The following is a 72,089-nucleotide window of genomic DNA, read 5'->3' on the forward strand; positions in this document are numbered from 1 at the left end:
AGACAGCAGAAACCTCACATCTCCACTATAAAGCCTCTACTTCCCCCAGTCCTGGAACTATTGGATAGGGCCCACTTTCCCGTATGCCTCTCCCAATCCATATCAAATAATATTGCATCTGCCGATCACAACCTAAACAACACAACGATTGTCACCTCAACATGCTTCACTTCAGACTGGATTCATCCTTTTACTTGTGTCTTTTAATGGGTGAATTTAAGCCACTGACATTTATTGATATTATGGATTTAAGGTTTTGCTGTGTCATTATTCAACAATTTTTGTTTGCTCTGGTGTATGGCACATTTTTTGGTGGTGTTGCTCATACAGGAGGCCTTTCGGAACCCTTTTTAGGGCAGGCTTGGTGATAGTTGCCTTCTTTCACTGTCACTTGTCTGAGAAAGTTTTTATCTCTCCATCTAGTCTGAAAGACTAACCTTGGTTGAAAACTCCCCCCCCCTTTCTTTTTTTTTGTTGAGAGCAATTTCTTGCCATTCTTTTCTGGCTTTTAGAGTTTGTTGGAGAAGTCTGCTGACAGTCTTAATGGTTTTCCTCTATATGTGACTTTTTGCTTTCCTCTTGTGGCCTTCATGATCTTATTTTTACCCTTATTTCTTTCCATTGCAACTATGATGTATCTTGATGTCTTTGGGTCTGTGTTGATTGTTTGGGACTCTGGGATTCTTGAGTCTTGATGTCCTTTTTGTTGTTTAGGGTGGGGAAGTTGTCTTCTATTATTTCCTATTATTATTAATGCCTTCTTCCCCTTCCTCTCTTTCTTCCTCTGGTAGCCCAATTCTGCATATATTACTTCTCTTGAGGTCATCCCATATGTCTCTTTTGTTGTTTTCAGTGTCTTTCAATCTCTCTCTCTCTTTTTTTTAGGTCTTTTACTTCTTTCTTAGTTTTCTCTAATTTGTCCTCCATCTGGCCAATTCTGTTTAATGCTTCTGTTATTCAGCTCTCCCTTCTCTCAGCTTCCTTCTTCAGTTTAGTTTTTTTTTTTTTAAACTTTGTTCAATTACATTGTAGCTTGCTCTTATAGCTGGCACTTTAGCTTGGCTATTTCAGCTTTCATTTCCCTAATTACCTGGAGATAGCTCATGTTTTCTTTCAGGGACTCATTGGCTATTTCCCTATTTCTGGTAGTATTTTCCTCAAAAGCTCTCCTTACTCCTGATGTTAGTGCCTCAATTAATGTTTGAATACTTTCCTCATTTTTAATTTTTTTCTGGATTACTTGAAATTTCTTCTGGGTACCTCTCCTGATTCATTGTTGTAGTTGATTTAACTGTTTTTGATTTAACCTTTTATTTTTGGTATGTTTTATAGTTTGTGTCCTGGATATTGTTATGTAGTTATTGTGTTGTGCAAGGGAAAGTCACAATAAACCAAAGTCCTCTCACAAATGGTATCACAAATCACAGCCAATGCAACAAAATTGAAGATGAATTAAATCTGAGGTCAGACAAAAAAAAAGAAATAAACGAGTAAGATAAAAAAGAAGAGAAGTAGAAAAAAGAAGCAAAAACAAACAAACAAAATACCCTAGTAGACCTATTCAAATCTCTGCCCCTGAAGAGAACACTATCTGTCACCAGCCAATGAAACAAAAGCAACTGCAAATGCTTAAACAAACTAGGGAGAAGGAAGGGACAAGATATTAAGATGGCACACTACAGCAAATTTTTCTCACATATGAAGTCATAAGCAGACCTTAGTAAATATAACAACGATAGCAACAAAATCATGGATTGGTCAAACTAGAGAGAGAAAAAAATCAGTAATAAAAACGTAAGAGTAGCTCCAATTCAAAGGTTTTCCCAAAAGTAAGTGGTGTACCTGCCTGAGTGTTCATGTTATAATGCAGAAGGACCCAGTTTCAAATCCTTGGTCCTCACCTGCAGGAGGAAAGCTTCACAAGTGGTGAAGCAGGGGTGCATGTGTCTCTCTTTCCCTCTCCATCTTTATCTCCCCCTCTCCTTTCAGTTTCTTTGTCTCTATCCAAAATAAATAAATAAAAATATTAAAAAAGAAATAAGCAATGTAACAAAAGGATATGTAATATAATAAATTGCAGCAGAATATAATTCCATGTGGAGTAATATATTAGAACATATTATAGCATAGTTTGTATATGGAATTTATTCAATCCTGACAATATCCTTTAATAGGGGCATTTAAAATTTAATTTTTAAATATTTTATTTATTTATCGAATAGAGATAGAAACCCATGGGAAAGAGGGAGATGGAGAGGGAGATGGAGAGGAGGAGAGAGAGAAAGACATCTGTAGCACTACTTCATGACTTATGAAGCTTCCCTCCTGCAGGTGGGCACCAGGGACTTGAACCTGGGTCTTTCTGCATAGTAACATGTGTGCTCTACTGGGTGCACCACCACCTGCCATCCCCACCCTCCATTACTTTTTTCATTTTGAAATACAAGGAGCCAGGGCTGAGACAATTTACATGGATCAGTAAGACAGACTCTGAGAGAGTTGCTATGAGCCTGATGGGTGAAGAAGTTGTTAGCTGAGCTCTGTAAAGCTCTTCAGCATTTGTATATGTTTTTGTGACATGCCTCAAATGTCTGGGCTGGCTAAGAACTTTTATCTGGTGCTAAGCCAGATAGGACTGACTCTTATGCACAGCTGAGTGATTTGTTCTTGTTACTCCAAAAAGAAAAAAACCTCCCCCAGAATGCTCCTGGGGGACTTGGTGTGCTTTAGAAAAGAAGTGTTCACACCCATCCCAAAAGATCTGTGTACACATATGTTCTTGGCAGCACAATTTGTAATACCCAAAACCTGGAATGTTGGGTTGCATTGCGGAGGAGAGAGAAGAGACTGGAGAGGAGCGGGAACAAAAATCTTTATTCATGTGGGCACTCCAGAAATGGGCAAGAGCAGAGTAGTTTAGGCCACGTGGAGCTAGCAAAATGACCACCTCCCACTATGCCTAGCAGCCCTTTTCTGGGTCAGGTTGTGGAAGAGAAAAAAGCAGCAAGAGAGAGAAAGTGGAAGCAGGAGGGCTTTTATGGGAGAAATTCTGGAAGTGGCAAGTTGGGACGGGATTGTCTAGAAAAGGGGGTGGAGGAAACAAGGCACTCTGGGAAGGTAGAAAGCTTCTATAGCAATGGTTGCTAGGGTTTCAGCTCTCACGGGAATGGGAGATACCCTGAGGGTAATATGGTGGAATATCTGTAAATAAAACTTGCATGGAAATATAATGGTTTGTGGGCCATGCCAATGTTTGACCACATCTGCACAATTACCCAACACTGGAAGCAACCCAGGTGTCCAACAACAGATGAGTGGCTGAGCAAGTTGTGATATATATATATATATATATATATATATATATATATATATATATATATAAAATGGAATACTACTTAGCTATAAAAAATGGTGACTTGGGGGATTTCTGGAAGATGGTGGACTGAGAAGCTGCTAGTGGCTTGAGCTCTGATCAAATCTTCTGGAAACGGTAGGATTTTCTGCCTTTAGTAGGCCAGTCAATAAGGGGTCCTAGCAGTGACACCAAGGAGGTGACTATAACTTAATTTGGGTTAAGAATTAGAGTAGAGGTGGCGCGGACTAGCGGGCGGACTGCTCCAGACTTCCCAGGCGGTGGCGGGCAAGGCGGGTGCGCCAGGCACTGTCCTCGGCCCGGAAAGGCGGCTCCTCCGCCAGTTGCAGAGCGCTGCTGGGCGGCCAGCAGAGGATCGGGAGGGAGCACTGTAGCTCGGGGGCTTTCTCTTGGGAGTCTCCGGGGACCACCGCGACCCTGAGGGTGGATCCGACAACATCGTTGAGTACATCTCTCATTGGATCAAAAGGACTTGGAGCTAGTTTTCATTTTTGAGAAATCCTTTAAAAAAACTTCAGGGGGGGGGTTTCCCAGAAGATGGCAGACTGAGAAGCTGCTAATGGCTGAGCTATGACCACATCTCCTGGAAACGGTAGGATTTTCTGCCTTTAGCAGGCCAGCCAATAAGGGGTCCTAGCGGTGACACCAAGGAGGTGACTATAACTTAATTTGGGTTAAGAATTAGAGTAGGGAAAAAAGGGGAAAAATTTTTTTTTTCTTCCTTTTAATTTTCAAGCATACCTCCTTCCCGACCCCCCACCCCCATAACCGGTCCCTGGGGACCAGCTCCTAGCAGGGGAGGGGAGCTCCTTTTCTTTACCAAATTCCTGCCCTACCAGGGAGTATCATTAATTCTAAGTCTATACCCTTCTGAAACCTCTGGCCTTTTTTTTTTCTAAGTAGCCAACCCCCCCACCTCACCCCGCATAGCTAATTAAATAATTAAAAATAAATACAAAAAAAACCCCTTTCCTTTCACTGCCCTTTTATGACTGTTCTTTTTCTTATCTTTTTCTTTTCTCTCTCTTTCTTTTTTTTATTTTTCTCATTCTTGTCATCCCTTCTTCCTTAATCCTACAGCTTCCAAAGTCACAGCCCCCAGCCCCCACACCACAGTGTGCTTTTTTGAATTCACTGATACACATTTGGGAATTTCCTTTCACTGCTCTTTAATTACAGCTCTTTTTCTTATCTTTTCCCTTTTCTCTCTCTCGTCTCTCTCTCTCTCTCTTTTTAAATCTTGTCATACACTTCTTCCTTGTTCTTTGCCTTTCTGAATTTGTGAATTATTTTGGGGAAGAAATCTGACTCAGAGTGGACTCTCTATGTGTGTATCTCTGCTCTAGTTCCCTTTCTCCTCTTGTTACCCCTAGAATATACAGTGGATAGTAGATTTGCATAACTGTCTATTCTTGCTATCCTTTCTTTCTTTTCTCTTTCTTCACTGGGATTTGGTTACTATTTTTTCACAGATTGGAGAAATTGTTTGGCTAACTGGTAATGATTAAACTACTTCAATACTTGCTTCAGTTGCTACTGTAATTCCTGAGGTTGGTGAGTGCAATTGTCATAAAGGTATTTAGTACAGTGTTACTTGTACTCAAGACACAACAACTGAGGAACAACAGAGCATAAAAAGGAAACACATAAATCAAAAAAATGGGTAGATCAAAAACAAATAAAACTGCTACTCCAATGAATGAAGACAAGAGCCCAGAAGAAACTACAAATCAGCCAGAAGTAACCATAGATAAGAAAAGTATGCAAGCAATAATAAACTTATAAATCACAGAAATGAAAACAACATTGGAGGAAAGGAATGGCAGTATTAGGGAAACAACAGTTGAGACCCACAAGGAAAATAGTGATTATCTTGAGGCAATTAGAGAACTGAAAGCTGAAATAGCTGTTGTGAAGAAAGAAGCTGAGGCAAGGAAAGCAGACTAACAGAAGCAGAAAACAGAATTAGTCAGACAGAGGATGAGTTAGAGAAAACGAAGAAAGAGTTGAAAGAGCTTAAAAAGAGATTGAGAGACACTGAAAACAACAACAGAGACATATGGGATGATCTCAAAAGAAGTAACATTCGTATACTTGGCCTGCCAGAGGAAGAAAGAGAGGAAGGGGAAGCAAACATTCTAGAGGAAATAATAGAAGAAAACTTCCCAGACCTGAATAACAGAAAGGACATCAAGATTCAAGAGGCCCAGAGAGTACCAAACAGAATCAACCCAGACCTGAAGACACCAAGACACATCATAGTCACAATGAGAAGAAGTAAGGATAAAGAAAGGATCCTAAAGGCTGCAAGAGAGAAACAAAAAGGCACATACAAGGGAAAATCCATAAGATTATCTGCAGACTTCTCCACTCAAACTCTAAAAGCCATAAGGGAGTGGCAAGATATCTATCGAGCCCTGAATGAAAAAGGGTTTCAACCAAGGATAATATATCCTGCTAGACTTTCATTCAAACTAGATGGAGGGATCAAAACCTTCTTAGATGAACAACAGTTAAAGGAGGCAACCATCACCAAGCTGGCCCTGAAAGAGGTTCTGAAAGACCTCTTATAAACAAGAACATCACTATAATACTTGCAATATATCAGAGCAAACAATTTTTTTTTGAACAATGGCACTACAATACATTAAATCCATAATATCAATAAATGTCAATGGCTTAAACTCACCCATCAAAAGGCACAGGGTTGGGGGATGGATCAGAAAACATAACCCAACCATATGCTGCTTGCAAGAATCCCATCTGTCACAACAAGATAAACACAGACTTAAAGTGAAAGGATGGAAAACTATCATACAGGCTAACGGACCACAAAAAAGGGCAGGAACAGCCATTCTCATCTCAGACACGATAGATTTTACATTAAATAAAGTAATAAAAGGTAGGCAAGGACATTACATAATGACTAGAGGATCAATCAGCCAAGAAGACTTAACAATTATTAACATCTATGCACCCAATGAGGGACCATCTAAATACATTAAGCACCTACTGAAAGAATTTCAAAAATACATCAATAATAATACAATAATAGTGGGAGACTTCAATACCCCACTCTCACACTTAGACAAATCAACAAGGCAGAGAACCAATAAAGATACAAGAGAATTGAATGAGGAGATCGACAGACTAGACCTCTTGGACATTTTCAGAGTCCTCCACCCCAAAAAACTGGAATACACCTTCTTTTCAAATCCACATAACACATACTCAAGGATAGACCACATGTTAGGCCACAAAGACAGCATCAAAAAATTCAAGAGCATTGAAATCATCCCAAGTATCTTCTCAGACCACAGTGGAGTAAAACTAACATTTAACAACAAACAGAAAATTATTAAAAGACAGAGAATTTTGAAACTAAAAAACATGCTCCTTAAGAACCACTGGGTCAGAGACTCACTCAAGCAGCAAATTCAAATGTTCCTGGAAACAAATGAAAATGAAGACACAACCTATCAAAATATTTGGGACACAGCTAAAGCAGTACTGAGAGGGAAACTTATAGCCATACAATCACATATTAAACACCAAGAAGAAGCTCAAATGAACAACCTTACTGCACACCTCAAGGACTTAGAGGAAGAGGAACAAAGGAACCCTAAAGCAACCAGAAGGACAGAAATCACTAAAATAGAGCAGAAATAAACAACATCGAAAATAAAAGAACCATACAAAGATCAATGAAGCCAAATGTTGGTTCTTCGAAAGATTAAACAAAATTGACAAACCCCTAGCCAGACTCACCAAACAAAAAAGAGAGAAGACTCAAATTAATAGAATTGTAAACGATGCAGGAGATATCACAACTGACACCACAGAAATCCAGAGAATCCTGCAAAACTTCTATAAAGAACTATATGCCATCAAGCTACAGAATCTGGAAGAAATGGGAGAATTCCTAGAAACATATGCCCTTCCAAAACTGAACCAAGAAGAACTACAAAATCTAAATGCACCAATCACAGACAAAGAAATTGAAACAATTATTAAGAATCTTCCCAACAACAAAAGTCCTGGACCTGATGGCTTCACAAATGAATTCTACAAAACTTTCAGGAAACAGTTAGTACCCGTACTTCTTAAGCTTTTCCATAAGATTGAAGAAACAGGAATACTCCTTTCCACCTTCTATGAAGCCAACATCACCCTGATACCAAAAGCTGATAGGGACAGAACAAAAAAGAAAAACTACAGACCAATATCTCTGATGAACATAGATGCCAAAATATTAAACAAGATCTTGGCCAACCGGATACAGCAACATATCAAAAAGATTGTTCATCATGACCAAGTGGGATTCATCCCAGGAATGCAAGGTTGGTTCAACATCCATAAGTCAATCAATGTCATTCACCACATCAATAAAAGCAAAGCCAAAAACCACATGATTATCTCAATAGATGCAGAGAAAGCCTTTGACAAAATCCAACACCCATTCATGCTCAAAACTCTACAAAAAATGGGAATAGACAGGAAATTCCTGAAGATAGTGGAATCCATATATAGCAAACCTACAGCCAACATCATACTCAATGGACAGAAGTTGAAAGCATTCCCCCTCAGATCGGGGACTAGACAGGGCTGTCCACTGTCATCGTTACTCTTCAACATAGTATTGGAAGTTCTTGCCATAGCAATCAGGCAAGAGAAAGAAATCAAAGGAATACAGATTGGAAGGTAGGAAGTCAAGCTCTCACTATTTGCAGATGATATGATAGTATACATAGAAAGACCTAAAGAATCCAGCAGAAAATTACTGGAAGTTATTAGGCAATATAGCAAGGTATCAGGCTACAAAATCAATGTACAAAAATCAGTGGCATTTGTTTATGCAAACACTAAATCTGAAGAAGAAGACATCCAGAAATCACTCCCATTTACTGTTTCAGCAAAATCAATCAAATACCTAGGAATAAAGTTGACCAAAGAAGTGAAAGACTTGTATGCTGAAAACTATGAGTTGCTACTCAAGGAAATAGAAACTGATACCAAGAAATGGAAAGATATCCCATGCTCATGGATTGGAAGAATAAATATCATCAAAATGAATATTCTCCCCAGAGCCATATACAAATTTAATGCAATACCCATCAAAGTTCCACCAAGCTTCTTTAAGAGAATAGAACAAACACTAGAATCATTTATCTGGAACCTGGAAACACCTAGAATTGCCAAAACCATCTTGAGGAAAAGAAACAGAAATGGAGGCATCACACTCCCAGAACTTAAACTATATTATAAAGCCATCATCATCAAAACAGCATGGTACTGGAACAAAAATAGGCACACAGACCAGTGGAACAGAATTGAAAGCCCAGAAATAAATCCCAACACCTATGGGCATCTAATCTTTGATAAGGGGGCCCAAAGGATTAAATGGAAGAAGGAGGCTCTCTTCAATAAATGGTGCTGGGAAATCTGGGTTGAAACATGCAGAAGAATGAAACTGAACCACTTTATCTCACCAGAAACAAAAATCAACTCCAAATGGATCAAAGACCTAGATGTCAGACCAGAAACAATCAAATACTTAGAGGAAAACATTGGGAAAACACTTTCCCACCTACACCTCAAGGACATCTTTGATGAATCAAACCCAATTGCAAGGAAGACTAAAGCAGAAACAAACCAGTGGTACTACATCAAATTGAAAAGCTTCTGCACATCCAAAGAAACTATTAAACAAACAGAGAGACCCCTCACAGAATGGGAGAAGATCTTCACATGCCATACATCAGACAAGAAACTAATCACCAAAATATATAAAGAGCTCAGCAAACTTAGCACCAAAAAATCAAATGACCCCATCCAAAAATGGGCAGAGGATATGAACAAAACATTCACTCCAGAGGAGATCCAAAAGGCTAACAAACATATGAAAAACTGCTCTAGGTCACTGATTGTCAGAGAAATGCAAATTAAGACAACACTAAGATACCATCTCACTCCTGTAAGAATGGCATACATCAAAAGGGACAGCAGCAACAAATGCTGGACAGGATGTGGGGACAGAGGAACCCTTTTATATTGCTGGTGGGAATGTAAATTGGTACAGCCTCTGTGAAGAGCAGTCTGGAAAACTCTCAGAAGGCTAGACATGGACCTTCCATATGATCCAGTAATTCCTCTCCTGGGGATATACCCCAAGGACTCCATAACACCCAACCAAAAAGAGGTATGTACTCCTATGCTTATAGCAGCACAATTTATAATAGCTAAAACCTGGAAGCAACCCAGGTGCCCAACAACAGATGAGTGGCTGAGAAAGCTGTGGTATATATACACAATGGAATACTATACAGCTATCAAGAACAATGAACCCACCTTCTCTGACCCATCTTGGACAGAGCTAGAAGGAATTATGTTAAGTGAACTAAGTCAGAAAGATAAAGATGAGTATGGGATGATCCCACTCATCAACAGAAGTTGAGTAAGAAGATCTGAAAGGGAAACTAAAAGCAGGACCTGATCAAATTGTAAGTAGGGCACCAAATTTACTTTACAACCCAGTGGTGAGGGGTAGACATGCAGCTTCCTGGGCCAGTGGGGGGTGGGAGTGGGTGGGAGGGATGGGTCATAGCCTTTGGTGGTGGGAATGGTGTTTATGTACACTCCTAGCAAAATGTAGACATATAAATCTGTAGTTGATTAATATGAGAGGGGGAAAATCAGTTGTATGTCTCAAAGTGTTTCAAAACACAAACTGAATCTTTTTAATATATAGGCTGTGTATTTGACATGCGGGTTCTCTCAAAAGCCTAGAACAAGTAGACTAGAAGCATCCAATAGCACAGCTATATACAAGATACTGGATACTGTACAGCAAACCCTAACAGAAGGACTTTTCAAAGTTAACCCAATTACCAAATAATGTGATGATAACATTAACTATAGATTGTCTTTTTGAACCCTAAGACAGCAGGAACCTTACATCTCCACTATAGAGCCCCTACTTCCCCCAGTCCTGGAACCCTTGGATAGGGCCCACTTTCCTGTATGCGTCTCCCAATCCAATACCAAATAATATTGCATCCACCGATCACAACCTAACCAACACACCGATTGCCACCTCAACATGCTTCACCTCAGACTGTGTCCAGAGACTTCACGAGTGCAATGACAACCCTTCAGCTTCATTACTCGGGTGAGACCTTTCCTTTTATAGTACACTCTAATTTCATCTCAGGTGGTTCACTTTCTAACAAAGTCCCATAACCTAGATATACACCAGTGTCTGTGAGAGAGAGCATATGTTCACACGTATCCATAAACTACTGCAAAATATATACCTGAAAGCAGAAGTACACTAGAGTTTGCAGTGAGTACCCCCCTAACACTTCCTCTCCACTATTCCAAGCTTTGGGTCCATGATTGCTCAACAATTTGTTTGGCTTTGTATGTTAATTCTCTTTTCAATCACCAGGTTTCAGATGCCACCAGGATGCTGGCCAGGCTTCCCTGGATTGAAGACCCCACCAATGTGTCGTGGAGCCCAGCTTCCCCAGGGACACACCCTACTAGGGAAAGAGAGAGGCAGACTGGGAGTATGGACCGACCAGTCAACGCCCATGTTCAGCGGGGAAGCAATTACAGAAGCCAGACCTTCTACCTTCTGCAACCCACAATGACCCTGGGTCCATGCTCCCAGAGGGATAGAGAATGGGAAAGCTATCAGGGGAGGGGGTGGGTTATGGAGATTGGGTGGTGGGAATTGTGTGGAGTTGTACCCCTCCTACCTTATGGTTTTGTTAATTAATCCTTTCTTAAAAAAAATGGTAACTTCACCGTTTCCAGCCCATCTTGGATGTAAAATTCATGTTAAGTGAAATAAAACAGAAGGATGAATATGGAATGATCTCATTCTCAGGCAGAAGTTGAAAAACAAGATCAGAAAAGAAAACACAAGTAGAAGCTGAATTGGAATTGGCATATTGCACCAAAGTAAAAGACTCTGGGGTGGGTGGGTGGGGAGAATACAGATCCAAGAAGGATGACAGATGCCCTAGTGGGGGGGTTGTATTGTTATATGGAAAACTGGGAAATGTTATGCATGTACAAACTATTGTATTTACTGTTGAATGTAAAACATTAATTCCCCAACAAAGAAATTAAAAAAAAAAAACAAAAGAATTATTTTTCGAAAGTTCTCTCTTACCAACTGGCACCCAGACTAGCCATTTCTCGAGCTATAAATAAAGGTGGTCCCACTATCTGTGGTTGGAAGGAAATATCAATAATGCAAGTAATTATGGAAATTACATAATGCATCATTAGTTAGTAATTATGACTTTGTCAGGTGCCTGTTAATTTTTATGTAGGAATCACTCAGTGTGTGACATGGAAATGTTAGCTTGTCATCCAGCTTCCCTTTTTGGTGAGGAGGATAATCCTGAAAGTTTAGGTGAATGATGTGTCAGGTGGAGGGAGCAGAGGAGGATGAGTGGGCGGAAGAAGGAGGAGGAGATACAGAGTAAGGGACAGGAGGAGGAGCAGTAGGGGAGTGTATATTGGGACAGGAGCTGTCACACGTAGAGGTGTGCAGTTGGGGGGTATCCAGGAGCTGGACACAGGAGGTGAACCTCATCAGCTGGGTCCCCTGCTCAGATATCAAAGCCAACAAGTTTTTCACAGGGTGTTGACACATTTCTCTAATAAGGCAGTATTATCATTTTACAGCCTCCCTGGAGATTCTTGGCATGTCTCATTTTGCTTGAATAAATTATTAATTTGGTCTAATTAGGTTCATCCAGCAGCTGGAAGGCAGGTTGAGCTAATTTGGGATCCCCATGTGGGTCTGCCTGTGTATGTGGCTCCATGGAGGGGGGGATGGGGGTGAAGAGAGGGTTGCAGGGTGGGGAGGAAAGTCTTAAGCAACTTCCTCCACTTGTGACTTGTGATGGGCATCTGCTCACAGAGGAAAAAGTGCTGAGAAGTTCTTTCTTTCTCTTGATGCCTAGGTCCTTGGTTTTGGCTGCAGGGTTACCTAGGTCTGGAGAGGATTTGGCTCAAAAGTGTGGGTGGGGCTGGGGAGATAGCATAATGGTTCTGCAAAAAGACTTTCATGTCTGAGGCACCAAAGGTCTCAGGTTTCCTCCCCAGCACTACCAAAAGCCAGACTTGAGAGGTTCTCTGGTCTCTCTTTCTCCTTTTCTCATAAAAACAAATCAATATATAGGACTGAAGAGACAGTATAATGGTTATGTAAAAAGTCTGTCATGCCTGAGGCTCTGAGTTCCCAGGTCTAATCCCCAGCACTATTTATTGTAAACCAGAGTTAAGCAGGCACCTGGCCTCTGTATCTCTCTTATTTAAAAAAAATAAAGGCGTGTGGGGGGCAAGGGGGAAGATAGCTTAATGATTATGCAAAAAGACGTTCATGCCTGAGGCTCCAAAGGTCCCTGGTTCAACAACCCCTATCACCACCATAAGCCAAAGCTAAGCAGTGCTCTGGTGTCTCTGTATCTCTCTCATTAAAATAAAATAAAAGTTGGGGAGAGAATGTAACGATTACACAAAAAGACTTTCATGCCTGAGGCACCAAAGGTTCCAAGTCCAATCCCTAACACCACCATAACCTAAAGCTGAGCGTGAGCATATGCGCGCGCACACACACACACACACACACACACACCAACCATCACTACCACCACCACCATATATCTACATATCTATATATATCTATATGTAGATATATATGCATCTATAGATATATAGATATAGATAGATAGTGAGTGGTGATGAGTGCTTCCATAACCTGATATTCAAGTTGTTTCAGAAGCAGGTGTGCATTTCCCACGTTTATTTCCCTGGGGTTTCAGCCCCCCAAGAAGGCTTCAGTTTCACAGCCTTTAAAGTCCACCAGCTGTGGGTTAAGAGGGGCTCCACCCCCAAGACCATCCTTCGAATACCAGCAAGTCCTGTCCATTTGGTGACTGTGGGCACAGTGAAGTAAGAGTGCCCTTGCCTGAACACTGGAGATTACAGAGGTGAGGGTGAGTTTCCTGCCAGTGCCTGGCATACAGTGGACACTCAGTAAGGGGCGCCTGTGAAGGATATGAGCAAAGCAGGGATAAACAGGTGACATCTGCAGACCTGCTTCACCGCCTGTGAAGTGACTCCCCTGTAGGTGGGGAGCCGGGGGCTTGAACCGCCGGTCCTTGCTCTTTGCACCACGTGCGCTTAACCCACTGTGCTACTGCCCGACTTCCAAGAATTCCCATTTTTCTGGTGTTGAGACAACCAGGAGACTTTGAAAGGAACCCTAGAAGATTAGTTTTTCTTTCCTCATTAGAAAAAAGAAACTAATTACTCTGTATAAAATGAAGCTCTGGGTTCAAGTTCTGGCATTACATAGAAACAACATGGCCAACATCTTGGCAGTGGGGCTGTATGTATGGTGAAGTGGTGCTGTGGTGTCTCTCTTCTTTTTGTGTCCTACTTTTCCTGTCTCTAGCCTTTTCCCTTCTCCTCCCTCTCTCTCAAAATGGAAGAATGAAAAAATTTAGTCTAGAGAAGGCGTATGGGCAGCAGGAAGACTCCAGTGCCATACTTAAAAAAGAAAATGACATGGGTCAGGTAGATACAGAGGAGTTATTAGTAATAAAAATTCAATTTCTTTTTTTCTATTTTTTATTATTTTAATTGATTTATTGGACAGCCAGAAATTGAAAGGGAAGGGGGTGACAGGTGACAGAGTGAGAGAAACAGAGAGACACCTGTAGCACTGCTCCACTACTCATAAAGTTTTCCCTCTACAGGTGTGGACCAGGGGCTTGAACCTGGGTCCTTGAGCATTGTAACATGTGCGTTTAACTAGGTACACCACCACCCAGTCCCCCAAATTCAATTTCTAGAGTGACTTAGAGAATATCCAGTCTTACAACTTTTTTAAAAAGCAGTACTGAGAGGGAAACTCATAGACATACAATCATATATTAAAGAACAAGAAAAAGCTCAAATAAACGACCTTACTGCACACATTAAGGACTTAGAGGAAGAGCAACAAAGGAACCCTAAAGCAACCAGAAGGACAGAAATCACTAAAATTAGAGCAGAAATAAACAATATCAAAAATAAGAGAACCATACAAAAGATCAATGAAGCCAAATGTTGGTTCTTTGAAAAATTAAACAAAATTGACAAACCCCTAGCCAGGCTCACTAAACAAAAAGGGGAGAAGACTCAAATTAACAGAATTGTAAACGATAGAGGAGATATCACAACTTACACCACAGAAATCCAGAAAATTATGTGAAACTTCTATGAAGAACTATATGCCACCAAGCTAGAAAATCTAGAAGAAATGGTAAAATTACTGGAAACATATGCACTTTCAAAACTGAACCAAGAAGAACTACAAAACCTAAATACACAATCACACTAAAAGAAATTGAAGCAGTTGTTAAGAATCTCCTCAACAACAAAAGTCCTGGACCAGATGGGTTCACAAAAGAATTCTACAAAACCTTCAGGAAACAGTTAGTACCCATACTTCTAAAGCTTTTCCACATGATCAAAGAAACAGGAACACTCCCTTCCATCTTCTATGAAGCCAACATCACCCTGCTACCAAAAGCAGACAGAGACACAACAAAAAAGGAAAACTACAGACCAATATCTCTGATGAACATAGATGCCAAAATATTAAACAAGATCTTGGCCAACTGGATACAGCAGTATATCTAAAAGATTGTTCATCACAACCAAGTGGGATTTATCCCAGGAATGCAAGGCTGGTTCAACATACGTAAGTCAATCAATGTCATCCACCACATCAATAAAAGCAAAGCCAAAAACCACATGATTATCTCAATAGATACATAGAAAGCCTTTGACAAAATCCAACACCCATTTATGCTCAAAACTCTACAAAAAATGGGAATAGACAAGAAATTCCTAAAGATAGTGGAATCCATATATAGCAAACCTACAGCTAACATCATACTTTATGGAAAGAAGCTAAAAGCATTCCCCCTCAGATTGGGGACTAGTCAGGGCTGTCTACTATCACCATTACTTTTCAACATAGTATTGGAAGTTCTTGCCACAGCAATCAGGCAAGAGAAAGAAATCAAAGGAATACAGATTGGAAGGTAGGAAGTCAAGCTCTCACTATTTGCAGATGATATGATAGTATACGTAGAAAAACCTAAAGAATCCAGCAGAAAACTACTGGAAGTTATTAGGCAGTATCGCAAGGTGTCAGGCTACAAAATCAATGTACAAAAAAAATCAGTGGCATTTGTTTATGCAAACACTAAATCTGAAGAAGAAGACATCCAGAAATCACTCCCATTCACTGTTGCAGCAAAATCAACAAAATACCTAGGAATAAAGCTGACCAAAAAATGAAAGACCTGTATACTGAAAACTATGAGTCACTATTCAAGGAAATAGAAACTGATACCAAGAAATGGAAAGACATCCCATGCTCATGGATTGGAAGAATAAATATCATCAAAATGAATATTCTCCCCAGAGTAATACACAAATTTAATTCGATACCCATCAAAGTTCCACCAAGTTTTTTTTTTAAGAGAATAGAACAAAACTACAATCATTTATCTGGAACCAGAAAACACCTAGAATTGCCAAAACCATCTTGAGGAAAAGAAACAGAAGTAGAGGCATCACACTCCCAGATCTCAAACTATATTATAAGGCCATCATCATCAAAACAGCCTGGTACTGGAACAAAAATAGGCACACAGACCAGTGGAACAGAATTGAAAACCCAGAACTAAACCCCCACACCTATGGGCATCTAATCTTTGATAAGGGGGCCCTAAGTATTGAATGGAATACTCTTCAATAAATCTCTTCAATAAATGGTGCTGGGAAAACATGCAGAAGAGTGAAATTGAACCACATTATCTCACCAGAAACAAAAATCAACTCTAAATGGATCAAGAACCTGGATGTTAGACTGGAAACTATCAAATACTTAGAGGGAAACATTGGTGGAACACTTTCCCACCTAAACCTCAAGGGAATCTTCGATGAAACAAACCCAATTGCAAGGAAGACTAAAGCAGAAATGAACCAATGGGACTACATCAATTGAAAAACTTCTGCACAGCCAAAGAAACTATCACACAAACAAAAGAGACCCCTCACAGAATGGGAGAAGATCTTCACATGCCAAACATCAGACAAAAGACTAATCACCAAAGTATACAAAGAGCTCAGCAAACTTAGCACCAAAAAAGCAAATGACCCCATCCAAAAATGGGCAGGGAATATGAACAAGACATTCACTTCAGAGGAGATCCAAAAGGTTAACAAACATATGAAAAATTACTCCAGGTCACTGATTGTCAGCGAAATGCAAATAAAGACAACATTGAGATACCACTTCACTCCTGTGAGAATGGCAAACATCAAAAAGGACAGCATCAACAAATGTTGGAGAGGCTGTGGGGACAGAGGAACCCTTCTGCACTGCTGGTGGGAATGTAAATTGGCACAGCCTCTGTGGAGAGCAGTCTGGAGAACTCTCACAAGGCTAGACATAGACCTTCCATATGACCTAGTAATTCCTCTCCTTGGGATATACCCCAAGAATTCCATAATGCCCAATCAAAAAGATATGTGTATACCTATGTTTATAGCAGCATAATTCGTAATAGCTAAAACCTGGAAGCAGCCCTGGTGCCCAAAAACAGATGAGTGGCTGAACAAGCTGTGGTACATATACACAACGGAATACTATGCAGCTATTGAGAACAATGAACCCACCTTATCTGACCCATCTTGGATGGAGCTAGAAGGAATTATGTTAAGTGAGCTAAGTCAGAAAGATAAAGATGAGTATGGGATGATCCCACTCATCAACAGAAGTTGAGAAAGAATAACAGAAAGGGAAACTAAAAGCAGGATCTGATTAAATAGAGAGTAGGGCACCAAAATAAAAACCCTGTGGTGAGGGGGAGGGTGGACATTCGGCTTCCTGGGGCAGTGGGGGGGGGTGGCAGGGGTGAGTGGGTGGGATGGGACACAGTCTTTTGGTGGTGAGAATGGTGTTTATGTACACTCCTATTAAAGTTTAGTCATATAAATCACTATTTAATTAATATGAGAGGGGAAAATTGATCGTTTATCTCAAACATCTTAAAACACAGACTGAGTCTTTTTAATACATAGGCTGAGTCTTTGATATGCTGACTCTCTCAAAAGTCTAGACCAGGTAGAACAGAAACAACCGGTGGAACAGCTATATACAAGATACTTGGTATTACACAGCAAACCCTAACTAAGGGACTTTTCAAAGTTAACCCAATTACCAAATAATGTGATGACAACAATAACTATCCACATTTCCACAATAGAGCCTGTATTTTCCCCATCCTGGAACCTTAGGGTGGGGCCCACTTTCCTGCATGCTTCGCTCAATTCATATCAAATAATATTGCATCTGCCGATTGCAACCTAATCAACGCAACGAGTGCCACCCCAGCATGCTTCACTTTATACTGTGTCCAGAGACTTCAGGTGTGTAATGACAACCCTTCAGCTTCATCACTTGGGTGAGACCTTTCCTTTCATAGTATTCTCTAATTCCATTCCAGGTGGTCCACTCCCCAATAAAGTCCCCAAACCTAGATATAGTCCAGGTCCCCTGAGATAGAGCATATGTTCACACGTGTTCATAAACCATGGAAAAATATATACCTGAAAGCAGAAGTACACAAGAGTCTGCAGTGAATACCCCCTAACACTTCATCTGCACTATTCCAGTCTTTAGGTCCATGATTGTTCAACAATTTGTTTGTCTTTGTATGTTAACTGTCTTTTCAGCCACCAAGTTCCGGATGCCAGACTTTCCTGGACTTATGACCCCACCAACATGTCCTGGAGCCCCGCTTCCCCAGATACCCACCCTACTAGGGAAAGAGAGAGGCAGACTCGAGTATGGATCGACCTGTCAAAGGTCAATATTCAGCAGGGAAGCAATTACAGAAGCCAGACCTTCCACCTTCTGCAACCCAACAAGGACCCTGGATCCATGCTCCTAGAGGGATAGAGAATGGGAAAGCTATCAGGGGATGGGATGGGATGTGGAGATTGGGTGGTGGGAATTGTGTGGAGTTGTAAGTCTCCTATCCTACAGTTTTGTTAATGTCTCTTTTCTTACATAAAAAAAGAAAAAATGAAATTTCATTTTATTTATTAATATTTTGGATCAAGACAGAGTGACGTTGAGAGGGAAGGGGGAGATAGTGAGGGAGAGAGGGAGAGAAACACCTGCAGCACTTCTTAACAGCTTGTGAAGCTTCTCCTCCTTCAGGTAGGGATCAGCGATTTGAACCCAAGTCCTTGCACACTGTAACATGTGTGTTCTACTCGGTGGACCACTGCCCAGCCCCCAGCCTTACAGCTTTCTATATTTTCATATCCCCAGAGTTTCTAAATATGATGTGGAAACTCTATAAAAAAGAACATATTTCAGCCCAGTGCATTTTGGGATCTCAGATCTGGTGCCTCTTTCCTAGGTAGCCTCTCAGGATTTTTCTAGCTCTCAATCTTTCATTGCAATATCTTTCTGGCACAATATCAAAACTCCTCTTCACATTTTTTTTTATCTTTAGTGAGAGGTAATGGCCCTGCCTTATCTGTTATTCTGGGCAGTGTACTTACTTTAGGGACAGGAAATACTTGTATCTCTGATATGCAGTGGATGCTCAAAATATGTTGGTTAAGTGGTCTAACATATGGGTACTTATGAGTTCGCAGAGGGCAAAGAAGATTTTATCTGCCATGGTCATTTTTGTTGGTAGTGTACTTAATTGCATGCATCCTTTGAAGAGAGATCATTCAGGTGGGCTGATTTTTTTTTAAATGTAATTGGATCCGGGGATTGATGGAGAGAAAATGATTCTTCAAGGCTCAACTGTAAAAGAAACAGTTAATCTGACATGAACAAAATAGAGGGTAGCTTGACCCTATCTTTTGCATTTCACACCAGGAGCATACCACACACATCATTTGTTTAGGATCAGCATGTCATGGGTTGCATTGGATCGACCTTCTCGTGGTGCATCCCGTGAGTACCCATTCATTGGGGAAACTGACGATCCTTCCTAGCCGACTGAATCCACATGGATCCCAGTCACTTTCAAAGCCAGCAACAAGCAGCTCCTGCTGTTGACTGGCTACGGAAGAAGGGCAAACACTAGAAGAAGAAGAAGCATGTCATCATTGTGGTATACAATGTGTTATTGTTGCAGGAGGTATTAGTACATTTCTTTTAGAGTTTTTTTTTATTAGTGATTAAAAAATTGTAGGATATTAGGGATATAATTCTATAACGTTCCCATCACCAATATTCTGTGACCCTGCAGTGGAAACTGCAGTAGTTCTCTCAAGGTTGCAGATATGAGTTTAGTATATATAACTATCTATACTTGTATCTATATATTTGCCCACTTTTTTTCTATGCTCCTACCTTTACTTCCTTTTTAAGTCATATCTACACCTATAGTACTTCTGAATGTCCTTCCTCTTTTTCCTCTTCTCTCTTACATAAGAGAAAGCATGCCTGACTTCCTCTGATGTTTTTCATATTCATTTCCCTTTCAGTGATGGTATAGAAACAAGATCCTTGGTGACAAACGCTTTGGGTCCTGGTGGGACTGGAATCCAGAGATCTCTGACCTTCTTCCTGGTACTAGTACATTTTCTTGAAAGGTACTTAGAGCCAACTTTCTCTGAGCCTTTGTTCAGGTCTGTGAAGGGAAGCATAACCTACATAGCTTTCTCTCATCTACCAGAGCTTATTAGGGGAAGAGAAGAAGTACTGATTAACAGAGCCAGGGCAATAGCTCAGTGGCAGATCCCTGGTTTGGGAAGCCTGAGATTCCTGGATCAAATATTATTCTCCCCAGTGTGATATGTTTTGAGCCTGGGACCAGGACTGCCAATCAAAGTAGAGTGTAGTTTTTTCAACTTGCATTGTCAACTATGTTTTATAATTTTATTGTAATGATTGCATATTATTCCATCATGGAGATATGCCAATTGTTTGAATCTGTGCTGTTTTTGGATCTATATAGTTTGAAACCAACTTTCCACTTTTCAAAATAGCACTGAATTGAGCAACAACTATTCAATATCAACACTATTATTTTTCTATGTTTTTGTCTGATTTTTTGCTTTAGAATAAACATACGCTTTATCAATAAATGTAGGATTTATTGTGTAACCGAAATGATAGCTGAGTGAGATGAGGAATACAATCAGAGTATGGAAAAGAGTACAATCAGAGAATGAACACAATCACAGTATCAAGACACATCATAAATATGTATATGAAACCCTACACCCATGGTTTTCATAGTCTTCTATTCCAAAATATAAAAGTTTTTCATTCTAGTGCTGTTGAAATTGCACTCATCTCTTGCTATGGGATGTGCCTGGATTGGGATTGAGCCTGGAACCTCTCAGGCTCAAGTCACATGTTAACACTGTGATCTTCTCAGATCAACCAAATTTGATGGGTAGATTTCTCATCATGATTGCCCTCAAAGACTTCTTAGATTATAAACAAGACTACCATACAAACCAAAAAAAATTATCCAAGACTTAATTAAGACATCGGGACTCAAGAGTCTTATAGAAAGATGCCAGGGACCAAAGGGCAAGGGTGTAATTACAGAGCATGCTCTCTGCTCCAAACATGGATCTAACCTAGGACTGAGTACATGATCTACCTGGTTGCATGGTTTTGGTGTGAAAAAGAAGTATGGTGGCATTGTCAGGGAGGTTTGAGAATTTAGACTCAGTAGGAAGCATCTGGAGGGTCAAGCCCAATAGTGAAATTAGGAACCACAGTGGTACCAGTCACAGACATCAGAATGGGGTCATTAGTCTTATGGAAGGAGCTTCTGGGTGATATGGTGATGGTCTAGTTACATGACACTGGCCTTAAAGCTGTTTCACTTCCACCACCAGGTTATGGATCTAAGCTTTAACTGCCTGTTGGGGTTCTCATCCCTCCCTTCCTCCCATCAATGTTGCCAGAGGTGACAGCACTGTACTTCCTGCCCCTTGGGGGCCCTTAGTGGGCATTTATGTTTGTTTTCTCCATGTACTGACTTTGTTTTGTATATCCAACAATTTTTTTCTATTCATTTTTATTAATGATTTAATTATTAACAAGATTATAAGATAACGGGCACAAATCCACACAGTTCCCAACATCAGAGTTCTGTGTCCCTTCCCCTCTGTTGGAAGCTTCCCTATTCTTTATCTCTCTCTGGGAGTATGGACCAAAATTCTTTATGGGGTGCCAAAGGTGTGAGTTCTGGCTTCTGTAATTGCTTCTCTGCTGGACATGGGCTTTGGCAGGTGGATCCAGACTCCTGTTTCTAGCTTTTCCTATAGTGGGGCAAGGCTCTGGAGAGGTGAGGTTCCGGGACACATTGGTGATGTCTGTCCAGGGAGGTCAGGATGGCATCATGGTAGGTAGAATCTGCAACTTGGTGGCTGGACAGTGTGCTGCTCTGCCACATGTGCAACCAAGGTTAGTGCCTGGCCCCCGCTGCATTGGAAGAGGTTCCAGTTTCCCTCAGTCAATGCCTTGGACAGTCAGACAGATTGTTTAGAAGTTGTAAAATGCGTGGGGCCCAGTCTCTGGCTCCAAGACATTCAGGGTCCCAGCCCGCTCTGCTCTGAGATTCGGAGCCGTCCCCAGCCCCCCAGTCTGACTCAGCTTCTGTATGCTGTGGGTCATCCCCGACTCCCAGCAGCCAGCGGCGCTGGGAGCTCAGGGCTGAACAGAGTCACCACAGGACAGACACACTGCCGCGACCCGCGCCCGTCGCCGCCAGTGGTCTCCACAGACTAGCCCCCCCCCCCAAACTCTCCCCTCCCGCAGTCCCGAGCCCTGGACGGCCCACGCCGCCAGGTCTATGTACTAACTTTTAGTATATGTGCTGCCCAAGCGAGCACGCCCATGTATTAACTTTTTATTTTATTTATTTATTTATTTATTTATTTCCTCCTCCAGGGTTATTGCTGGGCTCGGTGCCTGCACCATGAATCCACCGCTCCTGGAGCCATTTTTTCCCCCCTTTTGTTGCCCTTGTTGTAGCTTCGTTGTGATTATTATTATTGCCCTTGTTGACGCAATTCGTTGTTGGATAGGACAGAGAGAAATGGAGAGAGGAGGGGAAGACAGAGAAGGGGAGAGAAAGATAGACACCTGCAGACCTGCTTCACCGCCTGTGAAGCGACTCCCCTGCAGGTGGGGAGCCGGGGGCTCGAACCGGGATCCTTACTCCGGTCCCTGCGCTTTGCGCCACATGCGCTTAACCCACTGCGCCACCGCCCGACCCCCGTATTAACTTTTAATCCAGTGACTAGCTTTCTGCTCTGGTATTTGTGTCCTCCAACTGGAGGTTGATGTGAGCTACTAGAAACATAGGCCAGAGGCTGGCAGTCTCCCCAAGCAGTGAGATGATTTTATTTTACAGTCTTTAAACCTCAAAGACAAGATGCTCTATGTATAAAAATATTAGTACATACGTCTACACTATACAAAAAGTGGTTAGTTTTTCAGAATGCACATGCAAATCGTTGCATGGAGTTGGTGAAATTTCTTGGAAAAAAAGAACACACAGCTGGATTAATCCCTAAAAGGTACCATTAATACTCTTTGGTCATGCTGCAAGGTTGGTTTCCTGAAATTTCTCTGTTTTCTAGATGGTATCTTTTCTCCACCCCCCCTTTCTCTCTCAGTAAGACACTGATTATGTTCATTGAGGATCTACCCTAGTGATCTCATTTTACCTTAACTACTCCTTCAAAGTCACACCAAAATATATAGTTACATTGTGAGATATTGGGGGTGGTTAGAACTCAACAGATGAATTTTGGAGCTGAGGAACAATTTAGTTTGGACAAAGGCCTATGACTACTGTTCATAGGAGTTAGCTGAGGGTGGGCAGGGAGAGTGAGAGCAGACCCCTGAGGAGCCACATCACAGCCTTGTGAGGGACTGAGGAACCTGGGATAGATGAAGGATTCCTGCACCCATCCTGTCTCCAAATGCCTGTAGTCTTTCACTCTAGAGATGACCTGGGTCTCTGTTCTCTGGAGAAAGGCCAAGATCAGGTGCTCTCAAGAAGCAGACCCTGTCCCCACCCTGTTCCAAAATGGAATCGGGGACATCCTCTTCTCAAAGGACACTAATTGATAATTCTGGGCGATAAAATGTTATCACTGTCATCCCACTGAAATGCACTAGCAATACTGGGTTCTATAAATCACCTCAAGCTTAAAGAGGAGAGTGAAATGAGCATTGCATTATAAACCACAAAGTCCATTAATCACATGGCTACAAACCATAAATATGACAAGTACATCCATCAATCCTGCACCGTTCTTTCTGGTCTGCAAATGCACACATTAGCAACTTAATGGGTTTAGAAGGCATTTTCTCCTACGACTTGGAAGTGGTATTTTATTATTAGACTCATGAGTCCAAAAGGAAGGAAAAAGGAATCACCTTTTACCACAGTGCTCAGGGGTGTCACCAAGGGTGCCCAGGCAGTGGCCCAAACTATTGATAGTTTCTGTCTGCATTTTGGAGACAGAAATCTGGAGGCTGTTCTTTGAGCGAAGGAAAGCTATGGGGGGGGGGGGGGGATGCAATTTACCTGCCTACTTCCTGCCTCCTCCCATACCTGTAAAAACTTTGACCTCAAGGTTCAGGCCAGTCCTGGGTTTCTGGGTCAGCATTAGAGGAACAGTGGATCATAAGGAAGCATCCTTCCATTCCCACAATTGGAGCTACTCTAATTTTGGGTCTCAGTGTGGGCTTCTAATGCCTCTCCAAAAATGTTTCCACTTGTTTAAACTTGAGTTTTGTTCTTTTGCTGACTTTCATTCATTCATTCTGTAAACATTAAAAAAAAAACATAATTTAAAAAAAATTTCTTTATTGGGGAATTAGTGGTTTGCAGTTGACAGTAAAATACAATAGTTTTTACATGCATAACACTTTTCAGTTTTCCACATAACAATACAACCCCCACTAGGTCCTCTGCCATCATGTTCCAAGACCTGAGCCCTCCCTACACCTAGTCCTTAGATCAGGGACTAGACAGGGCTATCCACTATCGCCATTACTCTTCAACATAGTGTCAACAAATGATATTGTATCTGCTGATCCCAACCTAATCAACGCAACAAGTACCACCTCAGCATGCTTCACTTCAGATGTGTCCAGAGACGTCAGGCATGGAATGTCAACCCTTCACCCTCATTACTCGGGTGAGACCTTTCCTTTCATAGTATTCTCTAATTCCATTCTAGGAGGTTCACTTCCTAACAAAGTCCCAAAACCTAGATACAGACCAGGTCCCATGAGATAGAGCATATGCTCACATGTATCCATAAATTAGGGCAAAATATACACCTGAAAGCAAAAATACACAGTAATCTGTAGTGAGTCAGTATCAAGTTCATAATGAAATAGTGTCTACTTAGACTTAGATACCCTCCTCACCTACTTCCTATTACAGTTCTCTCACTTACTCCAAAGCTAATCTTATCAAAGCAAGGATTTCAAAAGCTGAATAAGGGCAAGAGACTGGAATACATTAATGATGACTCTTTAGTCACTATCAGGCCACCCCATCAGCTGGGACCCTATTTGGGGAGTCCTGAGATTCCCAAACAGACATGATGGGCCTAGACCTCAAATAAATCCTTCTCTATATTGTTACTGGTCATCTCTATCAGGAACAACAAAATAGACCCCTTTGTGGGCCCCCATAGGACCTTGCCCTCAACTTGGATTAACAATGGTAGAGAATGTTCCATCCTCTGAAGGGACAATGGACAACATACTGTATGCTACAACTGGTGACTTCCGGAGGCGGGACTACGGACCAGCTCCACTTTCCACTAGGAATACCAAAGGAGATCACCTGGGACCACAACAAACCAGGACTAAAACAACTTCAGGAACCCACCAAATCACTGGTGAGTGTAAACATGTGTTGCTCGTGGACAGAGAGGGGCCTAGGGAGAGATTAAGTGGCTGCTAATAGCCCGGCAGTTTACCACCTCCCGTCTCTTTCACAAACAAAAAGAAGGGAGGAGAGGACTCCCCTAAGACTCACTGAATGCAACTATGAGTCTCCATTGCTACTGCCCTCAGAAGCAGGAGCAGCGGAGGGGAGGCCCTGTGCTGACACCAAGGGACATAGAACTAATGAGGAAACTCAGGAGAAGATCTCTACTTTGGTGGCCTAGCAGCGGGGCTGTGAGAGTTTCTTTGCATAACCACTGGATTATCCCTGCCCCCACCGTGCTTTATCTCTTGGTCAGGAGTCAGTTCTTCTTCTTCTAGCGTTTGCCCTTCTTCCGTAGCCAGTCAACAGCGTCAGGTTGAGCCTGATGTAAAGTTTCGAGACCTCCTTTGAATCTGGGGAGGTGGCAGTCGTTGACTATGTGGGTCATAGTCTGTCTGGAGCCGCAGGGGCAGTTCGGGTCGTCTCTGGCTCCCCAGCGATGGAACATAGCGGCACACCGGCCATGGCCTGTTCGATAGCGATTGAGGAGGGTCCAATCATAACGTGCTAGGTCAAAGCCGGATTGATGCTTGCAGGGGTCTGTGATGAGGTGTTTGTTCTTTACCTCAGCTGACTGCCAACTCTGTTTCCAAGAGTTTGGAACAGAGAAGTTCAGTGTAGGCGTAGGGGACCAGATTGGATGAGGAGACGTCAAGCGTTGAACAGGGTGGGCAAAGATATCCACATATATTGGCAGGTCCGGTCGAGCGTAGACATGGGAAATGAACTTAGATGATGCCGCATCCTGATGAATATCTGGCGGGGCGATGTTGCTAAGAACTGGCAGCCATGGAACCGGGGTGGAATGGATGGTTCCAGAAATTATCCTCATGGAGGGATATAATTTGGAATCGACCAAGTGGACATGGGGGCTACAGAACCATACTGGGGCACAGTATTCTGCAGTGGAATAGCATAATGCCAGAGATGATGATCGTAGTGTGGAAGCGCTCGTGCCCCATGAGGAGCTGGCCAGTCTTGCAATGATGTTATTCCTCGCACCCACCTTTGCTGCAGTTTTTATGAGATGTTCGTGAAATGACAGGGTGCGATCGAGAGTAACGCCAAGATAGACTGGCTGGGCTTCATGCCGGATCCTCGTATCGTCAAGCTGCACATTAAGCTCACGTGAGGCCGAGGCATGGTGTAGATGGAAAACAGATGATACCGTTTTTGCAGTGCTAGGGATTAATTGCCATTTTTTACAGTAATCAGATATAGGAGACATGTCTTTCGTCAGTGATTAAGCTAAGAAGCCTACTTATAGTTTAAAAGCCCTCAGACTCCCATAGCCCACAGGGAAGACAAAGAACAAAAGAGGCTTTTAAGGCACTGAGCTCCAACTCAGGGATTAAAATACTATTGAAACAACTGTCAATTTCCACAACTGTGAACCCTTTAATTACCTTATTTAGACACAAGTCAATCCAGGCAAGAGCGATCAGTAATTTGAAAAGTACTGAGAGAGGGACCTCACTACATATTATATAAAATGGTTAAACCAATAAGAAGAAATATTGGAGAAATGAACTAGGACAAGAGTCCAGCTAAAAGTCCTCCAGAGGGTGAAGCACAAAATAATGAGGTCAACATCCAAACACTAGTTAAGGAAATAATCACAGGAGTGAGTAAAGAGGTTGAAAGAATTGTCATCAGAAATGCAGAAACAACAAATGAAACTCTGGAAGAAAACACTAATTATCTCAAGGTTATTAGAGAGCTGAAAGCTGAAATAGCTGAGTTAAGAATACAACTAGTTGAACAAGCTAAAACAGTATCAGAACAGAGTAACAAAATAGATGAACTCCAAAAAGTAGTTGACGGCAGAGAGAATAGAATAAATGAGGCTGAAGACAGAATAAGCAAAATCAAGGATGAATTAGAGACAACTAAAAAGAAGCAAGAGATCTCAAAAAGAGATTAAGAAATACTGAAAACAACAACAGAGACCTATGGGATGACTTCAAAAGAAATAATATACACATTATTGGCTCACCAGAGGAAGAAAGAGAGGGAGGGGAAGAAAACATTCTTCAGTCCATAATAGCTGAGAACTTCCCTAATATAGACATCATAAAAGACATAAAGGTTCAAGAAGCCCAGAGGGTCCCAAACAGAATTAACCCAGACTTAAAGACACCAAGACACATCATATTTAGAATGGAAAGGAATAAGGATAAAGAAAGGATCCTGAAGGATGCAAGAGAAAAACAAAGGGTTTTCCTACAGAGGAAAACAAGTAAGATTAGCAGCAGACTTCTCCATACAAACACTACATGCCAGAAGAGAATGGCAAGATATATATCGAGTGCTCAATGAGAAAGGCTTTCAACCAAGAATACTGTATCCTGCTAGATTGTCATTCAGACTAGATGGGGGCTTCAAAACCTTTTCAGACAAGCAACAGTTGAAAGAATCAACTATCACCAAGCCTGCCCTGAAATAAATTCTGAAAGATCTCCTATAAACAGACCACCATAAATATGCCATATGTCAGAACACTCTAAAAATCTACAAGAATGGCATTAAAGTTTCTTAAGTCCTTGATATCAATCAAAGTCAATGGCCTGAATTCACCTATTAAAAGGCACAGAGTAGGAAGATGTATCAGAAAACACAACCCAATAACAATATGCTGTCTACAGGAAACCCACCTAACTCAGCAGGACAAACAGACTCAAAGTGAAAGGATGGAAAACCCTCACACAAGCCAATGGCCCACAAAAAAGGGCAGGGACAGCTATTCTCATATCTGACATGATATACTTTAAAATCAATAAAATTAAAAAAGTTAGGGGTGGACTACTTAATGCTCAGAGGATCAGTCAATCAAGAGGACTTAACAATGATTAACATCTATGCACTCAATGAGAAGCCATCTAAATACATCAAACATCTACTGAAAGAGCTACAGCAATATATTAACAGCAACACAGTCATAGTAGGGGACTTCAACACCCCACTCTCTCAACTTGACAGATCATCCAGGCAGAAAATCAATAACGACATGAGGGAGCTAAATGAGGAGATAGATAAACTAGAACTACTGGACATTTGCAGAGTCATTCACCCCAAAAAACTTGAATATACATTTTACTCAATTCCACAAGGGTCATTTTCAAGGATAGACCATATATTAGGCCACAAAGACAGCGTCAGCAAATTCAAGAGCATTGAAATCATCCCAAGCATCTTCTCAGACCACAGTGGAAATAAACTAACACTTAAGAATCAACAAAAGATTAGTAATTGTCCCAAAATGTGGAAGCTCAACAGTACACTACTTAACAACTACTGGGTCAAAGAGGAAATAAAGGAAGAAATCAAAATGTTTCGAGAGTTTGATGAAAATGAAGACACAAGCTATCAAAATATTTGGGACATAGCTAAGGCAGTACTGAGAGGGAAGTTCATAGCCATACAAACACACATTAGGAAACAAGAAAAAGCACAAATAAGCAGCCTGATTGCATATCTTAAAGACCTAGAAGAAGAAGAACAAAGGAACCCTAAAGCAACAAGAAGGACAGAAATAACTAAAGTTAGGGCAGAAATCAATAACTTTGAAAATAAGAAAACCATATAAAAAGGTCAACGAAAGTAAATGTTGGTTCTTTGAAAGAGTGAACAGAATCAGCTAACCTTTAGCTACACCTGAGGAAGATGGGTCCATATTGGAGTAGCTTGGAAGGTTCCTACTCATGACCACAGAATGTGAGCTCACATCTACAGGGATGCAGAGGTTACATAGGCTCCTAAGCTGAATATGGGCCCTAGATCACATCAAATTGACGGGGTTTACAGTCAACAATATTTATACCCCTTCCCCATTTTAGGGAGCTACTCTTTTCCCTGAGCTTTCTGGTAATTTTTCCAGCCATGACATCATCTCCCCAGACAATAACTTGGATCCTCTGGCATATCAGATTTCAGGCTCAGGGGCAAAAAGAAAAAGGAAAAAAAAAAAACCTAGTATAGCCACAGGCCCTTGGAATTTAACTAAAATATGCCTACTTGCTATCTACAAAACAGAGTACCTCCCCTAACTCTTCATCTGCACTATTCCAGCCCTTAGGTCCATGATTGGTCAACAATTTGTTTGGCTTTGTATGTTAACTCTCTTGTCAACCACCAGGTTCCAGATGCTAGCATGATGCCTACCAGACTTCCCTGGACAGAAAACCCCACCAATGTGTCCTGGAGCTCTGATTCCTCAGAGCCCTTCCCCACTAGGGAAAGAGAGAGAGACAGGTTGGGAGTATGGCTCGATCTGTCAATGCCCATGTTCAGCGGGGAAGCAACTACAGAAGCCAGACCTTCCACCTTCTGCATCCCACAATGACCTTGGGTTCATACTCCCAAAGGGTTAAAGAATAGGAAAGCTATCAGGGGAGGGGATGGGATACAGAGTTCTGGTGTTGGGGATTGTGTGAAGTTGTATACTTTTTATCCTATGGTTTTGTCAATGTTTTCTTTTTTAAAAAAAAAACGTTTAAGTTTTATTTATTATTGGGTAGAGACAGAAGTTGAGAGGGGGGGAGGTAGAGAGGAGAGAAACAGAGAGACACCTACAGCCCTGCTTCATCACTTGTGAAACTTTTCCCTTGCAAGTGGGGACCAGGGGTTTGAACCTGGGTCCTTATTCACTATAATGTGTGCGCTTAATCAGGTGCACCACCACCTGGAGCCCAATGTTTCCTTTTTATAAATAAAAAATTAGGGGGTCGGGTGGTGGTGCACCTGGTTGAGCACATATGTTATAGTGTGCAAGGAGCCTGGTTTGAGCCCCTGGTTCCCACCTGCAGGGGGAAAGCTTCACAAGTGCTGAAGCAGTGCTGCAGGGGGAAAGCTTCACAAGTGCTGAAGCAGTGTTGCAGGTGTCTCTCTGTCTCCTCTCTCTATCTCCCCCTTCCTCACAATTTTTGGCTATTTCTATCAAATAAATAAACATTAATTAAAAAAAAATAAATAAAAAATAAATAAAAGAAATATCCCCAGGAGAGGAATTGCAGGGTCATAAGGTAGGTCAACTTCTAGCCTTCTGAGAAAAAAAAACAGAAAAATTTTAATAAAAAGATCTACTAATGAAGAGTGAGAACAAGATTGTCACTCTTGGCATTGTGATACTGGGGATGGAACTTGGGACATCAGGTTTGAGAGTCCACTGCATTTCCTTCTGTTTATTAAAATGGTTTATTTATTATTATATTTTCCACATCTTTTACAATTTTATTTTATTTTATTGATAGGACAGAGAGAAAATAAAGAAAAGGAGAGAAAGAGAAAGAGAGAACGACATCTGCAGCACTGCTTCACCACTTGTGAAGTTTTCCCTCTGAAGGTAAGGATCAGGGGCTTGAACCCCTATGCCTGTGCATGGTAACATGTGCACTTAACCAGGTACACCAATGCCTGGCCCCTGATTCATATATTACTAATTTTTGTTATCTTTTTTTTATTTAATAAAGGAGACATTAACAAAACCTTAGAATAAGAGGGGTATAATTCCGCACAATTCCCACCACCCGATCTCCATATCCCATCCTCTCCCCTGATAGCCTTCCCATTCTCCATCTCTCTGGGAGTATGGATCCAAGGTCATTGTGGGATGCAGAGGGTGGAAGGTCTGGCTTCTGTAATTGCTTTCCCGCTGAACATGGGCGTTGACTGGTCAATCCATACTCCCAGTCTGCCTCTCTCTTTCCCTAGTAGGGTGGGTCTCTGAGGAAGCGGAGTTCCAGTACACATTGATGGGGTCGTCTGTCCAGGGAAGCCTGGTCAGCATCTTGCTGACATCCAGAACCTGGTGGCTGAAAAGAGAGTTAACATACAAAGACAAACAAATTGTTGAACAATCATGGACCTAAAGACTGGAATAGTGCAAATGAAGTGTTGGGGGGTATTCCCTGCATGCTCTTGTGTACTTCTGCTTTTAGGTATATACTTTTCCCTAGTTTATGGGCATGTGTGAACCTATGCTCTATCTCAGGGGACCTGGACTATATCTAGGTTTGGGGACTTTATTGGGGAGTGGACCACCTGGAATGGAACTAGAGAATACTATGAAAGGAAAGGTCTCACCCGAGTGATGAAGCTGAAGGGTAGTCATTCCACACCTGAAGTCTCTGGTCACAGTCTGAAGTGAAGCATGTTGTGGTGGCACTCATTGCATTGATTAGGTTGCGATCCGTGGATGCAATATTATTTTATTTGAATTGAGAGAAGCATGCAGGAAAGTGGGCCCCACCCTAAGGTTCCAGGACTGGGGGAAATGTAGGCTCTATAGTGGAAATGTGAGGTTCCTGTTGTCTTAGGGTTCAAGAAGACAATGGATAGTTATTGTTATCGTCACATTATTTGGTGATAGGGTTAACTTTGGAAAGTCCCTTTGTTAGGGTTTGGGGTATAATATCCAGAATCTTGTATATAGCTGTGCTACCGGTTGCTTCTGTTCTCCCTGGTTGAGGCTTTTGAGAGAGTCAACATATAAAGACAGCCTATGTATTAAAAAGTCTCGGTCTGTGTTTTAAGAAGTTCTAGACATATGATCATTTTTCCCCCTCATATTAATTAAATAGTGGTTTATATGTTTACACTTTAATAGGATTGTACATAAACACCATTCCACCACCAAAAGACTGTATCCCATCCCCACCACCCATCCCCACACCCTCTCCCCCCCTGCACCAATGTAAAAATTTTTGTTATCTTTTTATTTATTTATTGTATAGAAACATCCAGAAATTGAAAGGAAGGGGAAGAGAGAGAGAGAGACAGAGAGAGACACAGAGGGAGAGAGACCTGCAGCATTGCTTCACTGCTTGTGAAGCTTTTGCCCTATAGGTGGGGACTAGGGCTTGAAGCTGGGTCCTTGTGCATTGTAACATGAATGCTCAACCAGGTGTTCCAGAGTCTTTTTATTATTAATGTGAGTGGGATAGAGATAGGAGGAGGGAAGGAGAATCAGAGCATCATTCTGGCATAGAGAGTGCCAGGGCCTGAATTCAGGACCTCATATTTGAGAGTCCAGTGCTTCATCTACTGCACAATCTCTTGGGCTGCTCTGTCAATATTGTTATGCACCTGTAAGCATGAGGTTCACTGATCTTTGCCCTGGGGATGCCCAGATGAATGGACACAGCTCTTATCTTTTGGGGCTCATGATTGAGGGTGTAATACCCCCCAAGTGTGGACATGCTGGCTCTCCCCCTGGCCAAGGGATCCTGATTCCTCACTCCACCCTACACACAGGACCTGGTCTAGCCGCCCATATGGACAAGCTCAGTCTGCAGGGCTTTTATTGAATCTCCTCTCCTATAGCCTGACAGGAGACTGTGTCATGGATGACCATTACCAGAGGTCTGGAAGCTGAGCAGATGTACACTTTAATCTTAGCTGGGAGAGCCTTGGCACAGTGCTCAATTTATATCCCTGTGCTGGGTTGGTCTTTGACTTAGCACGATTAGTACCAGGACCTGACTTGTGCTTTGTGCCAAAGCCCTGCCAGTGGCCTTGTCAGATTAATTGCATATATGTTTGTTTGTTTATTTATTTACTTTGCCAGAACACTGCTTAGCTATGGTTTATGGTGGTGCTGGTGATTGAACCTGGGACTTTAAAACCTCAGACATGAAAGGCTGTCTTTTGCAGAACCATTATGCTATCTTCTTAGCTCTGGTTAACTGCTGGTTACTCTCATGCTGTTGTGAGGGGGTGCTTAGGGTTTTGCCACAAGTATTATTGCTGGGGCTTAGTGCTGCATGGTGAATCCACTCCTTCCTTTGGTTTGCTCTTCCTCCCCTCCCTCCCTTCCTTCCTTCCTTCCTTCCTCCCTCTTTTTACCATAGAACTACTTAGCTCTGGCTGCTGGTGGTATGAGGGATTGAACCTGAGATCTGGGAGCCACAGGCATGAGAATGTCTTTGCCTAATCACTATGCTATCTCCCATCCCTCTCCTTTTCTTTTCTTTAAAATTTTTTTATTATTTATTTTCCCTTTTGTTGCCCTTGTTGTTTTATTGTTGTTGTAGTTATTGTTATTGATGTTGTCATTGTTGGGTAGGACAGAGAGAAATAGAGAGAGAAGGGGAAGACAGAGATGGGGAGAGAAAGACAGACACTTGCAGACCTGCCTCACTGCCTGTGAAGTGACTCCTCTGTAGGTGGGGAGCCGGGGGCTCAAACCAAGATCCTTACACCGGTCCTTGCACTTTGCCTTTTCTTTTCTTACCTTTGTCTCCTTCCTTCTTTCTTTCTTTCCTTCCTTCCTTCCTTCCTTCCTTCCTTCCTTCCTTCCTTCCTTCCTTCCTTCCTTCCTTCCCTTCCTCCCTCCCTCCTTCCTTTCTCTCTCTCTTTCTTTTTTCTTTCTGTATTTTTTGATAGAGACAGAGAAAATTTGAAAAAGGAAGGAAGATAGAGAGGGAGCAAGGAACATGGATACCTACAGCATTTCTTCACTACTCATGTGGCTTCTCCCTGTAAGGTGGGACCTAGGGGCTTGAACCCAGACCCTTGCATACAGTAAAGTATGCACCCTACCAAATGCATTGCTGGATGGCCTGTCTAGTTGTTATTTTAATGTATGTGATTATGTTAATGAGAAATTGTATATTCTTCTTATTAATGTTTTTTTTATTTTTATAAACTACCTATTCTTTGTACTAATATGGTTAGGATTAGTGTATTTTTCCCCTAATCTATTTGTACTGTGTCTTTGAATATAACATCTGTTCTGTAATTTTTTCTGGCAAACATTTGCCCTCTGCTGTTTAAAAGTTTCTTTTCAAAATAAGGACAGGGAGCTGGTATTATGTAATGTCAATCCCCCATTTAGTTGTCTTAGGGAATGACATTGACCTACATCTCTCTCCAATGAAGGTAACCCCCAGCCCACATACTGCCTTCTGGATCTTTCATTTTGTCTTCAAAAGGAGTTAAACTTTAAGCTTCTTTCTTGGGTCCTCTGGGAGCAAAACCCTCTTCAGGCTTGAAATTGCTCATTTCCCCCACTTCTTTTCTCTCTTCTATCCCTTACAAAGAATCCCTGGCAATTATAAACCATTTTTGTGGTGCTTTATACTTTTGAGTGCTTAATGATCCTTTGCTAGTTCATCAGGAAGGCAAGATTTGTTTCCTCCTCCTGTCCATTTAGAAATTCTGGGGAGTCAGGTGGTAGCGCAGTGGGTTAAGCACACGTGGCACAAAGTGCAAGGACCGGCATAAGGATCTCGGTTTGAGTCCCCAGCTCCCCACCTGCAGGGGAGTTGCTTCACAAGCAGTGAAGCAGGTCTGTAGGTGTCTATCTTTCTCTCCCCCTCTCTGTCTTCCCCTCCTCTCTCCATTTCTCTCTGTCCTATCCAACAACGACGACATCAACAATAATGACAACAACAACAAAAACAAGGGCAACAAAAAGGAAATAAATAAATATTTAAAAAAGTTTAAAAAAAAAAAGGATTTCTGAGCTTCAGGAATCTAACAGAAGGATAGTATTAGGATGCACAAGGACCTGGGTTCAAGTCCCCACTCTCCATCTGTAGGTGGGGAGCTTCATGAGTGGTGAAACAATTCTGCAGGTGTCTGTCTCCCTCTCTATCTACTCCCTCCCTTTCCAGTATTTCTCTGTTAAATCAAATAATAAGAAAAAAATAGTGGTCCAGGAGGTGGCACAATGGATAAAGCATTGGGCTTTCAAGCATGATGTTATGAGTTCAATCCCTGGCAGCACATGTACCTGAGTGATTTCTGTTTTTTTTTTTTCTCTCTCCTCCTACCTTTCTCATGAGTAAATAAATGATTTCTTAAAAAAAATAAAGAAAACCTTAAAAATAAAGTACAATAGTCTTGCAAGAAATAAAATGTGGCCAGGAACGTGACATAATGACAGAGCACAGACCTGATTTACAAGGATAAGGGCCTGAGTTTGGTCCCCTGCATTGCATATGGAAAAATGATGCTTTGATTCCCCACTCTCTCCATCCATAAGTAAATAAATTTATTAAGCAATACTAAAGGAATTCTTAGGAAATGAAAAGAAAGTCTACCTAGAAGCACCAAGACAATAAAAATTTATAGTATGGGAAAGCAGGAGGTGGTTAATAATGAGGACCATTAGACTGAACTAAAGATCAATTTACCCAATAGATAAGTATAGGAACTTCCATGTAGTGACTGGTAAAATAGCTTATTTGGATAGTGAGCTGATTTGCCACGTTCATGACCCAGTCTTGAGCCCAGCACCTACTGCACTGAAGCGTGCTTCTGTGCTGTCGTCTCTCTGTGTTTTGTGTGTGTGCATGTGAGTGTGTATCTGAAGAAAGTCATCCTGGAGTCATGAAATCTAGAGAATGAACAAAAAAAGGAGAAACTTACATGTAAACCTCAAAACAAAGGTTTTTAAATGAGAATTCAAACAAAAAAAGATGGAAGATGTTAGAGAGCCAGAGAAGAAGATAAGCAGAAAACAAAACAACAAAAGCAGATTGTAGAAACATGAGATAATAAAATGGCAATACATAGTCACATTTCAACAGTTACCTTAAATAGTTATGGTTCTAGTTCACTAGTTAATAGGTATAGAGTATCTGAAAAATTTCACCTATTTTATCTGTCCTATCAAGCAATAAAATAAAGTTAAAAAAACCCCTAAAGGTAAAGTAAAATAGTCTTCCAAGAAATAATAAAAGATGGTCAGGAAGGTAGCACAGTGATAGAGCACAGGACTGATTTGCAAGGATAAGGGCCTGGTCCCCTATAGAAAATATATTTTATATAGTTTATCCCTCTTGAAATTTCCACTTGGGGGGTTGGGCAGTGGCACACCCAGTTGAGCACACACATTACCATGCTTAAGGACTTGGGTTCAAGCTCTCCAGTCTCCACCTGCAGCAGGAGAAGCCACATGAATGGTTAAGCAGTACTGATGGTACCTCTCTCTCTCTCTCTCTGTCTCCTACTCCCTCTCAATTTCTCTCTTGCCTATGAAATTAAAAAAATAAATATATACATAAATAAAATTTCATCTTAACTTTAAAATATGCAGGTTCAAAGTAAAAAAAAGAAGGAAGAGATAGGGCAGACAGAAATTGAGATAATGAAGAAGAAAGAAAGACACTTGCAACACTGCTTCACCACTTGTGAAATGTCCCTTCTACAGGTGGGGAGTAGGAGGCTTGAAACTTGATCCTTGTGCTTGGTAATGTGTGTGCCCAACTGGTTGTACCACCACCTAAATGGGAAGACAATTTTTTGTTGGGTATTAATATTTTACACTTGACAGTAAATATAAGAGTTTGTACATGCATAACATTTCCCAGTTTTCCACATAACAATATAACCCCAACTGGGTCCTCTGCCATCATGTTCCAGAACCTGAACCCTTCCCCCCACCTACCCCAGAGTCTTTTACTTTAGTGCAATATACCAACTCCATTCCAAGTTCTGCTTAGTGTTTTCTCTTCTGATCTTGTTTTTCAACTTCTGCCTGTGAGTGAGATCATCCCATATTAATCCTTTGTTTTTTACTTACTTAACTTAACATGTTTTCTTCAAGCTCCATCCAAGGTGGGCTGAAAACAGTAAAATCACCATTTTTAATACCTGAGTTATATATATATATATATATATATATATATATATATATATATATATATATATACCAGAACTTGCTCAAAGAGCTCACCAAACTCACCAACAAGAAAACAAATGACCCCATCCAAAAATGGGGAGAGGACATGGACAGAATATTCACCACAGAAGAGATCCAAAAGGCCGAGAAACATGAAAATGCTCCAAGTCATAGATTGTTAGAGAAATGCAAATCAAGACAACAATGAGATACCAGTATACTCCTGTGAGAATATCATACATCAGAAAAGATAGCAGCAGCAAATGCTGGAGAGGTGGTAGGGACAAAGGAACCCTCCTTCACTGCTGGTGGGAATGTCAATTGGTCCAATTTCTGTGAAGAGCAGTCCGGAGAACTCTCAGAAGGCTAGAAATGGATCTACCCTATAATCCTGCAATTCCTCTCCTGGGGATATAGCCTTGCTGGCACTCACATGGAGTGGATCCAGCCAGGGGGAAATTCTCAAATCCTCCCTCACAGGCTGGCTCTCAGGGACCGTGTGATACAGAAAAGAGGACTCGGGGAGTACTCTGGTACGAACACTCATTTATTTGGAGATGGGTACAGGCTTATATAGAGAGTTAAACAAAGAACATTTTTCATATATGTCAGAAATTACAGATTTCTTAAAGGTCAGCTTGCCCCTATGGTAGGGGGCTGGTATGACAAGAATTGATGTGATACATAAAGGTCAAAACGATTATTCTCCATGATGCAGGCAGGTTAATTATCCAAAGGCATTTGAGAGAAGCATAGGGGTTAAACCAGTAAGGTGAGGTAGAGAAAAGAAAAACAAAATTTGATGTAAATCATAGATATCAAAAGGCACAAGGAAATAAGATTTGGGGGATTTTCACTGTCTGGTGTTGCGAGGTATATGATAGAGTGTGTTCTACTTTATGATCAAAAGGTGAAGTGGATGTGTGAACTTTGAGTGAACCCTAATGCAGGCAACCATTTGGCCTGCTGCTAGCAGGAAGAACTAAGTGTGAGAGGCCTGTAGGCTTTCTGTGAGCTTGAGAGACTAACAGGGAGAAACAGTCTGGGAGACTTTTTCCCTCTTGGCTCATCTCTATAAGGAGAGAGGCTAACAAGTGGGGTGTCTTTCCAGACCTCCATCCAAGGATGGGAGAACTTCCCTAAGCTCTACCAAGCTTTCACATAGTCCCACATAGCCTAAGGAACCAAATGTACCTATCCAAAAAGATTTGTGTATACCTATGTGTATAGCAGCACAATTTGTAATAGTCAAAACCTGGAAGCAACCCAGGTGTCCAACAACAGATGAATGGCTGACCAAGTTGGGAAGACAATTCTTATAAGCAAATGTGACCTAGATAACTCTGGCATAGTTTTATCAAATGAGATAGCTTTCCACCTAAAGAAAGTAATAAGAAATTAAATTTCTGGGAAAGACATTGACTCGTAATTGAGGACTTAATATGATGGCACATATATATATACATGTACCATCAAAATACATAAAGCAATTATTTATAGGACTATATAATAACATTAGTAGTAGTACAATAACAAGGGATTTTAACACCCAACATATAGCCAAGAATAGCTCAACCCAACAGAAAAAAACAAACAAACAACAAACAACAAAAAACACAATAGTTTATATGATAAACTAGACCAGATGGGCTTAATAGACATTTACAGCAATTCTGCCCTCATATAACAAAGTTTACATTTTTTTCTAGTGCACATGAAACATTCTCAGTGGTAGACCATATGTTGGAATACAAAACAATTGTCAATGAACTTATAAAGATTGAATCATATCAAGTATTTTTTCCCAATCATAACATTATAAAAAGAGACATTAGCAGCTGGGGCTCAGTGAGGAGAGCACATCTTTGGTAAATGGAGAACCCAGATTTGATCCCCAGCAGTTGACCATACTCATAGGTTCTCTGGGCTGTCTCTGTCTCTTGCACTAAATAAATGAATCTGAGAAAACTCCAAACATGTGAAGACTACACAACATCCTTCTCAGTTATATGGATTTATATTTTTGCAAGTACTTTTATTGATTTATTTTAGTGAGAGAGATACACAGAGAAAGATAAAGATATATAAAGAAACCAGAGCACTGCAGTGAAATCACTGCATTAGGTCTCAGTAGCCAATCTTCCTTCCTTCCTTCCTTCCTTCCTTCCTTCCTTCCTTCCTTCCTTCCTTCCTCTCTTCTTTCCTTCTTCCTTTCTTCCTGTGACTTCAGAGCCTCAGGCATGAAAGTCTTTTGCATAACCATGAATCTATCTCCCTCTCCCTGCATGTGATTTTAAAAACACATTTCTCTCTTATCTATCCATCTTTTGTGTGTGTGTGCATGTGTGTGTGTGTGTGCGTGTGCGTGTGTGTAAAAGTTGATGTTTCACCTGCAAGGACATTCCATATTGGTTTTGTTCACAACTGATCATATTGCATAGTAAGGGAATCTCTCCCTTATCCCCAATTCAAGAAATACAAGAAATCTAAGTCAGCTGCTCAGGTGTGGGACCATAGGGTTTTCTTCATACCCAAGAGCAGCTCACCCACTAAGCCTCTTTCTACAAGGCCCCAGGAAGAAATCCTCAGCAGCCTCCTCCTCATTCTCCTTCTGAGCCACCACTCCCCAACCCTGCTTCTCTCTCCCTGATCCAGCTTTCCCTCAGGCTCTGAATCCTTGTGTGTTGTTGCTCCCATCAGCAATTACTTTGGACTTTATTGCCCCTGTTCCTTCCTAAAATCAGGTAGAAAGGCAAGGGGACCTGGGTACAGTTCCCCATCTTGCCATTATATGTACCCAAAAACACTCTCACCCCTCAACCTAGGTCCTTTTCCATCATTATGCACCAGGACCTCAAAGTCCACCCTCTCTCCACAATCCTTCCTGGGTCTTTTTTTCTTTTTCTTTTCTTTCTTTCTTTTTTTTTTTTTTTTTGGTGATATGTACCAAACCAGCCCAAATTATGCTTTGTGTTTTCCCTTTCTATTCTCTAAGTTCTGCCCATGAATGAAATCATTCCATATTCATCCTTCTCTTTCTAGCTTATATCACTTAATGTGGTTCCTTCAAGCTTCATTCCCCCACGCCCCTTCCCTGGGGGGAGAGGTGGGAGAAATATATGAGTATCTTGATATCCAACCCAGTTACATATTGTATCTATACAGTTACCAGTTGTTCCTTTTCTGCCTGGTAGAACCAACAATCTCCCCTACTGGGGAATCTGTAGGTTAGGATTATTAGTGTTGTTGAAGGCTTGTGTGTTTAAGGGTCACTAATCATCATAAAGACACTTAAGGGATGAGTGACAAAGAGTCTTTCCAAGGCCAGGGAAGGCTCCTGAACTAGAAAACACCTGCAGACACCACCAGCCCCAGGCCTTAGGCTGCAAGAACAGACAGCTCTGTTGCCACGCCTCTAGGGCCCTAAGCTGGGGCTTGAGGAGGGCCCAACCCATCTAGGTCCAGCAGGAAGGGGAGGGAAATAAAGGCTATACCTTGTCAGGATCCCTGCCCTCCAGTGCCTTTTGCGGCCTTTCATTGGTTGCACCTTTCCCCAAACAAGAGGCCAGAGAAACCCACACCCAAACAAGTAAATAAAATTTATCCTCATTTACTTCTGCCTCCATCTTCTGTGAGATCGGCTTCTTCTTGTTCTTCCTCTTCCTCCTTTTCTATTCCTCCTCCTCCTTCTTCCTATTAGTGTTATTTTCATCAGAGTACTGCTCAGTTCTGGTTTATGGTTGTGCTGGCAATTGAACCTGGGACCTCAGAGCCTCAGGCAGGAAAGACTTACTGGATAATCATTATGCTGTCTCCTCAGTTCATATGTTGTGACAGAGCATGGCTGATGAATGTAATTAGCATATGGATGACATCAGGCTGACAGACTTACCTAAACCAAGTTATTTAACTGTTAGGTAGCTGGAAGTTTGGTTCCCTTTTCCTGGCTCCTTTTCCTGAACCCTCAATGCCGTAGGACCCATCATCCTGCTTCTCAGTGGAGAGACTGAACACATGGAGCAGAACTTTGATAACTAACATGGACTTATGGGCCTGGCCTAGTCTTACTCCTGCTGATAATTGCCTATCTTGCTGTACCTAAAATATACTTTCTGTACTGCTGTACCACCATGCAATAAACCTTGATCATCTTAAACCCATGCTAAGGAGCAGCCATGTCCCTGTGAAGTCTTTTGTTTTTGAATTACAATACTCATATGCTTATTATTTCCTTTATTTCACATGCAAGGATACCCAGGAAGGTTGGATTACTCACTTTGTGCCCCTCCACCTCCTAGCTAATAGGAGACATAACCTCACTGCACAGGCCACACCCTTGGGACAAGTGGCGCCTGCTTCTTGGAGAGCCAGAGACTTATAAACTCAGCAGATGACAGCCTTACAATAAGACATTTTAGATGCATGTGAATTACTAGTTAGCAGGCACAGCTATGCTCTGGGCAGAGTTTTCCCAGATGTGACTGGACTTAACAGCTGGAATTATCATCCTCTAGCACAGAGAAACTGAGGCCCACAGAGATTATATGTGTTATATGTGTCCTGCTCTTGCAGGACATGGCGTCACTCACTAATCTTGTCACTAATCAGGTAAGGTCATCTGTCCAGGGAAGTCAGGATGGAATCATAGTAGCATCTATAACTTGATGGCTTCTTCTAGCGTTTGCCCTTCTTCCGTAGCCAGTCAACAGCGTCAGGTTGAGCCTGATGTAAAGTTTCGAGACCTCCTTTGAATCTGGAGAGGTGGCATTCGTTGACTATGTGGGTCATAGTCTGTCTGTAGCCGCAGGGGCAGTTCGGGTCATCTCTGGCTCCCCAGCGATGGAACATAGCGGCGCACAGGCCATGGCCTGTTCGATAGCGATTGAGGAGGGCCCAATCATAACGTGCTAGGTCAAAGCCGGGTTGACGCTTGCAGGCTGAAAGGCAGTAAGAACCAAAAAGTAGAAATATAGTAGATGAGAATAAGCATGTTGAGGTGAGAATAATCTAGAAACTCTTCACTGTCACTTTATTCATAGGATTATCAGGTCCAGCATATAAAAGGTAAGGGAAAAAGCAAGATTTTTTTTTTTTTCCCTCCAGAGAACAAATGCTGTATTTTCCCTGTAAGGGAAAACTTACTTGGAATAAAATAGAATGCCTACATCTCATTTTTTCCTTTTTTTTTCCCCCTAGCATGTTATACCTTTGATGAGGAGTTAAAGCTTCTCGTCACAGAGGCTTCTCTGTCACTTGGTGACAGAGGAAGGCTGGTGGAGCTCCACACACCAGATGGAAGGGACAAAGTGTCCTACCTGTCCCTTTATAACTCCTGGGGCCAGGACGCCTTGTCATTGAAAGTCAAAGGCAGAGAAAAATGAGCCAATTTGTTTCTAAATGGCTCTCACTCCAGGGTGTGATGGAGCAGAGACAAAGGACACCCTGTAATTCTTAGGAAGAGAGTCAGGATCTCTGGGAACAGGCACAGGCTCTGTGAATCCCGTGGAGCCCCCCAGATCTGGGGTCTCTGAATACAAAGAGGCAGAGCTCCCTCCTAGGGTCCTCTGATTTTACCTTGTGTAGTGATTGATTGCTTTCCTATAGGGTGCATGCTCTGTGGCCAGAACTAAGTTCTGGGAATCTTTCTGGGAAGTCTCCGGGAGTGCCCAGCACTGTTGGGAGAGAGGAGAGGAGGCCCCTAGTATTCCAGAAGGAGTCCAGGTGGAGACTTTTCTCAGCTTGAGAAGAACACAGCTTCAGATGAATTTCTGTTGTTGTTATTTCATGGGTATAGTATCTCACCTTTCTTTCTTTCTTTCTTTCTTTCTTTCTTTCTTTCTTTTGTTCTTTCTTCCTTTCTTTCTTTTTTCTTCCTTCCTTAATTCTTTTCTTTCTTTCTTTTTTCTTTCTTTCCTTCCTTCTTTCTTTTTTCCTTCCTTTTAAAAATTTTATTAGTGACTTAATATTGATTTACAAAGTTATGAGACAACAGGGATATAATTCTTTTTTTCTGATTTATTTATTTATTTTAATTTATTTAAGAAAGGAGACATTAACAAAACCATTGGATGGGAGGGGAACAACTCTACACAATTCCTACCACCCAATATCCATATCCCATCCCCTCCCCTGATAGCTTTCCCATTCTCCATCCCTCTGGGAGTATGGACCTAGGGGGAAGCAATTACAGAAAGGATATAATTTTTAACCATTCCCACCACCAGTTCTGTACCACCATTTCCTCCATTGGAAATTGTAGTAGTTCTCTCAAGGTCACAGATATGGGTTTACCATCACTTCTTTTTTAATTTTTTAAATTTATATAAAGGAAACATTGACAAAACCATAGGAGTACAACTCCAGCAGTTCCCACCACCAGAACTCCTTATCCCAGCCCCTCCCCTGATAGCTTTCCTATTCTTTAACACTCCGAGAGTATGGGCCCAAGGTCATTGTGGGATGCAGAAGGTGGAAGGTCTGGCTTCTGTAATTGCTTCCCCGCTGAACATGGGTGTTCACAGGTTGATCCATACTCCCAGCCTGTCTCTCTCTTTCCCTAGTAGGGTGGGGCTCTGGGGAAGTGGAGCTTCAGGACACATTGGTGGGGTCATCTGTCCAGGGAAGTCTTGTTGGAATCATGCTAGCATCTGGAACCTGGTGGCTGAAAAGAGAGTTAACATACAAAGCCAAACAAATTGTTAAATAATCATGGCTGGAATAGTGCAGATGAAGAGTTGGGGGGGGGTCCTCCATTTTGTAGATAGCTAGTAGACATATTTTAGTTATATTCCAAAGGGCCTGTGGCTATAACTAGTTTTTTTTTTTTTTTTTCCTGAGCCTAAAATCTGATATGCAGGTGGATCCAAGTTATTGTCTGGGGAGATGATGTCATGGCTGGGAAAGGAACAGAAAGCTGGACCAAGGAAGAGAGTAGCTCCCTAATATGGGAAAAGGGTATAAGTGTTGTTGACTGTAAACCCTGTCAATTTGATGTGATCTGGGCCCATATTCAGCTTAGGAGCCTATGTGACCTCTGCATCCCTGTAGATCTGAACTCACATTCTGTGGTCGTGAGTAGGAACATTCCATGCTGCCCCAGTATCAACCCATCTTCCTCAGGTGTAGCATAGAGTACGTTGTCCATCCTCCCTTCGGAGGATGGAACATTCTCTACCATTGTTGATCCAAGTTGAGGGCAAGGTCCTATGGGGGCCCCACAAAGGGGTCTATTTTGTTGTTCCTGAAATAACTGGTATCAATGGAAAGAGGGATTTATTGGAGGTCTAGGCCCATAATGTCTGTTTGGGAATCTCAGGACTCCCCAAATAGGGCCCCAGATGATGGGGTGGCCTGATAGTGACTAAAGAGTCATTGTTAAAGTGTGCCAGTCTCTTGTCCTTATTCAGCTTTTGCAGTCCTTGCTTTGATAAGGTTAGCTTTGGAGTAAGTGATAGAACTGTAATAGGAAGTACGTGAGGAGGGTATCTAAGTCTAATTAGATACTATTTCATTAGGAACTTTATACTGACTCACTGAAGACTATTGTGCACTTTTGCTTTCAGGTATAAATTTTGCCCTAGTTTATAGATACATGCGAACATATGTTCTATCTCATGGGACCTGATCTATATCTAGGTTTGAGACTTTGTTTGGAAGTGAACCTCCTGGAATGGAATTAGAGAATACTATGGAAAGGAAAGGTCTCACCTGAGAATGAGGGTGAAGGGTTGACATTCCATGCCTGTCATCTCTGGACACAGTCTGAAGTGAAGCATACTGAGTTGGAACTCATTGCGCTTACTATTATTTCTGTAGCTATCTATTCATATTTGTCTATTTTTCTATAGTCTTCTTTCTCTTCCTTTCTAAGTCACACCTATACCTATTACTACTTCTGAATGTCTTTCTTTTTTCCTCTTCTCTCTCCAGATCCTGATAGAATTGGAGCTCAGAGTCCTCTCGTCATCTTCCCCTAACATTTCTCCCCCCTGGTAGTATTAAACAAAATTCTTTTTGAGAAGCAGAAAGTGGGAGTTCTGGCTTCCGTAATTTCTTTTCCATTGGATACAGATGTTAACAGGTTGATGCATACCACCAGCTGATTTTATCTTTTCCTAGTGGGGTAGGGCTCTGGAGAGGTGATACTTCAGGATACATTGTTGAGGTCATCTCCTCAGGGAAGTCAGGATGGAATCATAGTAGCATCTACAACTTGATGACTGAAAGGCAGTAAGATATAAGGCAAGATAAAATGGTTAATAAACAGGAACCAAAAAGTAGGAATATAGCATATGAGAATAGAAATGTTGAGGTAAGAAGAATCTAGGAAGTCTATTTTAGATATGTCCTAGGGGTCCATGACTTTAGTAGTTCTTGCTTTAGGTTGATAGTTAATATTTAGGTAGACTAAAAGTATTGCCTGGAAATATGGTGTGTCAGTGTTGAGAATGGGGCTAGAAGGCTGGATTAGGGCAAAAAGTAGCTCCCAAACTTGAGGAAAGTATAGGAATACAATTAAATATTTATCCCATTAGTCTGACCTGGGGCCCATATATATTCATATTTAGCACAGGAGCCCATGGAACCTCTGAGTCCCTGTTGGTTTGAGCTCACAGTCCATGGTCACAGCTGGGAACATTCTAGGATGCACTCATGTCAAGACCAGTCTTCAAGTGGCCAGGTAGGATGATCCAGCCTTTGTTAGAAGAGTGAGTCAGTCCCTGAAATTGCTGCTTTACAGTGAGGGCAAGGTCCTGGAGAAGCCCACAAATGATCTTATGATCTTGTTCCTGATGGAAGTTACTAGTATGGTGGAGAGAGGGATCTATCAGAGGTCTAGGCCCTTCATATCTATGTGTGAATCCAAGGATTCCCTGACTAGGGCTCCAGATGATGGAGTGGTCTGGTATTAATGGGATGCATTGGATCGACCTTCTTGTGGTGCATCCCGTTAGTACCCATTCATTGGGGAAACTGACGATCCTTCCTACCCGACTGAATCCACATGGATCCCAGTCACTTTCAAAGCTAGCAACAAGTAGCTCCTGACAGCTTTCAACCTGACGCTGTTGACTGGCTACAGAAGAAGGGCAAATGCTAGAAGAAGAAGAATGGGAAAGTACATCATTAAAGTGAGTCAGTCTCTTTCCCTTATCCAACTTTTGTAGTCCTTTCTTTATCTGATGAGTTTGGACTTTCTCCCATTGTTAAGGTGTTGAGTGTCATTTGTTATATCCAAACCAGTATGAGGTTTATGGAGCCACCTTCTTTGGGCCTATCTTTCTCTCTCTTTGTGTTATCTTTTTTAGAAGATTACCTAATCAACTAATTTATTAGATAGGACAGAGATAAATTAAGGAGGGAGGAGGATAAAAAGGGGGGACAAAGAGGAGACAAAGACACACCTACAGCCCTGCTTCATCACTCATGGAGCTTTTCCCCTGCAAGTGGGGACCAGGGGCTTGAACCTGTGTCCTTGTGCACTGTAATGTGACTGCTTAACCAAGTATGCCACTTCCTGGCCCATTTTGGGCTTTTTTTTTTTTTTTTTGCTGAGCTTATTAGGCATAAATCTCATTGGTCAGAGAATTTATAATGTCTTCTTTAGGCCATTCTGTAGGATCCTAGACGTATTAAGTCTAATTCTGCTATTAAGCACTTTTACTTTGAGTCATATAATTGCCCTTTGCTTATGGATATATGTACACTTGTCCCCAGTACCCTAGGCCTTAGTCTGTCAGATGAACATCATTATGTGCTTGGCTCCTGGTTATAGCAATAGAGCATCTCTCTCTCTCTTTCTCTCCTCTTTTCTTTCCTCTCTTTCTCTCCCTCCATCTTGCCTTTTTACCACCAGGGTTACTTCTGAGGATGGGTGCCTGCATGACCCCACTGTTTCTAGAGGTCATTTTGCCCCCTTCTTGTTTCTTTTTGTCAGAGGCTGTGGGGGAGGGGGAGAGAGAGAGGGAGAGAGAGGAAGAGACAGAGACAGGCAGAAGCACCTGCAGCACTGCTCCACTGTTCACTAACCCTCCCCTCTATAAGTGGGGACTGGAGGTTTTAACCTGATAATACATGTGCTCTACCTACGAGAGACAGTTTCTTTCTTATTAATTTATAAAAAGGAAACATTGACAAAACCATAGGATAAGAGGGGTACAACTCCACACAATTCCCACCACCAGAACTCTGATCCCATCCCCTCCCCTGATAGTTTTCCTATTCTTTAACCCTCTGGGAGTATGGACCCAAGGTCATTGTGGGATGCAGAAGGTGGAAGGTCTGGTTTTTGTAACTGATTCCCTGCTGAGCATAGGCATTGACAGGTCGATCCATACTCGCAGCCTGGGGAGACAGTTTCAAACCCATCGATGTGTGTGTGTATAACTCATCACACTCCCTAACAAAATAAAGTTCTTGTAAGCCCCCCCACGCCAACCATATTAGTTTTCACAATGTCTAAGAGACAGTTTGACTTTTAAAAATTTTTATTTATAAAATGGAAATATTGACAAGACACAATTTCCACACAATGCCCACCCCTGGAGCTCTGTATCCAGTCTGCTCCCTTGATAGCTTCCTTATTCTTTATCCCTCTGGGAGTATGGACCCACGATCATTGTGGGGTGTAGAAGGTGGGAGGTCTGGCTTCTGTAACTGCTTCTCCACTGATTATGGGTGTTGACAGGTTGATCCATGCTCCCAGCTGAGACAGTTTGATTTTATTTCTGTTTCTATTTGAAAAAGTTGGCTCAGAACAGTGAGGATCATGCATTATGTCTTAAAAAAAAAAAGAAAGAAAAAAAGAACGCGTGCGCATGCACACACACACACACACACACACACGCACACAACAATATGCATGCCTTAATTACTGTGAAACAAATTGGACACACATCATTGGAAAACAAGTGGTGGCAATAGACAGGATTGTTCCAAACCTTCTATTTGTTAAAAAAAAAAACAACCAAAAACCAAAACAAAAAAGCAGCTGCCATAAAATGAAATCAAACAAGGTGCAATGAAATGAGGACTGCCCCTGTCCTTCATGCAGTAAACCAAGCCCCATGAGAATCCCTTTCCCAAAGGAAGGATGCAGAGGGAGATGGCCCTTTGAGGAGCTGCTCAGGCTTTAATGCCTAAGGGCCCCTGGGCTTCACACTAAGACATGAGCTGCTTCTGTCTAGGGAGTCCTGAGATGCCACAAGGTGAACAGCACTCTCTTTGCACACCTGGGCTATACCTGTACCAGCAAACTACAGAGCCCACACCCTCCAGGGCTGACTTTTGAGGCTTTTTTTTTTGTCTTTCAAGGCTGTTTTGAATTCCCTTACTTACATATTCATCAAATGCTCACTGGTGTGTGCTGTGTGTCAGGTTCTGGGCTCTGGGGACATAGAATGACCAGAATATAGTCACTGCCCTCCAATCCAGATAGCTGGACAGGAGAGGATACTGTTCAAAGAGCTCTGCTAGGGCCCAGCATGTGGCCTATCCAGAAGAGCATATCTAGTACTTAGCATGAAGACCTGAGTTCGAATCCCAGGGCCACCATGTGGAAACGCCTGCTGGTGGGGGAGGAGAAGCTTCATGAGCAGTGACATCTCTTCTTATCTCTCTGTTACCCTGTTTCTGTCTATCTCTCACCCTTTATCTAGAAGAAAGAAAAATGGCAGTTGGGAGTGGTGGAACAGTGGAGGCACTGGGATCCTAGTGACAACTCTGGTGGCAAAACAAACAAACAAAAAATAAACAACAGTGCTGAGAATACAGTGGGTTAGAGGAAGCTAAGTGACAGAGAGGTCAAGAAACTCCCTTTATGTCTCAGGGTAATCCTGCAGAAAAGGGAATATGGAAGCTGAATATTTACTGAGGCCAGAGTAAGAGTCTGGCATGTTTACTTAAAAGCCTGGTGATTTTTTTTTTCTGTGAAATGAGTAAATTTTTGAACTGAACTCTTATTTCTACCGACTACTCTAGGGTAAAACGGTCTCCATATATGCTCTTTGGCTTGAAGTCGCAGTTCCTCTCAAAGTCCTATGGAAGATGTTAAGTGAACACTTACTATAACTCTAATAAAATCCCTAGAGAGTCCTTTGGCCTGAACTGAGTCATGTGTCCATTCCTGAACCAATCACTTGGTTCACTGAATCTACTTGGCCACAATTTGGTCTTAAGAAAATCTTAAAAAGTGGATATAAGGAGAAAGAATGATTTTTTCTTTTAATATTTTATTTTAATGAATGAGACATAAAGGAAAAGATAGAGATAGACCTGAGCACTGCTCAATTCTGGTTTATTGTGGTTCTGAGGATTGAACCTGGGAGCTCAGAGCCTTAGGCATGAGAGTCTTTTTGCAGAACCATCATGGTATTTCCCCAGTCTGAGAAAGAATTGTTAGGCAGCTCCTTTACAAAGCTTCTCTATGGCCAGAAAAAAAAAGAAAGAAAGAAAGAAAAAAAAAAGGGAGCAGGGACTGTGTGCCTGAAACTTTATAACTGCCTTCTTTTTGAAGTAGCTTACAATGCAGAACCTTCATTTCAGAATCCTCTCAGGCTTCCCAGGTTTAATGAGGTTTTTAAAGGACTGATAAGGACTTGGAAGCACCTGGCATTGTAATAACACATATTCATAGAGCACTAAAGCTAGGCAGTGCTTTCCATGTTAATTCACTTATTCTTTCCAAGAACCACATAAAGCAGGTTTCCTCTTCTCTTAAGCCCCCTCCCTTTCTACCTCTCCTTGCTGCAGGTGAAGAAACTGAGTTACAGAGAGTTTAAGTAACCCATCCCAAACCACAAAGCTGATTAATGCCAAAGACCAGCTGTTAGCTCAGCTCAGGCTGTTATCTGTGTGTACAGTATTTTTGAAATCCTGTAAAACCCTATTGCTGGGAAACAGAGATAATTTCAATCAGTATCTCCTTCTGCTCTTCTATTAGTTTTTCTAACTGACCTCCCAACCCCCCATCCAGAGAAGAAGTTTCATTTACTTGTAGCCATGCAACACCTAACCAGTAATGGCACAACCAGAATAAGGAGACTGGACTTGGAACTCTGGGAGTCCAGAGTCCTTCTCCTGCCACCTGCTGGGCTTTCTGAAAATTCTCTCTCTCTTAACTTTCACAACACTGGATTTCCCTTTTCTTCTTCTTCTTCTCCTCCTCCTCCTCCTTCCTCGTCGTTGTCGTCTTCTTCCTTCTCCCCTTCTCCTCCTCCTTCTCTCTCTCTCTCTTTCTCTCTCTCTCACTAGAGCACTGCTCAGTTCTGGCTTCTGGTGGTGCTGGGGATTGAACCTGGGACTTTGAAGTCTCAGGCATGAAAGTCTTTTTGCAGAACTACTATGTTGTCTCCTCCATTCGTTATTACTTGACACTTATATTAATATCATGACCTACAACCATCCACTTATTTCCATATATTCATCAGAAGAGAAAATCAATTCAGCTGAAAAAGAGTTGTATAGAAGAATTAAATAGCCATTATTTAAGACGTGAAAAGCAACAAACAACCCAAACCTTTTACACCCCTCTTGATCATGACTGGACAGCAGATTGTTAGCCACTCATCTCCACACCCCCAGTGTCTGACCCCAGGCCTGTGTCTCTCCCAATGTGTATATTCACATCTATAGTAGAAAGCATATCCTCAGTTGTAGCCTAGTCTTTAAAGTGGGATATGGCCACTGCTAGGGGCCAGCATGTCCTGGGAGTACCTTAGAAATGCACAGACTCCACCTAACTCAACAAGACAAACACAGACTTAAAGTGAAAGGATGGAAAACTATCATACAAGCCAATGGCCCACAAAAAAGGGCAGGAACAGCTATTCTCATATCTGACACGATAGACTTTAAAATAGATAAGATTAAAAAAGATAGGAATGGACACTACATAATGCTCAGAGGATCAGTCAATCAAGAAGACTTAACAATTATTACCATCTATGCACCCAATGAGAAGCCATCTAAATACATCAAAAATCTACTGAAAGAGCTATAGCAATATGTTAACAGCAACACAGTCATAGTAGGGGACTTCAACACCCCACTCTCTCAACTTGACAGATCTTCTAGGCAGAAAATCAATAAAGACATAAGGGAGCTAAATGAAGAGATAAATAAACTAGAACTATTGGACATTTGCAGAGTCATTCATCCCAAGAAACTGGAATACACATTTTACTCAAATCCACATGGGTCATTCTCAAGGATAGACCATATGTTAGGCCACAAAGACAGCATCAGCAAATTTAAGAGCATTGAAATCATCCCAAGCATCTTCTCAGACCACAGTGGAATTAAAGTAACACTTAACAATCAACAAAAGATTAGTAATTGTCCCAAAATGTGGAAGCTCAACAGTACACTTCTTAACAACTTTACCAAGAGTAAATAAAGGAAGAAATCAAAATGTTTCGAGAGTTTGATGAAAATGAAGACACAAGCTATCAAAATATTTGGGACACAGCTAAGGCAGTACTGAGAGGGAAGTTCATAGCTATATAAGCACACATTAGGAAACAAGAAAAAGCACAAATAAACAGCTTGATTGCACATCTTAAAGACCTAGAAGAAGAAGAACAAAGGAATCCTAAAGCAACAAGAAGGACAGAAATCACTAAAGTTAGGGCAGAAATAAATAACATTGAGAATAAGAAAACCATACAAAAGATCAATGAAAGTAAATGTTGATTCTTTGAAAGAGTGAACAAAATAGACAAACCTTTAGCCAGACTCACAAAACAAAAAAGGGAGAAGACCCAAATAAATTGGATAGTAAATGAAAGAGGAGATATCACAACAGACACCGCAGAAATTCAACATATCATGCGAGGCTTCTATGAACAACTATATGCCACCAAGCTAGAGAACCTGGAAGAAATGGATGATTTTCTAGATACCTACCAACTTCCAAAACTAAGTAAAGAGGAAGTAGATAACACGAATAGGCCCATCATAGCTAATGAAATTGAAACAGTTATCAAAAATCTTGCCAAAAATAAAAGTCCTGGACCAGATGGTTTTACAAATGAATTCTACAAAACCTTCAAAGAAGAACTAATACCTCTACTTTTAAAAGTCTTCCAGAAGATTGAAGACACTGGAATACTCCCTGCCAGCTTCTATGAAGCCAAGATCACTCTGATACCAAAAGCAGACAGGGACACAACCAAAAAAGAAAACTATAGACCAATATCTCTGATGAACATAGATGCTAAAATATTGAACAAAACTCTAGCCAACCGGATACAGCAGTATATTAAAAAGATTGTTCATCATGACCAAGTGGGGTTTATCCCAGGCATGCAAGGTTGGTTTAATATGTGTAAATCAATCAATGTGATCCACCACATCAACAAAAGCAAGACCAAAAACCACATGGTCATATCAATAGATACAGAGAAAGCCTTTGACAAAATACAAATCCCTTTATGATCAAAACACTACAAAAAATGAGAATAGATGGAAAATTCCTCAAGATAGTGGAGTCTATATATAGCATACTTACAGCCAACATCACACTCAATGGTGAAAAACTAGAAGCATTTCCACTCAGATCAGGTACTAGATAGGGCTGCCCACTATCACCATTACTCTTCAACATAGTGTTGGAAGTTCTTGCCATAGCAATCAGGCAGGAGCAAGGAATTAAAGGGATACAGACTGGAAGAGAAGAAGTCAAACTCTCCCTATTTGCAGATGACATGATAGTATACACAGAAAAACCTAAGGAATCCAGCAAGAAGCTTTTGGAAATCATCAGGAAATACAGTAAGGTGTCAGGCTACAAAATTAACATTCAAAAGTCAGTGGCATTCCTCTATGCAAACACTAAGGTAGAAGAAATTGAAATCCAGAAACCAATTCCTTTTACTATAGCAACAAAAACAATAAAATATCTAGGAGTAAACCTAACCAAAGAAGTGAAAGACTTGTATACTGAAAATTATGAGTCACTACTCAAGGAAATTGAAAAAGACACAAAGAAGTGGAAAGATATTCCATACTCATGGGTTGGAAGAATTAACATCATCAAAATGAATATACTACCCAGAGCCATCTACAAGTTTAATGATGTTCCGATCAAGATCCCAAGCACATTTTTTTAGGAGAATAGAACAAATGCCACAAATGTTTATCTGGAACCAGAAAAGACCTAGAATTGCCAAAACAATCTTGAGAAAAAAAGAACAGAACCGGAGGCATCACACTCCCAGATCTCAAATTGTATTATAGGGCCATTGCCATCAAAATGCTTGGTACTGGAACATGAATAGACACACTGACCAGTGGAATAGAATTGAGAGCCCAGAAGTGAGCCCGCACACTTATGGACATCTAATCTTTGACAAGGGGGCCCAGACTATTAAATAGGGAAAGCAGAGTCTCTTCAACAAGTGGTGTTGAAAAGAATGGATTGAAACATGCAGAAGAATGAAACTGAACCACTGTATTTCACCAAATACAAAAGTAAATTCCAAGTGGATCAAGGACTTGGATGTTAGACCACAAACTATCAGATACTTAGAAGAAAATATTGGCAGAACTCTTTTCCGCATACATTTTAAAGACATCTTCAGTGAAACTAATCCAATTACAAAGAAGACTAAGGCAAGTATAAACCTATGGGACTACATCAAATTAAAAAGCTTCTGCACAGCAAAAGAAACCACTACCCAAGCCAAGAGACCCCTCACAGAATGGGAGAAGATCTTTACATGCCATACATCAGACAAGAGTTTAATAAACAACATATATAAAGAGCTTGCCAAACTCAACAACAAGACAACAAATAACCCCATACAAAAAAGGGGAGAGGACATGGACAGAATATTCACCACAGAAGAGATCCAAAAGGCAGAGAAACACATGAAAAAATGCTCCAAGTCTCTGATTGTCAGAGAAATGCAAATAAAGACTACAATGAGATACCACTTCACTTCTGTGAAAATGTCATACATCAGAAAAGGTTACAGCAGAAAATGCTGGAGAGGGTGTGGGGCCAAAGGAACCCTCTTACACTGCTGGTGGGAATGTAAATTGGTCCAATCTCTGTGGAGAACAGTCTGGAGAACTCTCAGAAGGCTAGAAATGGACCTACCTTATGATCCTGCAATTCCTCTCCTGGGGATATATCCTAAGGAACCCAACACATCCATCCAAAAAGAGTTGTGTACACATATGTTCTTAGCAGCACAATTTGTAATAGCCAAAACCTGGAAGCAACCCAGGTGTCCAACAACAGATGAGTGGCTGAGCAAGTTGTGGTCTATATACACAATGGAATACTACTCAGCTGTAAAAAATGGTGACTTCACCATTTTCAGCCAATCTTGGATGGACCTTGAAAAAATCATGTTGAGTGAAATAAGTCAGAAACAGAAGGATGAATATGGGATGATCTCACTCTCAGGCAAAAGTTGAAAAACAAGATCAGAAAACACACACACACACACACACACGTAGAACCTGAAATGGGATTGGCGTATCGCACCAAAGTAAAAGTCTCTGGGGTGGGTGGGTGGGGAGAATAGAGGTCCAAGAAGGATGACAGAGGACCTAGTCAGGGTTGTATTGTTGTATGGGAAACTGGAGAATATTATGCATGTACAAACGATTGTATTTACTGTTGAATGTAAAACATTAATTCCCCAATAAAGAAATAAAAAAAAAGAAATGCACAGACTGGGCAGGGCTGTTCTGCACCCAGTAATACAATATAGGGTCAAGCCACTGTCCCTCATCTGCAAGGAAAGAGGGAGAGCTTCACAAGTGGTGAGGCAGTGCTGCATGTGTCTCTTATTCTTTATTTCTATCTCTCCCTCCCCTCAACTTGTCACTGTAGCTATGCAATAAAGAAAGAGAGAAAGAAAGAAAGAAATGCAGTCTCAAGCTCCATTCTGGTCCTGCTGAGTCAGAACCTGCATTTCAGCACATGACCAGGAGCCTCATGACTTTTCTACCTGACTAATTATTTAATTTTAGATAGAGAAAGAGAAATTGAGAAGGGAGGGGAGATAGGAAGGAGAAGAAAAAGAGACACCTGAAACACCGCTTAACTCCTTGAGAAGCTTTCTCCCTGCAGGTGGGGACCGGGGGCTTGAACACAGTAATGTGTGTACTCTACCAGATGTGCCCTCACTTGGCCTTCAACCTGCAAAGCCGAGAGAAGCAGCCACTAGGTGGCGGTGTTGCCCTGGCGGAGACCTAGCCCGGGGGGTCCTTGCCAGACCATGCTCAAAGATTCTCTGACTACTAGCAGCGCTGGGATGTTTTCCTAAACCTCACTTTCGGGAAGGAGAAGGTTTTCAGCCTGGGGGAAGCTTCCGTGCAGGTGCCCAGGACCCGGCAGTCATCCTCCAAGCTTGGATGGTTATTTCTACTCAGAGATGCCTGGTGCCTGAGCCCCATTTAAGGATTTTTGGCTTCAAAGTCTGTCTTTCTCTGGGCAGATGACCTTACCAGTGTGTCCTGGAACCTTACCTTGTCTCTTCAGAGCTCTGTCCCACTAGGGAAAGAAAAAAATATTTTGGGGTTATGGATCGTCCTGCTAATGGCCACGTCCAGCAGATAAATAGTTATAGAAGTAAGAACTTCTACCTTCTGCTCCCCATAAACAACCTTGACCCATACTCCCAGTGGGGGAGAAGTGATAGGATGAAGATAAGAGGACTCTGAATTCTAGCTCCATCAGGAGAGAGAGAGAGAGAGAGAGAGAGAGAGAGAGAAAAGGAGAGGGATATATGGAAGTAGTAATGTCATGAGTGGCTTGGAGGGGAAGAGAGGACTGGGTCTGGAAGAAAAAGGGGGCAATTGTGTATAAATCTGGACAGATAGTTATAGAGATGATGGTTGACCCATGTCTACAACTTTAGGGGAAATGTGGTGACTTGCAGTGGTGGGGGGAGAAGGTGGGAATTCAGAACTCTGGTGGTGGGAACGGTGTGGAATTATACCCCTGTTGACATGTTATTTTGTAAATCTATACTAAATCACTAAAAAAAAAAGTCTGCCTCTGCCATGAATGTCAAGGGCTTGGGATCCCTTGAAAGATGTGAACATTAGACAGTGTGAGTTCTTCTGTCCCCCAAGTTTGCCACTGGGCATTGTGGGGTCTAGGCATTACTATCCCCTATCCTTTTTCTCTCCTCCTTCCCCCCCAATATACATATATATATATTTAATGTACCAGTGAACTAGCTCCCTTGGATAGTTTGCTGCTTTGCCATGTGCACAACTTAGGTTCAAGCCCAGCTCCTAATACATTGAAGGAAGCTTCAGTGCTATAGTGTCATTTCTTTCTCTGGCTCTAAAGATTTAAAAAAATTTTTTTTAATATTTATTTTATTTATTCTCTTTTGTTGCCCTTGTTGTTTTTTATTGTTGTAGTTATTATTATTGTTGTTGTCATTGTTGGATAGGACAGAGAGAAATGGAGAGAGGAGGGGAAGACAGAGAGGAGGAGAGAAAGACAGACACCTGCAGACCTGCTTCACCGCCTGTGAAGTGACTCCCCTGCAGGTGGGGAGCCGGGGTTCGAACCGGGATCCTTATGCCGGTCCTTGTGCTTTGCACCACCTGCGCTTAACCCACTGCGCTACAGCCCGAATCCCAGATTTTTTTTAAATTAGTGATTTCATAGCAGCTTACAAGAGTATATGATTCTAGGGCACAGCTCCACACTGCACTCACCACCAAAGTTCTGTGCCTCTACCCTCCTAATGATAACCACCATGTTTTATACTTCCCTCAAAGTCTAGGACAGTTTGTTTACATAGTCTATTTCTTTTTTTTAGCTCTTTTTAAAATTAATTTTTTATTTATAAAAAGGAAACATTGACAAAACCATAGGATAAGAGGGGTACAACTTTGCACAATTCCCACCACCAGAACTCCATATAGCATCCCCTCCACTGATAGCTTTCCTATTCTTTATCCCTCTGGGAGTATGGACCCAAGGTCATTGTGGGATGCATAAGGTTGAAAGTCTGGCTTCTGTAATTGCTTCCCTGCTGAACATGGTCGTTGACAGGTCGATCCATACTCCCAAACTGTCCCTCTCTTTCCCTAGTGGGAAGGGCTCTGAGGAAGTGGAGCTCCAAGGCACATTGGTGGGGTCGTCTGTCTGGGGAAGTCTGTTCGCATCTGCCAGCATCTGGAATCTGGTGGCTGAAAAGAGAGTTAACATACAAAGCCAAACAAATTGTTGAACAATTATGGACCTAAAGGCTGGAATAGTGCAGATGAACTGTTGGGGAGTCCTCAATTTCAAAGGGCCTGTAGCTATACTAGTGTTTTTTTTTTTTGGTTGTTGTTGCCTGAGCCTGAAATCTCATATGCAGGTGGATCCAAGTTATTGTCTGGGGGAGATGATGTCATGGCTGGGAAAAGGACCAGAAAGCTGGATCAGGGAAGAGAGTAGCTCCCTATGGGAAAGGGCCATAAGTATTGTTGACTGTAAACCCCATAGATTTGATGTGATCTGGGGCCCATATTCAGCTTAGGAGCCTATATGACTTCTGCATCCCTGTAGATCTGAGCTCACATTCTGTGGTCATGAGTAGGAACATTCCAAGCTGCCCCATTATCGACCCATCTTCCTCAGCTGTAGCATAGAGTATGTTGTCCATCCTCCCTTCGGAGGATGGAACATTCTCTACCATTGTTGATCCAAGTTGAGGGCAAGGTCCTATGGGGGCCCACAGAGGGGTCTACTTTGTTGTTCCTGATAGAAATGACTGGTATCAATGGAGAGAGTGATTTATTCGAGTTCTAGGCCCATCAAGTCTATTTGGGAATCTCAGGATTCCCCGATTAGTGCCCCAGCTGGTTACCATAGTCTATTTCTTTTCTTTTTTTCCTTTCTTTCTTTCTTTCTTTCTTTCTTTCTTTCTTTCTTTCTTTCTTCCTTTCTTGTTCATGTGTTTCAGTTCTTTCTCTAGATTCTGCACATGAGTGAAGCCCTATGGTTTCCACAGAGCCATTTTGCGGTCTCCTTTGTTCTACCCTATACCTTTTTAAAATTTTTTATTTTTAAAATACTGCTTATTTTAAAAATATTTTTATTTATTTAGTATTGGATAGAGACAGAGAAGTTGAGAGAGGAGGGGAAGATAGAGAGGGAGAGAAATAGAGAGATACCTGAAGGCCTGCCACTTGTGAAGCTTTCCCCCTGCTGGTGGGGACCAGGGGCTTGAACCTGGGTCCTTGTGCATTGTAATGTGAGCACTTAGCCAGGTGCACTACCACTGGGCCCCTCCCATAACTTTTTTTTATTAAGTCATCTATTCATGGACATTTAGGTTGCTTCCACTATTTGGCCATTGTGAATAGACATAGGGTGTATGTGCTCCTTCAAATTAGTGTCTTTACGTCCTTTGGATAAGTGAAGTATCAGTCTTTCAAAGTGTTGTCTCTAGGATGTGAGGGCGATCTGGCTGCAACATCTCTCACCCCACTGATTGCCAAAGTTGATTCGGCTGATCTGGCTGGCTAGGCAGGTGTCACCTTCTTCCCTCACTGCTCCATGTGTGTCCCTCCTGAAGCTGTGTGTTTGGTCAAAGAGGACAGACTTCCCCAAATAGAGATCAACTGCTGCACTCCCCTGCTAGAACCTCCAAACAAGCTCTCAAAGTGTACTCTCTCTCTCTCTCTGTCTCTCAGGAGAGACATTTGCAACACTATTCCACCTCTTGTGAAGTCTCTCCCTTGCAGTTGGGGGCTGGGAGCTTGAGCTCAGGTCTTCTCACATGGTAATATATGCACTCTATAGGCTGTGCCACCAGTAGGTCCACATTCTTCTTGCTTTTTAGTCAAGTCTCTTGAGGTCAGAATGTACACAGCATTGGAGAAAGCATTATGCCTACCTTTGCCACCTTCGTTTCTGTAAGACCTGCAACCACTGGTGCCAGGCACATAGTAGGCACCTCACACACACTCCTGTGGAATGAAGGGACATGCATCTCATCACAGTGTTGGGGATACTCCAGGCCCAGGAGGGCCTGGACTGCCTTCTCTGGCAGCTGTACGTCTGTGCATGGGGAAGGGGGCATGGAAGGATGAGGCAGGAGACACCTGCTTTGCCAAATGGTTGCCTACTTACAGCCTGCGTTTTCTCTGAAGCCCCGTTAATTCCTCTGAGCTGGGAGAATAATTTAATCTCATTTTATAATGATTCACTGTTATCTCACACTTTGGGTTCTGTTGTAATTATTAAACAGGATGGAAAATAAAACAGGCAAATATCATAATTAACTTTCAGATCACAGCTGATGTCATGGGGAGGATGGGGAACACCTCTGGGGCTAGTTCCTTTTCTCTTCTTTCAGCCACTGCCTCTACCTTTCTTGGCACTGTTCCTTCTCTTCCCTCCTGGTTAGCTCCACTTCCTCTGATCTCTTTGTATAGTCAGCAAATGCTTACTGGTCACTGCTCAGTGAGGGATACCTTCCAGGAAAGTGCAAAGGAGAGACAACTCACCTTCAAAGTCTCCCTTCCTCCTGGCCTTTTGGGTCTGTCCTCTCCCCTCTCACTTTCTACTTCTGAGCAGCAGGACACAGCACCCAAACCCCATATGGAATCTATACCTTAAACTTGATGACTCAGCAGACTGTGCACCCGACACTACACATCACAACCCACTGCCTAGGACAGAGCCTCACACAGACTCTCAGGGAACATCCACTGAAAGAATGAGCAATCTGATTCAATTCACTGTCTCAAGGTATGAGACCATGGTTAGTCACATTCAACACCTGTAGAGTGAATGGCCATCTCCAGAGACAAAGAATGAAAAGAGAGCTTAAATGGAGACCAGAGAAGAAATAAAGATGGACATCTGTAATTTTTTAACATTTTATTTATCTATTTGGATAGGGAAAGAGGAAAATTGAGAGGGGTTGGGAAGATAAAGAGGGAGAGAGAAAGAGTCCTCTGCATGCCCTGCTTCACTGCCTGTGGAGAGTTCCCTCTGCAGGCGGGGGACGGGGGCTTGAACCAGGGTCCTTGCACACTGTAATATGTATACTCTATCAAGTGTGCCACCACCCAGCTCCATGGACATTTGTATTCTGTAGACTTCATTACCCCCTTGAAAAACTATCTTTGGGGGTGGGGTGGGGTGGTGGCATACCTGTCTGAATGCACATGCTGAAGCAGGTCTGCAGGTGTCTCTCTAGCTCCCTCTTCCCTCACAGTTTCTCTATGTCATATAAATCAATCAGTAAACAAGAAAAAAAGAAAAGAAAAGAAAACCTGTATCTTTGAAAACAGGTTCTGAATTATTGGGTGGTTAGTACTTTAATGTAGGAATTTCTGTAGCGAAAGAGTTCAGCCCATGATGGGATTTCAGGGTCTTCTGTGACTGGGATGGAGGTGAAAGCCTGGACCAAGAGACTCCACGGGTGGACACTCAGAACCAAGGAGGTTTGCAGGGGGCTGCCTTGGTGTGGTTGGTGTCCCTTTTGCTGCCTGTGACACCAGCCTGCGCCATTCTGAGCTCATTCCTGATCCTGCCACTAGGGGGAGGCAGAGCTTGCGCTCTGGGGCGTGCCAGGTGTAGAAAAAGCGATGGGTCAGTTTGCTGTGCACTCTCCAGCTCACACGTTACCAAGCACAAGCAATCGGGTTCAAGCCCCGTTCTCTCTCTCTGATATAGACATTTTTCTTTTAAAAATATTTCACTTATTAGAGATAGAGAGGAATCGAGGAGGGAGGAGAAGATAGAGTGGAAGAGAGAGAGACACACACACACACCTGCAGCCCTGTTTCACCATTCCTGAAGCTTCCCCTTTTGCAGGTGTGGAACAGGGGGCTTGAACCCGAGCTCCTTGAACATGATAATGTGCATGCTCAACCAGATGTGCCATCACCCAACTCCCTGTCTCCGTCTCTATTCCTCCTTCCCTCTCTTTGTCCTACTAAACAAACAAACAAACAAACAAACAAACAAGAAAAAGGGGCTTCCCCACCCCATCTCTAACCACCACCCTCTAGGAGGACTGTTTCATCTGGTTGCAGGTGCAGAAGATTACCCATAGAAGCATGAGGATGGCAATTTCTTCAGATGCCTGTTGAGTTTCTGTTTCTGCAGTTTAGGGAGACATACCCTGATAATGTCATACTCAGGCCACAGTGCTTAACAAAGGCCCCCTGGCATCTGCCTGCCTACCTGGTGGCAGATGATGTTAAACCTGAACTCTGCTGCTGAGAGCATGATGGAAGCCAGCCTGGTACAAGCACCCCCCGCCCCAAGCTCTTTGAGAGCCTTCACCAAGGGCATTGAAGGTCTTGTCCCCATGCTGAGTGGTGAGCAGATCCAGCAGCTATGGACCCAGATCCCAGAAAAGGACTCAACACACAACTGGAGGTAAGCTGGACAGAGCTGCTCTAGACAATACCCAATGCAACAGGCCCTGTAGGTAGGACAGTGGGAAGGTGGGGGCCAGGGTGTTTCCCTGATTCCCACTCAGCTCTGCCTCTCCTCTTGGCTGCTTCACCCCTAAGCCAAGCTTCCTCTCAAAAATGAGGGGGGGGGGTCTTTCCTTGTAGACTGGCATTGTTTGATTGGCACCAGATGCCTGATAATCTGGCTGAGAAGGACCTGGAGACCTTGGGGTCTTCACAGGAAGGATGCTCAGATTGATTAGTGATGTCTGCATTGGCCTGGGCTAAGGACAAGTGGCTGTCTCAGTGCCATTAATTTGGCATCACAGGGCTAAATGAATGCTAAGGCTCATGCCAACTCTGCTATCTTACCAGACCCTCTGCATGCTCTCATGTCATGTGCAAAGCATTCACCAAAGTCTCCTGACTGTGGCTTCTTACCAAAGCTTTAAGATCTATAGATAGTTTTCTATCAAATGTTGGTGTCAAGGGGCAGATAGTGGATGTCCCCTAGCTCTCTGCACACCCCAGGGGCTTATTTCTCTCCCCAGCTGCTGGGATTGGCAGCTGCCAATGGAAGTGACTTTGTCCTTGATTGCACAGTCCTTCCTGAAGGCCACCTGCACCTGGTGACTGGTCTACTCAGCAATACCACTTGGGACAACTGGCAGGATGACCCCAACTCTGTAACCATCAGGAGGAGCTGTGGAGTGTCCTGGGCCAGAGCAGGTGTTTGGAGAAGGGAGAGGCTTGGAGTGCTCCAAATTGGAGAACTAGACGTGGTGGTCCATGTGGTGGACCTAATCTGTGGTTTGTCACAGATCCTGGAGGAGAGTGAGAATACTTCAGTAAGTCACACTTAGATGGATCCTAAGTCTGGGCGGGGGGGGGGGGGGTGTTTGAGGGCTGTGCTGGGCATGTCTATGCAACCCCATGTGAACTCTGGCTCCAGCTATCACACAAATACTAAGAGTAGACTTTTGCTGTTGCCTATGGCACAGATGATCATCCTTGAATTACTTCTCTGAGATACCCTCTCCCCATGGTGGTCCTCTCTGTCTATGCTCCTTTTGCCAGTCACAACCCCCTGTATCTTCCTTCCTCATAGTCTTTCTTCCAAAGCCTTTGCTGACTTTCTTGGTGCTCATGGGTTAAAGTCATGCTGTTAGCCTGACCTTCCAGGCCCTTTATGACTGGTCCCAACAGGCCTGTCCAAGACTTCCTTCTGCTCCTTTCTCCATGACAATTCACACTCTAGGTGTCTCATGACTTCTTAACTCCAATTCTCTTTACAATTTATAATCAGCAGTTACTTTTGTGCTGAACCAAGGGGGCTGCATGCTGACAAAACTCCTGATTAGTGGTTTCTGACCTTAGTCTCCCTCTTTTTAGAAAGTCTTTTCCAGCAGCCTCCACCCCCACCCCATCTAAATATTATCTTATAGTTTTATTTATTTATTTTTTAATGTTTTCATTGTCAGCTTGTTTCCACTTTTTTATTTGGCACTAGCCCAGTCTGGTTCAGGACAATAAAACTCAACCCATTTGCTTCGACCCAGCCCATTTCATTTCACCCCAGCTCAGTACTTTTATCCCATCCCATCCCATCCCATCCCATCCCATCCCATCCCATCCCATCCCATCCCATCCCATCCTATCCCAATCAAATATAGTCAGTTAAATTCAATACTCCAGTTATTATTTGTCATACATCAAAGCAAGAGACTCAGGCTTTAAGGGCAGGTAGCATGAATTGTGACCCTGAAATGTATTGATATTGGGTAAGTTTCTCTCTCTCTCTCCCTCTCTCTCTCTCTCTCTCTCTTTCTCTGTCTTTGAGTCATTTCAGCTGTAAAATGGGGATAGCAGCTGTTGTACCATATAGCACAGGACTTTTGTGAGCATTTAGTGAGCCAAGGAGAATGACATTTTAAGCCTGGCATGGCTAAATGCTTAGTGACTGTTAGTCACTGCTCCTATGGTGTTACCAGGTGAAAACAGCTTGGGAAACTAGTTACTTCTGTCCTTGTCATAATCAGCAAAGAACTGAAGATTGACACATAGAAGTTGAAACAAAGCATTTTATTGCAGTGTTAGTAGGCAAAATTACTCTTTCAGAATGAGAGGGCTCATTCTTCAAGCAGGAGATGGGCCCTGAAGTACAGGGCTGAGTGCTTTTTTTTTTTTCTTTTCCTTTTTCTTTATTGGGGGGAGATTAATGGTTAACAGTTGACAGTAAAATAAAGTACTTTGTACATGTGTAACATTTCTCACTTTTCCACATGACAGTCTAGCCCCTGCCCTACCTAGGTCCTCCTCTGTCATCATGTTCTAAGACCTGAACACTCTTCCCAACCCCAGAGTCCTTTATTTTGGTGAAATACATCAAATCCAGTCCAAGTTCTGCTTTGTGTTTTTCCTTCTGTTCTTGTTTCTAAACTTCTATGAGTGATATCATTCTGTATTTATCCTTTTCTTTCTGGTTTATCTCACTTAACATGATTCCTTCAAGCTCCATCTAAGAAGAGGTAAAGAAGGTGAATGCACCGTTTTTAATAGACCACTGAGGACTGAGTTTTTTTTAAGTGAAAGTTTGGGAGGAGTTTGAGATTATATCACTGATTGACAGGATGAGGCTTACATAATAGTACTCTGTGTGTGCTTACCATACAGAAAAACTCATAGCATTGTGTAAAAACCACAATGCTAATTTATTACAATGACATTATAATGAAGTAGGGATAATATTTGGTCACCTGTCTCTCCTCTCTGCACCAGCTCCACCTGCAGTTATTGACAAGTGGACTGTGTTTTCCTTCACTAAGCCAGGTAACATGTGCTTATGGCCTGGTTCTTTCCTGGGTAAGGCAGGTGGGAGACAAACTGGTCCTTCTTGGCAGGACATACCTGATCATGAGCACTGCCATCTCACATTTTGTTCTTGGGTCCTTCCTGGTGGTTTTGGGTGGTTTCACACCCAGCTGGCCTACTTGCCAGTGACAGCAGTTTGCGTTTCTGTAAGATGAACTTAGAAGCCCTCCCCCCACACACACTTCCACTGAAATATCAGTCATTTTTCTTCCTGTTAGTCTACTATAACAATAGTGACTGCCACAGTGCACATCCCAGGCTCTAAGCCCTGGACTACAATGGACACTTGTGGGCAGGAGCCCACTCCCAGGTGAGTGCAGAAACAGGTGGGAAATTCAAAGACCTTACATGGCTCTCATTGTGACTACAGTTCTCACAGAGGAGGTGGCCCTGGCCACACCTGGAAGGATGGGCATGGTTATTGGCAGATGAAGGGGGAATGAGGATGTTGAACTGAGCCACACTGGAATGGGTCCATTGACAACCAGGCAGGGGGAGCTTGAGTTGATATCAGTGGCTGACTGTGTTAGGATGCACTGTTTGTGGAAGGACAAGGGGATGTTCATTTTCTCTCTACTAGCCTCCTTCTCTTAAACCTCTCCCGGTCCCCCCCAAGTCCACACACTCTTATTGTGTTGTTGAGCCAGATGTTGTTGTGCGCGTGCTGTGGAGAAGAGAGAGGTGGTCCGGAGTGAAGAGGAAACACAAATCTTTATTTGTGCTGGCACCTCAGAGTTGGGTGCTAGAGAAGCAGGTTGGGCCACATGGAGGTAGCGAAATGGCCGCCTCACGCAGTAACCTTTCCTGCGTCTGAACACCGGAGTGAAGCGCTGGCAAGAGATCGAGGTGCAGAAAATGAAGGGTTTTTATAGGAGTAGCTTTCATGAGAATGGGAAGGGGGAGGAGTAACCATAGCACTCCAGGATAGGATGATAACTCTCGTGAGAATGGGAGGGGGGGAGGAGTAACCAAAGCACTCCAAATATCGCGGGGATATAGACAATGTCCTGGGGGCATAACATGGTGGAACAGGCACTCTGAGAATGTCCCAACTCTCGCGGGAACTAGCAGTAGCCTGAAGGGACAACATGGCAGATGTGACTGCATCAGCACAATTTCCCAGCATCTCCCCCTTTCCTTTTATCTAATGCCCAGGGAAACAGTGTGTAAAGTCTATGAACTACTCAGGGTCAGTCTATGAAAAACCAGCAACTTGAAGGGAAGGAAGCTGCTGTAAAATTGTCTAAAGTGTCCAAAGGGTATATCAGCAAGTCCGATAGAAATCTCAGTCCAAAGTAGGCAACTAGGGGGAGAAATGGCAGGGGATGAAATGCTGCGTGAGGAAGGTCAGCCTCTGGAATTCCGCTTTTCTGTAGATTGAGCTGGAACCACCAAAACGTGACAGGTCAAAGCAAAAGCAGGAAAGGCAGACAGGCAGTAAAAAGGTTCTGTCCTTGGAGTCTGTGAATCAGGTTCTTCAGATCGTGTCAGGTGACATCTAGGGTTTCGGGGGGGTGTGCCACTGTAGTCGTGCCATCTAGTGGGTGATGTCAGGGTGTGCAGGGGTCCAGATGTTTTTTTCTGGGATTCCTGTGGAAGAAACACAAACAATCTGATTCTCGTGGTTAGCAGGGCATCTGATTTGAATGCCTTATAGAAAAAGAGGTTTGGTGCCTTGACCAACTGAGTATTGGGGGATGTATCTTTCCTATTCATTTATGACTATATTTTATATTATTTGTCATGGTAGTCAGCCGTTATCTGGAAGGTCCTGGGTGATTCATGGGGAAAAAGAACTTATCTTTTAACAAAGACTCTAAGGTGTAGGGAAGCAGGAACTATCTTATCCCCCCCTTTTTTTTTGTATCTTGCTTTTTGTTGCCCTAGTTGTTTTATTGTTGTAATTATATTGTTGTTATTGCTGATATTGTGGTCGTTGGATAGAACAGAGAGAAATGGAGAGAGGAGGGGAAGACAGGGGGAGAGAAAGACACCTGTAGACCTGCTTCACTGCCCTTGAAGTGATTCCCCTGCAGGTGAGGAGCCGGGGGCTCAAACTGGGATCCTCAAGCCAGTTCTTGCACTTAGCGCCACCTGCGCTAAACCTGCTGTGCCACCACCCAATTCCCAGGAACTATCTTTTAACATAAACTCTATGGCCATGCCAATAGCAACCTTGAGGGCACATGTGGCTCCCCACATGTCCCCCTGTCTTATATCATGTTTTGATGTTTGGCGGACTTTGTTTTGTGGCAGGGTGGACTGTGCCTGTCTTAGGTTGGGGATCAGCCTTCTGTCTTACCTGTCATTGGAACACCTGGTCATTTTTGCCCAGTAGTACCAGGTGCCCTCTCTTAGGTTGACTGGATAGCGCTAGTTTCCTCTTACCCATTGTTGGCTAGCCAGCCCACTACATGGTGGACGTTCTGATGGAGGGGGGCAAATACTCCACAGCAACTCAATATTCTGCCATGTCCAGCCTATGATAGTGAGTTTGTATAGGTTGCATCTTTATGGCATCAATCTGTTGCCACAAAAGGCCATGAGCTTGTTAAGAATTATAGGACCGTGGTCTGGGAGGTGTCTCAGTGGATAAGGTGTTAGACTTTCAAGCGTGAGGTCCCAAGTTCGATCCCTGGCAGCACATGTACCAGAAATATATCTGGTTCTTTCTCTTTCCTCCTCTCTTTCTCATTAATAAATAAATTAAAATGTTGAAAAAAAGAATTATAGGACCTATTGTGAGCAGAAGAAGTAAAACAAACTAAGGTCCTACAACTAAGGGTAGACAGGTAAGGAAGGGGGAATGTATCCATTGGTATGAAGAGGTAGGATCATATCTTAAGTCTAAGGGAAGTAGTCAGTGGATGTGATGTCCAGGGGAACAGCCATTTGTCTTTGGGGGTAGTAAAGGATGTCTGTGGCATGGGTGATGTTATAAAGGGAAACATCTTTAAATTGTTGGCTGACAAAGGCAGGCCTATGGTTGCAAGACAAGATACACCAGTTAAGTGTACAAGAATATGTGAATGTTGTTAATTCACATAGGTTGGATATGGAGGAACTTCTTACAGTTTAATACCTTACCATATGAACAGATGATTCCTCATATGAAGGCTTGATAGCTGTAATCACTTGTGAAAAACAATAAAACTTGTAACAAGTTAGAGGTTTACTATAATTGACTTTGGAGTATAAACAGACTCAGGTTACTTAGAGAGTTAACGCATGTTAGTGACAATGGTTTTAACATTTAGAGTACTCTGAGCAGATGGGTCATACAAAAATTTTGGTCATTCAACACACTCACTCACAAAACACAGCTGGCCATTCATAACATAAGACATTCAGGGAAGGGGTAGGAGAGAGGGCTCTGTGAGCCAACTTTTGTAGGTTCTGCCATGTCATATTATGGATCCTGGGATGTATCCTGCATCTAGTCCTCTTGTATTTCTTGTTCTTCAGGGATAACAGTGCCATCATGAGGGTATTGTCGGACATGGCGGGCAGGAATCCAGACAGGTTTAGAGTAATTATGAGGGAAAATGCATGCAAAACCTCTTCCCATGGTCAATAGAGGGTCAGGCCCTTTCCAAATTTTATCAAGTGGGTCTTTCCATTTGACCTTAATAGATGGGAGAGTAGATGGTGTTTGCCAGTGAAGAATAATAGGAGGTAAATCCGAGTTATTGTAAATATTAAAGAGATTTAACATAGTTAAGGCTTTTGCTAGCTGGATATTGGGGGTGTACATTCCTCATTTATCTTTATTTAATTGAGCCTTAAGGGTTTGATGGGCCCTCTCGACAATGCCTTGTCCCTGTGGATTATAGGGAATGCCTGTGGTATGAGTAATGTTCCAGAGGGAACAAAAATCTTTAAATTGTTTGCTGGTAAACGCTGGTCCACGGTCAGTTTTCACTTGAAGAGGTAAGCCCATCACAGCAAAACAGGAGAGCATATGGCTTATAAGCTTTTTAGAGCGTTCTCCTGTCTGAGCTGTTGCCCACATAAATTTAGAAAAGGTATCAATTGAGACAAACACATATTTTTGTTTGCCAAAGTTTGGTATGTGGGTGACATCAATTTGCCAAATAGCATTAGCTTTTAAGCCTCGGGGGTTAACACCAAGAGTCTGAATAGCAGGTGTTTTTATGAGACTTGCACAGGAAGAGCATGTAGCTAGGATATGTTTTAATTGTGGTAACAGAAGATCAGGAAATCGAGCTCGAAGGCCTTTAAGATTAACATGGGTTAGGGAATGAAAGTCAGCAGGATCAGAGACAGAGATTAGAAGAGCTCCTGTGGAGGCAAGGCGGTCAGCTGAAGCATTCCCTTCAGACAGGGCACCAGGAAGAGGGCTGTGGGAATGAAGGTGCTGAATATATAGTGGTTGGGTTCTAGAAGAGAGTATAGAGGTGATTTGAATCAAAAGAGGGGAAAGTGGGTTGTCATCAATTTTCACATAGGAACGAGCAAGCCATGGAAGTAAGTTAACAGTATACACACTGTCAGAAAAAATGTTGAAGGATTCTGGTACAGCTTTTAATGCAAGGAAAACAGCATAAAGTTCTCAACATGGCAGATGTGACTGCATCAGCACAATTTCCCATCATTATTGCCCACCATCACCTGCCTGGAAGGCCTTCTGCTGTGTCTCTGTGCTTCTCCTTTGCTCAGCCTCCTTCGCAAGCCTTCCAGATCTCAGGTCACTTGGTGCTTTGGGATGGCATGTTCTGTTTACTTGTGTGCCTTCTTCCCCACGATGAAAGGTCTCGTAGGGCCTCTGGAAGAAGTATCTGGACTCTCAGTGCCCACACACAGAGTGTTTGCTGATGGCTAAGTGCTGATTCCCAGAGCTTCCAGACTCTCAGGAGAGCAATGTCCCTGTATAGACCTAGCTATTTGAATTAGCCAGCCCAGTCTATGGTCTCCAAAACAATCCTGCTATGGGTTTTCTGTGCATTATAGGCCTGACTGCTCTCCCTCCTTCCCTCCCTCCTGACCCCTCTCCCTTCCTCCCCTCCTCCCCTCCTCTCTCTCTCTTACTCTCTCTCTCTCTTACTCTCTCTCTCTCTTACTCTCTCTCTCTCACTCTCTCTCAACAATATCAATTTATATTTATAAATTTATAGACCACAGGATAAGACCATAGGATAAGAGGGGTACAATTCCCACCACCAGAGCTCCATATCCCATCCCCTTCCCTAATAGCTTTTTTATTCTTTAATCCTCTGGGAGTATGTTGGTATGCATGAGACCCCTTCTGTTTCATTTGGTTTAAATCCCCCCTGCTTAACACTATTCTATTTACATAACCACTGTTAACAAGTACCACCCTCCCTCCAGGGCATTGGTGGTTCAGTGATAGGATTCTCGCCTGCTCCACCCCCTCCTTGTCACACTCTGATTTTCACCAGTCACTTTTCTCTCCACCCTCTCTATGTCACATCCTGTTTCCACCCTACTTGGCAAGTATATATAAAGACAGCATTGTGAGTTTTACCTTACCTTGAGTTTAGCTTAGCTTGGCTTAGATTGGGCTGCGTCCTGAATGAATAAAGAGATACTGCCTACAGCTCAACCATGAGTCCCTGGTCATCTGTTACCCGCCTGTGAAGCCAGCCTGGAGAAAACAACATAGCCCGGCGAAAACAACAGGAGTATGGACCCAAGGTCATTATGGGATGTAGAAGGTGGAAGGTCTGGCTTCTGTAATTGCTTCTCCACTGAACATGGGCATTGACAGGTCGATCCATACTACCAGCCAGTCTCTCTCTTTCCCTAGTGGGGAAGGGCTCTGAGGAAGTGGAGCTCTAGGACACATTGGTGGGATCATCTGCCCAGGGAAGTCTGGTTGGCATCTGGAACCTGGTGGCTGAAAATAGAATTAACATACAAAGCCATACAAATTGTTACTTAATCATGAACTTAAAGGCTGGAATATTGCAGATGAAAGTTTGGGGTTTCCATTTTAGAGACAGCTAGTAGGTCTGTCAGCATTCTGGCAGGGTGATCTCCAGCAGGATGGCAACTGACTGGTTCTCGCTTGCTCAAGAGACAAAACGAAGCAGAGACACCAGGGAGAAAATGATGTGTTCTCAAAATATCTTTTATTAGCAGGTGGGCAAGAGCTTAAATAGAAAACCAAACAAAAAACATATTTAAAACATGTCAGAAATTACAGGTTTCTTAAAGGTCAGCTTGCCCCTATGGTAGGGGGCTGGTATGACAAGAATTAATGAGATACAAGACAGTTATTCTCCATGACACAAGAACTTAATTATCCAAAGGTATTTGAGAGAAGCATAGGGTGAGACAGAGAGAAGATAGGTATCAAAAGGCCATATAGTTTGGAATTTCTCTTGTCTGGGGTCTGAGATGTATGATGGAGTGTGTGCTCCTCTGTGATCAGAGGTGAGGTGAACTTTGAGTAAGTGAATCTTAAAGTAGGCAGCCATGTGGTCTGCAGTTAATGGAAAGGGGTATTGAGGTTTCTGTGGGCTTGAGAGTCAAGAAGGGAAGAACTTAGTCTGAGAGACGGTTTCTCCCCTTTGCTCACCTCAGTTGAGAGAAACTAACAAAAGGGTATCTTCTCAGACCTCCATCCAAGGATGGGGGGAGTTCTCCCTAAGCTATATCAAGCTTACACATAGCCCCACATAGGTCTATTTTAGGTATGTTCCAAAGGGCCCATGACTTTATTAGTCATATAATAAGCCTGACATCTGATATGCAGGTGGACCCAGGTTATTGTCTGGGGAGATGATGTCATAGCTGGAAAAAGGGCTAGAAAGCTGGATCAGGGAAGAGAGTAGCTCCCAAACATAGGAAAGGTGCATAAATATTGTTGATTGTAAACCCCATCGATTTGATCTGGGGCCCACATTCAGCATAGGAGCCTTATGTAATCTCTGCACCCTTGTAGGTCTGAACTTGCATTCTGTGGTCATCAGTAGGAACATTCTGAGTTGCACCAATTTCAGGACCCATCTTCTTCAGGTGGTAGATAGAGGATGTTATCCAACCCCTGCTTCGGAGGATGGAACATTCTCTACTATTGTTGATCCACATTGAGGGCAAGGTCCTATGGGGGGGCCACAAAGGGGTCCATTATATTGTTCCTGATGGAGATGACTAGTGATAATGGAGAGAGGGATCTATTTGAGGTCTAGGCTCATCATGATTGTGTAGGAATCCCAGGACTCCTCAACTAGAGCTCCAGCTGATGGGGTGGCCTGATAGCGACTAAAGAGTCATCATTAAAGTATGCCAGTTTCTTGCCCTTATTCAGCTTTTGCCCTTATTCAGCTTTTGTAGTCTTACTTTGGAGTTACTGAAAGATGTATAATAAGAAGTAGGTGAGGAAGATATATAGGTCTAAGTAGAAACTATTTCATTATGTACTTTAAGGTGTCTTTTTAGGTCTTTCTACTTGCTTGCTTCATTTATTGACTCAAACTATTGTGCACCTTTGCTTTAATGTATGTATTTTGCCCTTATTTATGAATACATGTGTACATCTTTCCTATTTCATGGGACCTGGTCTATATCTAGGTTTTGAGGCTTTGTTAGGAAGTGGACTACCTCATCAGCTGGAACTGAAGAGGAAGAATAAAGTAGTGTCATTTCTACCTTTCCCCCCAGAACAAATAGCTGAGGGCAAGTTCAGTAAGTTAGACTCCTCTTATAGGCAATGGGAACCTGGGAGCTATTGATGGCTTGGGATGGG

This window comes from Erinaceus europaeus, chromosome 4, assembly GCF_950295315.1.
Source record: "Erinaceus europaeus chromosome 4, mEriEur2.1, whole genome shotgun sequence".
Taxonomy (NCBI): Eukaryota; Metazoa; Chordata; class Mammalia; order Eulipotyphla; family Erinaceidae; genus Erinaceus; species Erinaceus europaeus.